General features: G+C 43.4%; 5 protein-coding genes and 2 non-coding genes across 21 annotated transcripts in view; 4 read left to right on the top strand and 3 right to left on the bottom strand.

Annotated features, from left to right (window-relative positions):
- Positions 1-3,098, bottom strand: part of LOC139364983 (interferon-induced 35 kDa protein homolog) — a 5,654-nt gene extending 2,556 nt beyond the window's left edge. Inside the window, exons 1-4 of one of the 4 annotated variants that reach the window (XM_071102271.1) lie at positions 2,997-3,098; positions 2,571-2,607; positions 2,407-2,484; positions 21-179 (exon numbers count right to left, since the gene is read on the bottom strand). In XM_071102271.1, the coding sequence (XP_070958372.1) occupies positions 21-179; positions 2,407-2,484; positions 2,571-2,582 (249 nt within the window). In that variant the 5' untranslated portion in view covers positions 2,583-2,607; positions 2,997-3,098. Of the gene's footprint in view, positions 1-20; positions 180-2,406; positions 2,485-2,570; positions 2,709-2,996 lie in introns of those variants that run through there. The other 3 variants (XM_071102272.1, XM_071102274.1, XM_071102273.1) reach the window with 3 other exon arrangements.
- Positions 3,099-4,746: 1,648 nt separating this feature from the next.
- LOC139424025 (large ribosomal subunit protein eL27) lies at positions 4,747-6,830 on the bottom strand. Its single transcript, XM_071175709.1, has 5 exons — positions 6,724-6,830; positions 5,906-5,988; positions 5,590-5,759; positions 5,013-5,123; positions 4,747-4,837 (listed from the first exon to the last, which is right to left on the bottom strand). Exons 2-5 carry the CDS (start codon positions 5,984-5,986, stop codon positions 4,789-4,791), a joined length of 411 nt encoding a protein of 136 aa, XP_071031810.1. The 5' UTR covers positions 5,987-5,988; positions 6,724-6,830; the 3' UTR covers positions 4,747-4,788.
- A 3,089-nt stretch (positions 6,831-9,919) lies between these two features.
- LOC139364978 (RUN domain-containing protein 1-like) lies at positions 9,920-32,526 on the bottom strand. Of its 9 annotated transcripts, none has more exons than XR_011626522.1 (21): positions 32,412-32,526; positions 29,357-29,497; positions 28,948-29,085; positions 28,211-28,339; positions 27,957-28,041; positions 27,762-27,868; positions 27,386-27,536; positions 27,163-27,267; positions 26,969-27,060; positions 26,587-26,829; positions 25,960-26,170; positions 25,748-25,839; positions 22,088-22,330; positions 21,395-21,724; positions 19,946-20,188; positions 17,815-18,060; positions 17,408-17,585; positions 13,307-13,465; positions 12,991-13,189; positions 12,762-12,857; positions 9,920-12,673 (listed from the first exon to the last, which is right to left on the bottom strand). XR_011626522.1 is itself a non-coding variant. In XM_071102261.1 (17 exons), exons 2-17 carry the CDS (start codon positions 29,495-29,497, stop codon positions 17,442-17,444), a joined length of 2,700 nt encoding a protein of 899 aa, XP_070958362.1. In that variant the 5' UTR covers positions 32,412-32,526; the 3' UTR covers positions 16,138-17,441. The 9 variants fall into 9 exon arrangements, 4 of the variants coding, with proteins under 4 accessions (XP_070958365.1, XP_070958362.1, XP_070958363.1 ...); XR_011626524.1 differs by having other exon boundaries at positions 27,163-27,237; XR_011626523.1 differs by lacking the exon at positions 32,412-32,526 and adding an exon at positions 30,518-30,654.
- On the top strand, positions 31,444-51,243 carry LOC139364982 (mitochondrial glutathione transporter SLC25A39-like). 3 transcript variants are annotated; one of them, XM_071102268.1, is made up of 12 exons: positions 31,444-31,923; positions 35,774-35,879; positions 39,966-40,025; positions 40,619-40,669; positions 47,847-47,956; positions 48,135-48,202; positions 48,400-48,524; positions 48,719-48,892; positions 49,066-49,175; positions 49,896-49,977; positions 50,099-50,179; positions 50,294-51,243. In XM_071102268.1, exons 2-12 carry the CDS (start codon positions 35,783-35,785, stop codon positions 50,410-50,412), a joined length of 1,077 nt encoding a protein of 358 aa, XP_070958369.1. In that variant the 5' UTR covers positions 31,444-31,923; positions 35,774-35,782; the 3' UTR covers positions 50,413-51,243. The 3 variants fall into 3 exon arrangements, with proteins under 3 accessions (XP_070958369.1, XP_070958370.1, XP_070958371.1); XM_071102270.1 differs by having other exon boundaries at positions 31,789-31,923; positions 48,095-48,202; XM_071102269.1 differs by lacking the exon at positions 40,619-40,669 and having other exon boundaries at positions 31,459-31,923.
- A 174-nt stretch (positions 51,244-51,417) lies between these two features.
- On the top strand, positions 51,418-56,024 carry LOC139364981 (large ribosomal subunit protein uL3). 2 transcript variants are annotated; one of them, XM_071102265.1, is made up of 8 exons: positions 51,418-51,443; positions 52,088-52,280; positions 52,558-52,726; positions 53,145-53,280; positions 53,554-53,740; positions 54,855-55,213; positions 55,427-55,546; positions 55,895-56,024. In XM_071102265.1, exons 1-8 carry the CDS (start codon positions 51,441-51,443, stop codon positions 55,937-55,939), a joined length of 1,212 nt encoding a protein of 403 aa, XP_070958366.1. In that variant the 5' UTR covers positions 51,418-51,440; the 3' UTR covers positions 55,940-56,024. The 2 variants fall into 2 exon arrangements, with proteins under 2 accessions (XP_070958366.1, XP_070958367.1); XM_071102266.1 differs by lacking the exon at positions 51,418-51,443 and adding an exon at positions 51,451-51,531.
- LOC139365371 (small nucleolar RNA U83B) lies at positions 53,346-53,439 on the top strand. The gene has a single exon (XR_011626656.1). It is a non-coding gene; the product is annotated as a small nucleolar RNA U83B (small nucleolar RNA).
- Positions 55,679-55,809, top strand: LOC139365360 (small nucleolar RNA SNORA54). Its single transcript, XR_011626645.1, has one exon. It is a non-coding gene; the product is annotated as a small nucleolar RNA SNORA54 (small nucleolar RNA).
- Positions 56,025-69,951: the final 13,927 nt, after the last annotated feature.

The raw sequence follows: 69,951 nt of genomic DNA, 5'->3' as shown, positions 1-69,951 counted from the left end.
TTTGTGAGAGGTTGTCATACCCTTTCAGAGTCTACATCCCTGGCTTGGTTGTTGTCATCCTCTTCCAGAGATATCCTCAGTTTGACTACGCGTTGTCTGAACTGATTAGCAAGGTCCTCCTGGTCATCCCTGGCTCTGGACAGGTCCTGCTGCTCCTTCAGCAACTGATTGTGTTGAACCTGAGAACACAGATTCTATGAGGCCCTTGAGCCATAGGCTACACTCACAAACCAAGGAGATTAAATATGCATTAATTATTATACAGTAGACAAAGCCTCTCTTTCTCTAACGCTCTCTATATATCTATATATACACACACAGTGGCTTGCGAAAGTATTCACCCCCTTGGCATTTTTTCTATTTTGTTGCCTTACAACCTGGAATTAAAATAGATTTTTGGGGGGGTTTGTATCATTTGATTTACACAACATGCCTACCACTTTGAAAACAAACAAGAAATAAGACAAAAAAAATAGAAAACGTGAGCGTGCATAACTATTCACCCCCCCAAAGTCAATACTTTGTAGAGCCACCTTTTGCAGCAATTACAGCTGCAAGTCTCTTGGGGTATGTCTCTATAAGCTTGGCACATCTAGCCACTGGGATTTTTGCCCATTCTTCAAGGTAAAACTGCTCCAGCTCCTTCAAGTTGGATGGGTTCCGCTGGTGTACAGCAATCTTTAAGTCATATCACAGATTCTCAGTTGGATTGAGGTTGGGGCTTTGACTATGCCATTCCAAGACATTTAAATGTTTCCCCTTAAACCGTTCAAGTGTTGCTTTAGCAGTATGCTTAGGGTCATTGTCCTGCTGGAAGGTGAACCTCCATCTCGGTCTCAAATCTCTGGAAGACTGAAACAGGTTTCCCTCAATAATTTCCCTGTATTTAGCGCCATCCATCATTCCTTCAATTCTGACCAGCTTCCCAATCCCTACCGATGAAAAACATCCCCACAGCATGATGCTGCCACCACCATGCTTCACTGTGGTTGTGGTGTACTCGGGGTGATGAGAGGTGTTGGGTTTGCGCCAGATATAGTTTTCCTTGATGGCCAAAAAACGACATTTTAGTCTCATCTGACCAGAGTACCTTCTTCCATATGTTTGGGGAGACTCCCACATGCCGTTCGGCGAACACCAAACATGTTTGCTTATTTTTTTCTTTAAGCAATGGATTTTTTCTTGCCACTCTTCCATAAAGCCCAGCTCTGTTGAGTGTACGGCTTAAAGTGGTCCTATGGACAGATACTCCAATTTCCACTGTGGAGCTTTGCAGCTCCTTCAAGGTTATCTTTGGTCTCTTTGTTGCCTCTCTGCTTAATGCCTGTGAGTTTTGGTGGGCGGCCCTCTCTTGGCAGGTTTGTTGTGGTGCCATATTCTTCACATTTTTAAATAATGGATTTAATGGTGCTCCGTGGGATGTTCAAAATGTCTGATATTTTTTTATAACCCAACCCTGATCTGTGCTTCTCCACAACTTTGTCCCTGAACTGTTTGGAGAGCACCTTGGTCTCCATGGTGCCACTTGCTTGGTGGTGCCACTTTCTTGGCAGTGTTGCAGCCTTTCAGAACAGTTATATATATATATATATATATATATATACATACATACATACATACATACATACACTTAGATCGCACACAGGTGGACTTTATTTAATTAATTATGTGGCTTCTGAAGGTAATTGGTTACACCAGATCTTATTTAGGGGCTTCTTAGCAAAGGGGGTGAATACATATACACGATCCACCTTTCCATTTGTATGGTTCTTTTTTCCATTTCACTTCACCAATTTGGACTATTTTGTGTATGTCCATTACATGAAATCCAAATAAATAAATAAAAATGTACAGGTTGTATTGCAACAAAATAGGAAAAATGCTAAGGGGGATGAATACTTTTGCAAGGCACTGTGTGTATATATATATATATATATATATATTACATTTATTTTGCAATTCAAACTTTGTCACATGCGCCGAATACAACAGATGTAGGTAGACCTTACCGTGAAATGCTTACTTAACCAACAATGACAAAGAGTTAAGAAAATATTTACCAATTATAAAAAGTAACAATAAAATAACAATAAGGAGGCATTATACAGGGGGTACCGGGTCAAATAGTCAAGGAAATGTGTACATGCAGGTAGGGGTAAAGTGACTATGAATAGATAAACAGCGAGTAGCAGCAGTGTTAAAAACAAATGTAAATAGTCCTGGTGACCATTTCATTGTCTTCTGGCTTGGGGGTAGAAGCAGTTAAGGAGCCTTTTGGTCCTAGACTTGGCACTCGGGTACCGCTTGCCATGTGGTAGCAGAAAGAACAGTCTATGACTTGTGTGACTGGAGTCAGACAAGTTTTGGGGCTTTCCCAATCAATATCCTTTCTTTGGTCAAATATACCTTGCATTTGCTGATAGCATGTAGGATTCCATCCAAGGTGTTTTGTGATCCCTGGGTGTCTGTCATTAAGGGAAAATCCTGAAAAACAATTCCATTCAATTCCATTAGGTCAGCCGCCTGTTAATAAAAATGATAGGACTCACTGAAGATGGGGTCCCCCTTACCTCATCACACATGACTGTCGGAGAAATTGACGCTAATCTGTAAAGAGTATAAAATGTCGTGGAAAATGTGTTTATAATGAAAAAGAGCTGTGATAGATCAATTAGTGGAAGAATATCAGAATTGGGCTGGCTGTCTAAACGTAGCCAACGTCTCCACTGTCGAGTGTAGGCTACACTTCATAAAATGATAAGTAGTTTGAAACGATCTAGTTTAAAGCTTTCGGTATTCATATAGGCTAATGTTACACATTCCTTTTTAATTCGGCCCAACTATCAACGCGTCCATGTACCATTGACCGTTCATTTTAAATCTTTAATTTAAAAAAGTATGACTCTTAACACATGTCCAATCCATTTTAAATTAAAATTAGTTTAAAGTCATTTAGTTACGATTTTATAGAAGACAAAGCTGAGTAAACCACTTACCGTAGTTAGTTAGCTGTTGTGTAATGGTACGTCTTTTTCTTTCAGTTTCAGTTTCTTCAATCCGACACGGCAGATTTCGACAAGAGGTAGGCACTTGGGTAGAATATATATATATATAGCTTTTACTGAATATATATATATATAAATGCAGCAAAAAAAGAAACGTCCTCTCACTGTCAACTGCGTTTATTTTCAGCAAACCTAACATGTGTAAATATGTGTATGAATATAACAAGATTCAACAACGGAGACATAAACTGAACAAGTTCCACACATGTGACTAGCAGAAATGGAATAATGTGTCCCTGAACTGGCAAATCAAAAGTAACAGTCTGGTGTGGCCACCAGCTGCATTAAGTACTGCAGTGCATCTCCTCCTCATGGACTGCACCAGATTTGCCAGTTCTTGCTGTGAGATGTTACCCCACTCTTCCACCAAGGCACCTGCAAGTTCCAGGACATTTCTGGGTGGAATGGCCCTGGCCCTCACCCTCACATCCAACAGGTCCCAGACGTGCTCAATGGGATTGAGATCCGGGCTCTTCGCTGGCCATGGCAGAACATTGACATTCCTGTCTTGTAGGAAATCACACACAGAATGAGCAGTATGGCTGGTGAGATTGTCATGCTGGAGGGTCATGTCAGGATGAGCCTGCAGGAAGGGTACCACATGAGGGAGGAGGATGTCGTCCCTGTTACGCACAGCGTTGAGATTGCCTGCAATGACGACAAGCTCAGTCCATGACGGACCCTCCACCTCCAAATTGATCCAATGCCAGAGTACAGGCCTCAGTGTAACACTCATTCCTTCGAAGATAAACGCGAATCCGACCATCACACAAAACTGTGACTCGTCAGTGTAGAGCACTTTTTACCAGTCCTCTCCGGTCCACGTTGTTGCCGGTGATGACCTGCCTTACAACAGGCCTACAAGCCCTCAGTCCAGCCTCTCTCAGCCTATTGCGGACAGTCTGAGCACTGATGGAGAGATTGTGCGTTCCTGGTGTTGTTGAGCATTCTGTCACTGTGAGGACGATCAGCTCTCCGTCCTGTCTCCCTGTAGCACTGTCTTAGGCAATACAATACGGACATTGCAATTTATTGCCCTGGCCACATCCGCAGTCCTCATGCCTCCTTGCAGCATGCCGGAAAAAAAAATTTGCAGATGAGCAGTGACCACAGGCATCTTTCTTTGTGTTTCAGTCAGTAGAAAGGCCTCTTTAGTGTCCTAAGTTTTCATAACTGTGACCTTAGTGTCCTAACGACCATTCCACAGGTTCATTGTTTATGGTTCATTGAACAAGCATGGGAAAGTGTTTAAACCCTTTACAATGATCTGTGAAGTTATTTGGATTTTTACAAATTATCCCTTGAAAGACAGGGTCCTGAAAAAAGGGAAATTTATTGTCTGACTTATATAAAATTACCTTGATTTCTCAGGTGTGCTAGTGGCTGGAAAACATGCATCCAGTAGCTTGTTGACCACTGTGCCATACTGATACCATTAGACCAATATGATAGTGTGGAAATGGATATGAGCAAAATGTAAAAGGACAAGCTTGTACTTTCCAGTGTTTCCACTTGTCAATGCCATGTTCACACAAGTCTGGTTGGGCCAATAAATTAATTCATGACATTATCATTAACAAGCAGTTTTTGTAAACACCTTTCTACTGCTTTTTATGAGGCAATAAGCAGCTGTATTGCTTAATCTCCAACACTTGTCAATAAAACCACAAATAAACACCAGTCAAGATTTTTTTATACATTTATTAGTGAAACCAATGAACGCCTAGAATCTAAGCTTCTGGAAGAACCATTTGTTCTTCCCTGTCTTGTACCTGTGGATAGAAAAAAAAAAACATTTTAGAAAAGGTTTACAATGGAGACGAAAAAGCCTGCTATTTTATTATCCTATAGTAGTTAAGCTACTTGTATCATGTGTCAGATATTATCAGGACAAAGAACCTGTGCATTTCTCACAAGTCCTGGTTCCTGGTGTGGGAAAAGACTCACCTCTCCTCAAACTTAATCTTGGCCTCCCGTCTGGCTTTGCGTTTCAGGGCAGGGTCTCTGAAGACATCCTTGTTGACGACAGTTTTGTCCAGAGGAATGTCCACGGAGTATCTGAGCACAAGGAAAAACACAGCAAGAGACTTAGTAAGACACCTACATCAAATTCCTATAAAAAAAGGACAAACACGAGTGGATAACACTTCTCCATCAACTACTCTGAACATTCCAAGAATCAAGAATGAAAATCAAACCATCTATCAAGTTTACTAATGCATGCAGAGAAGAAATGTGTTGAGAAGCCAGACTTCACTAGCGTGCTGGTCAGATCAGAACATGGCTTAGGAGTGTGAAAGGGTAGTTCACCACATCAAACAGAAAAGGGTCCAGTCTGTACACCATCTATACATTCCTTGACATTGCATCCTACTTAATAGATCCCTGTCAGTTTGGCCACTTCTAGAATTCCATAAAAATGTAGACATGGATGCAATACTGCTAGTCACCTACAGTTTAGTCTCAGATGTCAGCAGGTAGCCACCTAAACAAACCATTACTCCCATGTCCACCTGGCACTGACCTGGTTGGCATGAGGTGATTGTAGTTGTACACCTTTACGAAGGCCTTGATCTTGGACCTCTTGGCAACCTTCTTCTTGCCCATGGTTGTGGTCACTTTGCGGGGGTAGCGGTCAATGCCCGAGACCAGTGCGTGGCTATAAGGGCGGTCTGAGGTGCCATCATCAATGTTCTGTAGGAAGAGAATCCATATCTAGTTAGCTGTTCAGTTACCAGTGTTTATGGACCACATTTCAAGAGGATTATCCAAGCAAACAGTAACTAATCAAACTGGGAGTGAAATATGCACATTTAGCAATAGCTCAGGAGCAAACTTACCTTGACTATAACAGCTTTACGACCAGCGTAGCGCCCAGCAAGGACCATCACCACCTTCCCAGGTTTCATGAACTTGCCCATCTCTGGGTGACAAGAGGCGTTATAAAAGAAAATCACTATTACTAACACAAGACGCCATGGAATGATCAATGTGGGACAATATTTACTGCTTCTAGATATCAGTAGTATCTTTGTTATCTACGGAATACCGGTATGCTATTACCTAAACTAGCTACGTCAGCTTGGACGTCAGATGACCAATGACTGAACGCGATTGCAAGAGCAACAACGACGTAAATTAGCAAAGTCATGTAATGAAAAACAGTATTTTATGAAAAGTTAAATTACATGTCTTAACCAACGTTATTTTGCGGTTTTTCAGCCTTGAGTAAATTTTGACTCGTTCTATTGCCCAGCCCAGCTAGACAGCCATCGCTGTTTATTTACCTAGCTAGCTTATTAACGTTACCATTCAGGTGAGATGTTGTATACATTCATACATTTAAATAGGCAACCGAACGCCATTAACCGAGCACATTGTGGTTATCCGATTATATAAATTACATAACCGAAGTGGTTGGTTTTGAATCGACATGAACCCTCAACAAGCAAGCTGCCATGTTGAAACGCTAGCTATATGGATAGCGGACACTATATAAAAGTACACCTATTTCCAATATAAATGTCAAATTTAGGGAAATTATCCCCAAACCCGGATCTTAAACGTATACTTTAGGGTAAAACAACTATTAAAAAGTATGTAAACGTCAGGATTTATCAAGATGGTTGAAGATTATTGCGTTGAGAAATTCACTCACTGGTGCTATTCTGTGGCCACCGCTAGCAGGAAAGGAAGTTGAGAAGATTTTCGTGACCTTTCACATCAAATCAATGATGCGTCATTTCCGCCGAGCGGAACACCTCTTTGCTCAGAACTGGTAAAGGTGGCATGAAAACCTTTACAGGTCTCAATTTTCGGAAGATGGTTGTGAAAGCTACATTTGCCACATTCAGAATTGTGTCCCTGTAATTGAGGATGATTTCCACTCAGCTTGTGATTCACCTGTGTCAACTGAAGAAATTAGAGAGGCTCTGAATTCAATGAAAAAAGGGAAATCACCTGGCCCTGATGGCCTGTCAGTTGAATTCTATAGACAGTTTTGGGACTTACTACACAACACGATTTTCAATATGTTTCAAGATTGCATTAAAAATGGGGAAATGGTCTCCACTATGAAACAGGGCCTTATTTCATTGATTCCGAAGCCCGATAAAGACCCTTCTCTCATTGACAATTGGAGACCAATTACTTTTTTAAATGTTGATTATAAATGGATTGCTCTGGTTTATGCCAAAAGATTAAAGAAAGGAATAGATACCATTATAAAGGAGACTCAAACAGGATTTATGTGACGTACGTCAAGCTCTAACATTCGTTTAGTCTTGGACCTTACAGATTATTCAGATGCAATTGACTCAGATGCGGTTGTCCTATCTTTGGACTTGTGTAAAGCCTTTGACACAATTGAACATGAATTTCTCTTTAGGTCTCTTAAACTTTTTGGATTTGGTGAAAATTTCATTAAAGTCATTTGCATGTTTTACAAAGATATAAGTAGTTATGTGCTACTAAACCTTAATACTTCCAAAATATTTAGTATCAACAGAAGTGTACGACAGCGATGCCCAATTTCGCAATTTTTATTCATTTTGGTTGTGGAACTTCTATCTCTAGATATTCTGAATAATGCCAATTTGTATGGTTTAACCATTTTTAACAAAGAAATCAAAATTTCCCAAATGGCTGATAATACTACTCTTTTCTTAAGAGACAAAGACCAGGTCACCCATGCCCTTAATGCTATAACTGCATTTTCTATTGCATCAGGATTAATCCTGAATGTTTCTAAATGTGAAATCTTATGTTTATTTGACTCTGATGATAAAGAAATAGAAAATATTCCTGTAAAGGACTGTGTTAAATATTTAGGAATACATCTGTCAAAAAACCACTTAGTCAGACAACATTTGAATTTCTCCACTAAAATTAAGAGAACTAAAAATATATTTAATAATTGGTTACAAAGAGATCTTTCTATACTTGGGAGTGTACTTCTGTCCAAGGCAGAGGGACTGTCTCGTTTTGTGTACCCCTCATTATTGTTATTTGTAAATTCAGCTACTTGTAAAGAGATCAATAAGACCTTTCTTGACTTCATCTGAAAGAATAAGTCTCACAAACGGAAAAAGATCTGTCCTTTCTAACAAAAGAGCTGAAGGCGGTCTAGAAGTGTTGGATTTTGTTGACATAAATAACACTTTCAAAATAAACTGGTTGAAAAGATGTTTGATCAATACTGATTCAATATGGTATTTCATTCCAAATAATGTGTTTAATAAATTGGGAGGTCTTCAGTTTTTACTGAAATGTAATTATATTCCTGAAAGATTACCTGCTAAATTGGCTAGGTTTCACCAACAAGCTTTAAACCTGGAAAATATGTTTCCTGCACAATTTTTCCCCACATAAAGCTCTTTTGTGGAATAATTCATTATTCTACCCCAGCTGGCATGAGAGGAATATTGACTTTGTTCTTCATGTTTTCGACAAGAAGTGTAATATTCTCACATATGAACAATTTATAACATTGAAAGAGTTTCCAATACCTTTCAGAGAGTTTATTTCTGTGATCAAAGCCGTTCCCAGTGGTCTAACTACACTAATGAAAACTCATCTTAGCTTTGGTAATGATCACAAAGTTTATCCAGAACTCAGATTGGAAGGTGTGGGCTTACTTGAGAGATCTTGTTGTAATAAATATATAAGACAAATTCTTCATTCACAAAACCAACTTACACCGAGAGGAACATGTTTCTGACACTGTCTGGAAAAATGCATGGTTAAGGCCTTACAAATACTGTATACCAAACAAAGTTAAGGAAGTGCACTTCAAAGTTTTACCTAAGATATATCCATGTAATTCTATGATATCCAAATTTGTTCCTATTGATGATATCTGCGTTTTTTGTGAAAAAGAAGGTGAGAATCTGTCTCACTTTTTCTTTGAATGTAAATTTGTGTCAGAATCTTGGGAAAACCTTGCAAAATACTTATTTACCATTATGAACACTACCCATGTTTTTGACATGAAAGATATACAATGTTACTATTGCAATGATAACAAGACCACTGAAATGATTGTTCATTTTTTAAATTCTTGTTGCCAAATTCTTCATACACAAACAAAAATTCAAAAATTCTATACCAAAATTACACATTTTTCTGATTGAATTTAATTATCTTATTAAAACATTAACCCTAGTGAATAACATCTTTCTGAATCATTATAAGATTTTTTCAGAGTGAATACAATTGCACTAAAATTGTTTATTTTTTGAATTAATGTATTGATATTTTTTGTACGTTTGAGTATTTTCTTGTTAATACCTGTGTTTTGTTTTGTTTGACATGTTTGATGTAGCAATGTAAGCTGATTTTTGTATTATGTTTAATAAAAATAATAATAAAAAATGCTCAGAACTGTTCCTTTATTTTGGAACATCATATATATTTTTTAAAAGTCAGTTAAGGACAAATTCTTATTTACAATGACGGCCTATCCTAACCCGGACAACCCTGGGCCAATTGTGGGACTCCCAATCACAGCCAATTGTGATATAGCCCAGGATTGAACCAGGGTCTGCAGTGATGCCTCTAGCACGGAGATGCAGTGCCTTAGACCGCTGCGCCACTCAGGAGCCATTTATGTCAAGCTTATAAAAGGCAACCTAGAGTCAGCCCTATATTGAGTTTCTCTGTGACATGTGGCAATCAAGGTGTCCTATTCAGTTGTTGGCACAGTTGCCAGTGTTCTCTGATGCTCCTATGCAAAGTGAAGGCCTGCAACCTGACTAAAGACAAAAGTGTCAGGCATCATTATAACCCCTGTATTTTATATGACTTATTAATGTGCATTGACAACAAGTGTGTTGAAAGCAATGAATGGGCTGAAATAGGTTTTTGAAATAGTTTATTTGCTCACATTCATAGTTATTGAACAAAAGTAATAAACAGCTGTATAATATGTTTTTCTCAATATGACCAGTAAGGTATACACAGAAAAGCAAAAACAAATCAGAGACAGTAACTAAGTCTCATTTTTCATACAGAAATGTAGATTCCTTAGTAGTAGTATTGTGATGTGTGCATCTATGTTTGCGTTAACAGTAGTTTTGACATGAGCACAGTGCATTTGAAAAGTGAAAAGTAACAATGCAGGCTAAATGAAGGGGGTATTGATATTCACACTAACACATCAGAAGTATGCAAACCAAAGTATCCCTTTCGATGTAGGACAACTTGTCCTCCGATACACTACATGGAGATGCACACCAGTAAAGCACAGACCAGATCCAAGCATAGTCTGGTAGTGGTCCGGCTGAGGCATTTGCAATTTACTATACAACAAAATAGAAATAGATCTCAATACAATACCATAGACCATAAAAGAATAGAACAGAAAGTCTGGGAGCAGCACTTAACCAGTAACAAAGTATGTAACACCTTAATATGAGGGTTGGAAAAACCATACCAGGGATGATAACAGTTTTCACTCATGTGGAAATGAACAGTATCTATGGTTTGTACATTCAGCTTTTCAGGATACACCCCATGTGATTCACATGTAATAGGAAGATTTCACTTCAAGTGGTTTTCATTCACCATTCAAAAAACAAATAGAAACAGAGAAAACAATCACATCCCACAATCATCTTAAATATTGGTCGATTAAATATGTAATTACATAAGCTAAATAGTTAAATCGTATATATTTTTGTAATTTTTTGAATCACTTCCATTTGGACCAGTAAAGCAGCAGTTAATACAGGGTCTCTACGTTATCCACCTTCTTTAAGACACGTTAGGCAGGTTCTGCTTATTTCTCAACGGAGAGACACTACATGCTGCATGAGTGATCATTTGGATTTTCAGAACACTTGTGACATCTTTAGAATTTTGACCTCTCTTGTACATTCATTGGTGAGAGCATACACTGTTGCCACGTTCATTTGACCTGAGTGCATTGAATAGTGCGCGTCTTCTGTGAACGCAACAGCGGAGCTTTGAGTAACCACAGACAGAGAGCAATGCTCTGTGAATGTGAACTGTAGTAACCCATATTATTCTCTTCCGTAGAGAACACAAATTGTAGTTTAGTGACAGTGCAGGATACTGGTCTGTTTTTGCCCATACTACAGAGTATGCGGAGGGAATGACTATACATTTGGTCACATTGATGATCACCCATTCTATAGGTAATCATTATACAGTAGTGAATTACTGTAAAAGGCCAACCTCATGATATTATCTGCATAGGTCTGAGCTACTGCATCTCATCTCCATAGGGACAAGTGAAACAACATCACATAAAGGAAGTGTTTAATAAGGGGAGGCAACAAGCTCCATATAATGCAATGTAACAAGTCATTAAGATCTTGATATGCTCCCTTTGTGTGGTTATTGGGGGGGGGGGGGGGCATTGATAAATGAAATGTTAGTTACAGATTTGCCATATAAAAATCAGATTTGCTATATAATGCATCTCAACATTGCACACTTGATTTTTGTTGAACAGCTTTGCACGGAATTCATGCCATGTTTTAGACAGGATGCTAACAAAAATGTTTTGACCCAATGACCCAAGATAAATTTAAAGTTAAACGGATAAAGCAACATTAGCACAAATCTTTTATGCCAATTATAATTTCAGCACTTGAGGAAGACCCAAACCATGCCTCCCGGTCCTCAAAGGCCAGTTGATTGTATTATTTTTTACTCTTAAATCAGGCCTGGTAACCATGTGAGCTGAAAGCATGGTTTTGGGTGTCTCTCGACAGTCCCTTCTCAGAAGGCATCCTTGATGTTCTTGAGCTGCCTCACAGCCAGGTCCACCGGCAGGTTAAACTTGAGGTGGCTGATACGTCCCAGGATGCGCAGGGCTCCCTCGAAGCCTGTCTGGGCCATGTAGCTCCAGTGCTGGTAGTGCGGGTGCACCAAGGCCCCTGACTTGCACAGCAGGTTAAGCCATGACACGAGCCTCTGCTCATTCAGAGCCATGCATACCAGAGCCTTGAACTCTGAGTCTGCTCCTCGCTTGTAGCGATCGTGCTCCAGCAACACTGAGTGAATGGCCCAGAGCAGAGACTGCTTGGGTGTGACAGTGACCGGATTGCCCGCAACAGGTAGGCTGAAGGACTGCGAGAGTTGGCGGGCAGGCGACTCCACGAAGGCCTTGCCATTTTTGGAGTGGTAGTACTTGACAAAGAGCTCCCAGGGGTGGATGGTCGATGGGCCAGGTCTGTAGGGCAGCAGGCAGGAGATGGGGGCCAGCACCAGGCTCATGCCCTGGGAGGGGGAGTAGAGACCATGGGCTAGCAGGTCTCTCAGAGCCATGGCCAGCTCCTTCCTCACTGAGGCAGTGAGCTCATCACGGGATCCCAAGGACAAGCTGCTGTTGTAGCTGACCACATGATCTACTGAGGGCTGTCTGCACGAGGCCTGCACTCGAACCCGGTCTACAGCCCCCTCCAGACGCTGCAGCAGAGGGCCGTAGTCCTGGCCCACTTCCCCCTGCGACCACATGCTCTGGGGAACGTGGCCAGCCGCACAGCCAAACTGGCTCACTGCAAAGATCTGCAGCACAGCCAGGGCCCGCTGGATCAGCTGCAAGCCTGTCTGCCTCATCTTCTGGGCCTGCTCTGGGTCCACTATGGGCAGGAGAAGAGAATCATTAGAACAGATGTATTGTGAGTGATGTTGTAGAGCCTATGATAATAATGCTGGGTGATAACTGACTTTTCTTCCTCCCTCCAGGGGCTCTGGTGTTGGGCCCTGCTGTCCTCGGCTGCTGGCTGGGTTCACCATCAGACAGAAGAGGGTTCCCTACCTCATCTGTTGGGTAAAGGGAAAATACAGTAGTAAGTCAGAATATTGGTGGAATATTTCAGTAACAAAGTGTGTATTACTGAGCTTCCAAGACACCTAACCACAGCCAACATGGCATCCCAGGCCCACTGCCACCTACCCTGGATGAAGTTGATGAACATCTCTAGGTCCCTGATCTGGGTCTTGAGCTGGTCCACCAGCTGCTCCTTGACCCTGGCTGGGTTGACTATTTGAGCGATGGCAGCGTCCACTCTCTGTCTTAGCTCCTCAGGCGTCAGGTTCCCTATGTCCTCATTGAAGTTCACATCCAGCTTCTTGATCAACTCGTCAATGATTACCTGGCAGTGGAAGAGTGGAACCGTCATGAGTATTATCAGGACATTACACATTGGGAGGAAACAACATTGTATCGAATAGACTTTTAGGAGACTTCTGGTACATGAACGGAGCCCTACCTTCTGTCTCTCCATGACCACAGACTGGGGCAGGGAGTCGTAGCTGCCCTCCTGGTAGGCATAGCGCTCCAGGTCATCCAACTGGGTCTTCAGCTGGACGATGAGCTCCTTCTGCTTCTCCCTCTGGACCTCCAGACGCTCCCTCTTCTCCCTCTCACTCTGTGTGGAGAAGAGAGAACACAGAATACACTGTCAGTGGAGGACTGGGGTGTACAAAGGGGACAGGGAGTGATGGGGAGGGTCTATACACAGCCCGTATTCATCATGCATGTTTACTAAAGACAGACTAAACAGATGCTGGAGAGGAACAGAGAGCTGTAGCCATACTCACCAGGTCCTCCTACAAGTAAAGCATGTAGACACAGAGGAAATCAGAAAAATAAAACCTTTAATCAAAGACAGTATTACATAAGCAGGCCTTATGACGAAGGTAAATGGAGAGTTTCATGGAGTAAACAATGGGCTTTGGTTTAGTTGTGCATACAGAAGCTATTATTACAGAGGTCAGGTCTGATCTTTGTAATAATAGTGATAATGATCTTCTGGAAGCATGTTAACGGAGCCTGTGAGTCACTTATTGTGTTGATGAGATACCACCATTTTCTATCTTCCTCTGGAGATAACAGATCTCAGGGAACAGAACAGAGAGCACAGCCTTGATGTTTTGATGCAAACCAAAGCCTTAATCAAAACCAGGTAGCCGCAGGATAATTTCATTTCCTGTGAGATGTTTGACAAGACGGTGGCTGCTACTACCTGTGTGTGTGTGTGTGTGTGTGTGTGTGTGTGTACACGTGCGCATGTTTCAGAGTGTTGCATCCAAGGGTGTGTCTGAGTCTATGTGTGTCCAGTGGTCATCCTCACAGCTATCCTACTGACACTGAATGATGACCAGCCTACGGGCAGCAACTAATGTGACCACCACACTCACTCCCATCCCCTCACCAGGTATTACTGGTGGAACACTGTGTACGGACGTCGGTCTGTTTTGTGGGGGACTAACATAACCTATTTTTCTACACATAATGGATAGCTTATAGCTTGCATAATCACACAACCTCAAGCAATTGAGTGTTTGTGTTGACATCCTTTTTCCACTTACTGAAGAGGAACCATTGTTTACATTCTTAGATCTACCAAGTCTGACCAGCCGTGGGCTAGATGGACTACTTACCGCGTTTTCGAGCTGTTGAGTGTCCTGTGGCCTGCATCCCACAACGTGAGGACAGCCTTTGAAGGCAAACTCCTCGAGTTCTACCAGCATCCTCTCCTTCTCATCAGTCGGAGCGTGAACTATCTGCTTCAAGCGGAACTGCACTTGTGCAAAATGAGATGTCAAAGCGAGGAGCGAGGAATTCAGCAGGCCCTGTTCGTCCTCCAATTTCCTCAATCTTGCGGCCATCTCCGTCTCACCAGACGCAGCTGAGCCTTTCCTCCTCGGCTCGACCGCGTTTCCCTTCCCGCTCTCATCCTCCGGACTGGCTACAGCGCCGACGGGCGCCCATCGCTCGCCAGCCCCAGCAAAGGCAGCTTCGCTGTCCGAGGTTGACAGTTCCTCTGTCGACATGTTTGAAAGGTAATAAAGACAACGTTGTCCTCCGATATTAAAGTTATTGTCAACCGGAAACGACGCTTTGTTTTATCGTTTATGTACACCGTTTTTTACCACCGATGAAGCAGGTGCATCGCCATCTTGAAAGATTCATACGTCAAAGGGAGAGGCGGGCTTCCAAACGTCATAAACAGTGCCACGTTATCGTAAAAGCACTGATCTGGTGTGCATATGAACTGCCTGCAAGAAACAGCAATATGCCATTTCAACCTATCCGTAGCATAACTTCCCAGTGGGGCACACTGACGAGAATAGTAGGAGTATGGTTTGTTGGTGTTTAATCCGGTGGTTGAGCAGAGTACCAATCTTGAAGAAACCATTTGAGTTATCCAAACTGGTGGAGAAAGTACTGGGTAAAGTGAAGGTTGTGAGGATCACGAGAGGCGGGCTCATCAGAAGGAACGTGCCTTAATCGATTTTCTAAATTGCTAGCCCATACTGCATTTATTTATTTATCTTGCTCCTTTGCACCCGGGTATCTCTACTTGCACATTTAACTTCTGCACATAAATCACTCCCGTGTTTAAGTTGTATATTGTAATTATTTCACCACCATGGCATATTTATTGCCTTTACCTCCCTTATCTCACATCAATTGCACATGCTGTATATAGACTTGTTCTACTGTATTATTGACTGTGTTTGTTTATTCCGTGTGTAACTCTTGTATGTGTCGAACTGCTTTGCTTTATTCTTGACCAGGTCGCAGTTGTAAATGAGAACTTGTTCTCAGCTAGCCTACCTGGTTAAATAAAGGTGAAATAAAATAAAGTTTAAAGTGTCTTGTGTGTCTCTTCGGAACAGGGCACCCCTCAAGGGGGAGTTAAGGAATATTGCCCCAAGCCGTACCACCGTCTCAGGTCCTAGAACCTAAGGGAAATATGGGGATCTAAAATACGAAGTTGGAGTTTGTTTTGTCTATATACTATTTTTTATTAGGGTGGATTAAGTTAGTATCATTATTACGTATGGATTTATTCATATTTTATTGGTTTCCAACCGTCAAATTGGTGGCGCCAATACACCTTTCGGGGTGTAGTCCGCCATCAAACCCACAGAAAACGTATCAGACGTTGAATGTGTTTTTTCTCCAACTGTAGTCCACTCAGTACTCACCTTTATCACCTCTTGAGTTTTTACCTTTTTACTTGCAGGGCCTACTATAGTTACATCCTGGGAACAGATTTGAGTGAACACTGATCACAACCCAACACATGCATAGTGTACAATTGGTTTGGCAATTACTTTAATTTTTTTAATCACATTTTACAGCAAATTAATTCCCTTTGGTAGCAACAGCCAGAATCATTACGGACTATTTAAAATGGCATAATTTCTAAAACACAAGGAAGTGGGATAATCCATCTCTTACTTAAAATGTGGTAGCAACAAGACGGAGGGCATATGGGGCGGCAGGTAGCCTAGTGGCTAGAGCGTTGGAGGGTATGTGGGGTGGCAGGTAGCTTAGTGGCTAAAGCGTTGGAGGGTATGTGGGGTGGCAGGTAGCTTAGTGGTTAGAGCGTTGGAGGGTATGTGGGGTGGCAGGTAGCTTAGTGGTTAGAGCGTTGGAGGGTATGTGGGGTGGCAGGTAGCTTAGTGGTTAGAGCGTTGGAGGGTATGTGGGGTGGCAGGTAGCTTAGTGGTTAGAGCGTTGGAGGGTATGTGGGGTGGCAGGTAGCTTAGTGGTTAGAGCGTTGGACTAGTAACCGAAAGGTTGCAAGACCACATCCCTGAGATGACAAGGTAAAAATCTCTCGTTCTGCTCCTGGACAAGACAGTAAACCCATTGTTCCTAGGCCGTCATTGAAAATAAGAATTTGTTTTTAACTGACTTTCCTATATATATATATATATATATATATATATTTCAAGTTTTCCCAAGTAGACAGTATCAGTTCAGCCACAGGGTGGCATATTTATTTTATTTAACCTTTATTTAACTAGACAAATCAGTTAAGAACAAATTTGTATTTACAATGATGGCCTACATATGGCAGACTAATGTAAAAGGTATACCTGAAACTATGAGGCATAATGCACTTCACATGGTCAACTAAAAAACAACACTCTTCCTGTTTAAAAGGTAACAAACATTGTAAAACAGTACTAAGTTCTTGTCATTTATATGCTCCTCTGTGTCAATCTTGATAGTATCTTACAACTAGTTTGATCACATTCCAATGCTTCCCTGAGCCACAACCCTAAAAGATTGTTCAACATTGGTATCTAATTTTTGGAGTGATTTCAAATCCTTGATAGTTTCTGTTCATGAGCAAGCATGGGTATCTCTTGAAGTAAATGTAGTAACATTCCAAGCACCTACCAATGGCGCAAAATGTTACTTATTTTCACTTCCCTTTCCTATATATACACACACACACACAATTTTTCCTCTGTAAAAAACACAATTTGATATACTGTAACAGTGATATTAAGCTCCTGCGTCCCTTCATTAGTGCAATGCGTCTGGTGGTGGAGTGTGGGCCTACCAACGGTTGGAGTGATGGGTCTAGCCCAATGTTGTCACACACGCAGGGCTCTCTTCTTGTTGGAGAAGAACACCTGCCAGTGGTCCCATTTGAAGCCAGTGGACTGGGTGCAGGACCCTCCCTCACCACAGGTGTAGCCTGTAGTGCAGCAGTGCTTCATGTCACTGCAGCACACCGCCTAGGAGGACAGGTGGAGGAGGACAGGTGGAGGAGGACAGGGATAAGGTGGAAGGGAGAGTAAAAAAAGAGATTGAGGAAGCAATGAGAGAAACCATATAGGAATTTGACTATTCAATAGAAGGAGAGTAGATGCCTTAGTCTTGAACTCCACTAACATTAGTATGACATTTTCATTTCTAGAAGCGTTTGTGGTGTCTGTGGTGAGAAGGCGGAGGTGTATATCATACATTTGGAACGGGACAGCAGGCCCATGTAGTGGCGGAGACCTTGCAGCATGTCTCCTCATTATTGCAGACAAACGGCCCCCCACAGTGGATTTCCTTCTCCTGTGGGGTCGGGGGCTCAGGCGCAGACACCCGAGTTAGGGGTACCGTCTGGAACTGAAGAAACATTAGCTTCTGGCAAGTCCCTGAGCCCATGTTACAGCTGTAGCCCTGTGGACAGCAGTGCTCCTCATCTGCACAGCACACTGCCTATACAGGGAGACAAGACAGAGAAATTATTTTTATTTAATTTAACTAGGCAAGTCAGTAAAGAACAAATTCTTATATACAGTGCCTTGCAAAAGTATTCGGCCCCCTTGAACTTTGCGACCTTTTGCCACATTTCAGGCTTCAAACATAAAGATATAAAACTGTATTTTTTTGTGAAGAATCAACAACAAGTGGGACACAATCATGAAGTGGAACGACATTTATTGGATATTTCAAACTTTTTTAACAAATCAAAAACTGAAAAATTGGGCGTGCAAAATTATTCAGCCCCCTTAAGTTAATACTTTGTAGCGCCACCTTTTGCTGCGATTACAGCTGTAAGTCGCTTGGGGTATGTCTCTATCAGTTTTGCACATCGAGAGACTGACATTTTTTCCCATTCCTTGCAAAACAGCTCAAGCTCAGTGAGGTTGGATGGAGAGCATTTGTGAACAGCAGTTTTCAGTTCTTTCCACAGATTCTCGATTGGATTCAGGTCTGGACTTTGACTTGGCCATTCTAACACCTGGATATGTTTATTTTTGAACCATTCCATTGTAGATTTTGCTTTATGTTTTGGATCATTGTCTTGTTGGAAGACAAATCTCCATCCCAGTCTCAGGTCTTTTGCAAACTCCATCAGGTTTTCTTCCAGAATGGTCCTGTATTTGGCTCCATCCATCTTCCCATCAATTTTAACCATCTTACCAGTCCCTGCTGAAGAAAAGCAGGCCCAAACCATGATGCTGCCACCACCATGTTTGACAGTGGGGATGGTGTGTTCAGCTGTGTTGCTTTTACGCCAAACATAACGTTTTGCATTGTTGCTAAAAAGTTCAATTTTGGTTTCATCTGACCAGAGCACCTTCTTCCACATGTTTGGTGTGTCTCCCAGGTGGCTTGTGGCAAACTTTAAACAACACTTTTTATGGATATCTTTAAGAAATGGCTTTCTTCTTGCCACTCTTCCATAAAGGCCAGATTTGTGCAATATACGACTGATTGTTGTCCTATGGACAGAGTCACCTCAGCTGTAGATCTCTGCAGTTCATCCAGAGTGATCATGGGCCTCTTGGCTGCATCTCTGATCAGTCTTCTCCTTGTATGAGCTGAAAGTTTAGAGGGACGGCCAGGTCTTGGTAGATTTGCAGTGGTCTGATACTCCTTCCATTTCAATATTATCGCTTGCACAGTGCTCCTTGGGATGTTTAAAGCTTGGGAAATCGTTTTGTATCCAAATCCGGCTTTAAACTTCTTCACAACAGTATCTCGGACCTGCCTGGTGTGTTCCTTGTTCTTCATGATGCTCTCTGCGCTTTTAACGGACCTCTGAGACTAGCACAGTGCAGGTGCATTTATACGGAGACTTGATTACACACAGGTGGATTGTATTTATCATCATTAGTCATTTAGGTCAACATTGGATCATTCAGAGATCCTCACTGAACTTCTGGAGAGAGTTTGCTGCACTGAAAGTAAAGGTGCTGAATAATTTTGCACGCCCAATTTTTCAGTTTTTGATTTGTTAAAAAAGTTTGAAATATCCAATAAATGTCGTTCCACTTCATGATTGTGTCCCACTTGTTGTTGATTCTTCACAAAAAAATACAGTTTTATATCTTTATGTTTGAAGCCTGAAATGTGGCAAAAGGTCGCAAAGTTCAAGGGGGCCGAATACTTTCGCAAGGCACTGTACAATGACAGCCTACCCTGGCCAAACCTGGACAAATGCTGGGCCAATTGTGCGCTGCCCTATGGGACTCCCAATCACAGCCAGATGTGGTACAGACATGAAAGGTTCCCCATGTGAGATAGCAGAGCAAAACTGTTTCTAGGGTTCTCTATACGCATGTGCATACCAACACACACCCTTGCTCACACAAACCTTGCGCAGGGGGCAGCAGCCCCACTGTCCTGTGGAAAGTTGGCAGCAGCTGGAGCCTTCAGGGCATCTGTTCTGGGTGTCACACTTCACAGAGAGGGGGGCAGTGAAGGCACTGTCATCTGGCTCAGCTGCCAGCTTGTTGTACCATGGGATCACCACCCCAGCCTTAGAGCAGGAAGTCTTGGTCATATCACATATGTAGTCTTTGGGACAGCAGTGCTCTCCATCAGCACAGCACACTGCCTGGGGAAGAGGGAACAGAGAGTAGTGAGGGAAAGGGCTTTCATTCCCTAAAATCCTTCCTTAATGGGAACACCATTAATAGTGCTGAGTGAATAACCAACATTTTGGTTATCAAGCAACTAATTGACCGATGTCAGTTCAATTATTTTAATTCCATTTCGTTCAGTTTTTTTTTTTAATGAGCTCAATGCGCACGTTGCAGTTTCTTTAGAGATAAATCAGATCCAGCCTGAACTGTGAGATGTTGTAGGGAGTTGTTTCCAACAGGCCAATATTCTACATAGTTTAGCGCATAAAACATTGTAATGAACTACAATGACTATAATCCATTGCGCATCGACTTGTCCGGTCTGTGTTTCTTTTATGCCTGCTACAGAGGGGATATAGAGAGCGCTTGAGAAGCAGACTGGGCTGGAGAAGTCAACGGGACAAGTAAAAGAAATGTCCTTACATTTTTTTTTCTCAAATCTAAAGGTACAACCTAGATTTGAGCCAATGTCTTAAGTAGTTGAACAAGTTATTACTCCAACCTCATGAAAGTGACAATCTTACACGTTTTAATTTTAATAAAAATTACTATATTGAAGAAGTAAGTGGCTTTGATTTGGTGGTATGAACATGCGCAGTTCGGCACCTGATGCCCGTTAGACCCAATGGCGTTTCTGCGCATTAGCTTAGATAGCCAACGTTGCCATGACATCGCCTACAAGCGTGATTGGATATTTCTATTGGAGAAGCAGTTTCTGCCTATCTTCATACTGTACTGTCTTTGGAGCAGCTGTTGCTTCACCAGGTATCTCTACCTGAAAATACATGATCAAAGTGATTGATAGTTGGTATTCAGCAGTCATAAAAGTATGCCTTATTTATGTTGAAGAACTACAAAATAGTTATTTTGTCAGACAGCATAGGCACGAGCTCTATAGAGATTAAATGATGAATTGGAATGAAATAACAAAGTTATAAATTAAAACAAATGTAATACACACAAAACCTAATATTTTATTCAAGTAAAGCAATGTGATAAGCAGTAATGGCCAGCCACTTCCATCATGGGACTTGTATTGTTTTATTCTGTGCTGTTACAGCATTCAACCCAAATAATCGAAACCGAAATCCGTCATTATTTTTTAAATAATCTAACCGAAACCGAACAGACCTCAAAAGCACCAATTGCTCAGCACTAACCATTACTGTAACACTCACCTGTGGCAGTGGGCAGCAGCCCCATTTTTGGGTGGACTTCATAAAGCAGCAGGTAGCGTCCTTTGGGCAGCTGGTGTGGGCGTCACACTGTGTCCTGTGCAACTCCTCGTCTTCCTCACTGTCACCATCCTCTGTAGGCAGCTCCATGTCGTCCATCTGCACCCCCTGGCGGTCTGTGGGTGCCTCCTCATGATCAGGTGCCTGGGTTGTGAGGGTGGGCACCTTCACCACCATCGGCTCTGGCCCTGAGGGACCATCACAGGTGAGGGTAGTCAGGTCACAGGTGCTGCCATGGGGGCAACAGTGCTCATGGTCCTCACAGCAAACAGCCTTAAGGAAGGGAAAGGACACACAACAAGCCTTTATAGAAATTATGTAGAAGTATTGAGAAAAGTTGTGACTCCCTATATTACCCAGTTTCCCAGTTCTACTTTTCAATACTATAAAAACAACAATTGGTTCAAGCTCCAAAACCCCTTAATAAGGCAGAAGAAAGGTTAAGATCAGAAGCAGCAGCAAGCTGACAGGAGTAAAGAATGAGGATGTGATACTGGGATGTCGTAAAGACCAAAACTAAGTGCCTCTTTGTTAGTCATACAGAATCTCTCACCGCATCGCAGAGCAGTCAAGTTAAGAGGCCATTCATTAATTTGCCTATCCACAGCAGTAGTAGCCATATCTATTTGTCCTTACCTCAGGCAAGGGGCAGCAGGCCCAGCCTCCTGACGCTGTCTTGCAGCAGGTCGTGTTGTCGGGACACACATGGGTGGGGTCACAGGTAACATCTCCTGGCAATTTACCCTCCCGAGGCACGGCAGGAACCTTCTTCAGCCAGGGCTCAGAGGGGGAGCCTGAGGGGTCGTCACACGTCTGGGCAGCCTGGTTGCACTTCTTACCATGTGGGCAGCAGTGGACGAAGTCACTGCAGCAAACTGCCTGGAAGAGAGAAGAACCCAAACAAAAAGTGGAAGCTGTCACAGGAGAAGCAAAAGACATGTTTTTCCTCATAATCCTGGACTATCGGACCACCATTTTATTACGTTTGCAATTGCAACAAATAATCTGCTCAGACCCCAACCAAGGATCATCAAAAGTCGTGCTATAAATTCACAGACAACACAAAGATTCCTTGATGTCCTTCCAGATTCCCTCTGTCTACCCAAGGACGCCAGAGGACAAAAATCAGTTAACCACTTAACTGAGGAACTCAACTTAACCTTGCGCAATACCCTAGATGCAGTTGCACCCCTAAAAACTAAAAACATTTCTCATAAGAAACTAGCTCCCTGGTACACAGAAAATACCCGAGCTCTGAAGCAAGCTTCCAGAAAATTGGAACGGAAATGGCGCCACACCAAACTGGAAGTCTTCCGACTAGCTTGGAAAGACAGTACTGTGCAGTACCGAAGAGCCCTTACTGCTGCTCGATCATCCTATTTTTCTAACTTAATTGAGGAAAATAAGAACAATCCGAAATTCCTTTTTGATACTGTCGCAAAGCTAACTAAAAAGCAGCATTCCCCAAGAGAGAATGACTTTCACTTTAGCAGTGATAAATTCATGAACTTCTTTGAGGAAAAGATTATGATTATTAGAAAGCAAATTACGGACTCCTCCTTAAATCTGCGTATTCCTTCAAAGCTCAGTTGTCCTGAGTCTGCACAACTCTGCCAGGACCTAGGATCAAGAGAGACGCTCAAGTGTTTTAGTACTATATCTCTTGACACAATGATGAAAATAATCATGGCCTCTAAACCTTCAAGCTGCATACTGGACCCTATTCCAACTAAACTACTGAAAGAGCTGCTTCCTGTGCTTGGCCCTCCTATGTTGAACATAATAAACGGCTCTCTATCCACCGGATGTGTACCAAACTCACTAAAAGTGGCAGTAATAAAGCCTCTCTTGAAAAAGCCAAACCTTGACCCAGAAAATATAAAAAACTATCGGCCTATATCGAATCTTCCATTCCTCTCAAAAATTTTAGAAAAGGCTGTTGCGCAACAACTCACTGCCTTCCTGAAGACAAACAATGTATACGAAATGCTTCAGTCTGGTTTTAGACCCCATCATAGCACTGAGACGGCACTTGTGAAGGTGGTAAATGACATTTGAATGGCATCGGACCGAGGCTCTGCATCTGTCCTCGTGCTCCTAGACCTTAGTGCTGCTTTTGATACCATCGATCACCACATTCTTTTGGAGAGATTGGAAACCCAAATTGGTCTACACGGACAAGTTCTGGCCTGGTTTAGATCTTATCTGTCGGAAAGATATCAGTTTGTCTCTGTGAATGGTTTGTCCTCTGACAAATCAACTGTAAATTTCGGTGTTCCTCAAGGTTCCGTTTTAGGACCACTATTGTTTTCACTATATATTTTACCTCTTGGGGATGTCATTCGAAAACATAATGTTAACTTTCACTGCTATGCGGATGACACACAGCTGTACATTTCAATTAAACATGGTGAAGCCCCAAAATTGCCCTTGCTAGAAGAATGTGTTTCAGACATAAGGAAGTGGATGGCTGCAAACTTTCTACTTTTAAACTCGGACAAAACAGAGATGCTTGTTCTAGGTCCCAAGAAACAAAGAGATCTTCTGTTGAATCTGACAATTAATCTTAATGGTTGTACAGTCGTCTCAAATAAAACTGTGAAGGACCTCGGCGTTACTCTGGACCCTGATCTCTCTTTTGAAGAACATATCAAGACCATTTCAAGGACAGCTTTTTTCCATCTACGTAACATTGCAAAAATCAGAAACTTTCTGTCCAAAAATGATGCAGAAAAATTAATCCATGCTTTTGTCGCTTCCAGGTTAGACTACTGCAATGCTCTACTTTCCGGCTACCCGGATAAAGCACTAAATAAACTTCAGTTAGTGCTAAATACGGCTGCTAGAATCCTGACTAGAACCAAAAAATTTGATCATATTACTCCAGTGCTAGCCTCTCTACACTGGCTTCCTGTCAAAGCAAGGGCTGATTTCAAGGTTTTACTGCTAACCTACAAAGCATTACATGGGCTTGCTCCTACCTATCTCTCTGATTTGGTCCTGCCGTACATACCTACACGTACGCTACGGTCACAAGACGCAGGCCTCCTAATTGTCCCTAGAATTTTTAAGCAAACAGCTGGAGGCAGGGCTTTCTCCTATAGAGCTCCATTTTTATGGAACGGTCTGCCTACCCATGTCAGAGACGCAAACTCGGTCTCAACCTTTAAGTCTCTACTGAAGACTCATCTCTTCAGTGGGTCATATGATTGAGTGTAGTCTGGCCCAGGAGTGGGAGGGTGAACGGAAAGGCTCTGGAGCAACGAACCGCCCTTGCTGTCTCTGCCTGGCCGGTTCCCCTCTTTCCACTGGGATTCTCTGCCTCTAACCCTATTCAGGGGCTGAGTCACTGGCTTTACTGGGGCTCTCTCATGCCGTCCCTGGAGGGGGTGCGTCACCTGAGTGGGTTGAGTCACTGATGTGGTCATCCTGTCTGGGTTGGCGCCCCCCCCCCCCCCCCCCCCCCTTGGGTTGTGCCGTGGCGGAGGTCTTTGTGGGCTATACTCAGCCTTGTCTCAGGATGGTAAGTTGGTGGTTGAAGATATCCCTCTAGTGGTGTGGGGGCTGTGCTTTGGCAAAGTGGGTGGGGTTATATCCTTCCTGTTTGGCCCTGTCCGGGGGTGTCCTCGGATGGGGCCACAGTGTCTCCTGACCCCTCCTGTCTCAGCCTCCAGTATTTATGCTGCAGTAGTTTATGTGTCGGGGGGCTAGGGTCAGTTTGTTATATCTGGAGTACTTCTCCTGTCCTATTCGGTGTCCTGTGTGAATCTAAGTGTGCGTTCTCTAATTCTCTCCCTCTCTCTTTCTCTCTCTCGGAGGACCTGAGCCCTAGGACCATGCCCCAGGACTACCTGACATGATGACTCCTTGCTGTCCCCAGTCCACCTGGCTGTGCTGCTGCTCCAGTTTCAACTGTTCTGCCTTATTATTATTCGACCATGCTGGTCATTTATGAACATTTGAACATCTTGACCATGTTTTGTTATAATCTCCACCCGGCACAGCCAGAAGAGGACTGGCCACCCCACATAGCCTGGTTCCTCTCTAGGTTTCTTCCTAGGTTTTGGCCTTTCTAGGGAGTTTTTCCTAGCCACCGTGCTTCTACACCTGCATTGCTTGCTGTTTGGGGTTTTAGGCTGGGTTTATGTACAGCACTTTGAGATATCAGCTGATGTACGAAGGGCTATATAAATAAATTTGATTTGATTTGATTTGATGCAATCAGGTTGATCTATCTTGAAGAAATTGGTTAGCTAAGAGAGTGAATGGGCCCCTACAGTATGAAACATAGTATACCTGTGGCAGAGGACAGCATGCCCATCCTCCTTCCTGTGTTTTACAACATGTGGTTCCATCCAAACAGGCCGTTGACTCATCACAGGGAACGTCTGGAGAGACAGCAGGGTGTTAGTGATCAACACAACTGGACGAGCTAACAAAATATTTAATAAAGCAGCAGGTGGTGTGGGCGTCATATGGTGTCCTGGGCCCCTCCTCATCTTCATCACCTTTGTCATCCTCTGTAGGCAGCTCCATGTCATCCACCTGCACCCCTTGCTGGTCTGTGGCTGCCTTTTCATGATCAGATGCCAGGGTTGTGAGAGCTGGCACCTTCCCCACCATGGGCTCCGACCCTGAGGGACCATCACAGGTGAGGCCAGCCAGGTCACAGGTGGTGCCATGGGGACAGCAGTGCTCATGGTCCTCACAGCAAACGGCCTGGAGGGAGGAAGGGATAGACACACAACAAACATTTTCTGCCATTTAAGACTCACAAGCCTTTATAGGAATTATGTAGAGGTATTGCTGGTAGCAGAAGAGATTATGCAAGTTAGAGAAAAGTTGTGACTCCCTATATTACCCAGTTTCCCAGTTCTACTTTTCAATGCTATAAAAACAACAATTGGTTCAAGCTCCAAAACCCCTTAACAAGGCAGAAGAAAGGTTAAGATCACAAGCAGCAGCAAGCTGACAGGAGTAAAGAATGAGGAAGTGATGTTGGGATGTCGTAAAGACCAAGTGCCTCTTTGTTAGTCATACAGAATCTCTCACCGCATCGCAGAGCAGTCAAGTTAAGAGGCCATTCATTAATTTGCCTATCCACAGCAGTAGTAGCCATATCTATTTGTCCTTACCTCAGGCAAGGGGCAGCAGGCCCAGCCTCCTGACGCTGTCTTGCAGCAGGTCGTGTTGTCGGGACACACATGGGTGGGGTCACAGGTAACATCTCCTGGGAATTTACCCTCCCGAGGCACGGCAGGAACCTTCTTCAGCCAGGGCTCAGAGGGGGAGCCTGAGGGGTCGTCACACGTCTGGGCAGCCTGGTTGCACTTCTTACCATGTGGGCAGCAGTGGACGAAGTCACTGCAGCAAACTGCCTGGAAGAGAGAAGAACCCAAACAAAAAGGGGAAGCTGTCACAGGAGAAGCAAAAGACATGCAATCAGGTTGATCTATCTTGAAGAAATTGATTAGCTAAGAGAGTGAATGGGCCCCTACAGTATGAGACATAGTATACCTGTGGCAGAGGACAGCATGCCCATCCTCCTTCCTGTGTTTTACAACATGTGGTTCCATCCAAACAGGCCGTTGACTCATCACAGGGAACGTCTGGAGAGACAGCAGGGTGTTAGTGATCAACACAACTGGATGAGCTAACAAAATATTCCACAACACTATTGTATTGTTCTAAGAAGAAGTGTAATGTCATACCTCCTGTCCTAATGAAGGGTGGAGAAGTACCCTCCCAAAGAGAAGCAGGACTCCTATTGGCTGAGGTGGTAGTGACTGGAATAGGTGTTGTCACTTGGGCAACTTCTGAAAGCACGTACAGCAAAATAATCATATACACATTAACATCCAGACAGTGATTGGTACAAAAATAGATCAGGAAAATATGCCTTTTTTGGGGGGGGGGGGGGGGGGTGAAACCTACCATTCTGGTTTTCCCACTCTGCCCTCTTGCGGGCAGGGAACTTAGCCCACATGGGCATTTCCTTGTTGGTAGTGGATATACACTTGGATTGCTTGATGTCACAGGTGCTGCCCTCAGGACAACAGTGAATCTTATCCTCACAGCACACGGCCTGGTCAGTGCACATAGACACACAGAGAATCACCTTATGAGATGACCATATATAAACGAAGGGTTAGCACATAGGCCATGCAAATCCTTGATTAGACATCTCTCCATGGAGTGATTACAGACACTGGAGAGTGTACATGTCACACATTCAAAGGACCAATATTATTCCTGACTCGCAAATCCACGATAATAACCCCCTAGCCCCCTCCATATAGCCCCCCTGTACCTTGGACATGGGGCAGCACCCCCAACTCCCATCTGGAGTCTCACAGCATGTGGTTCCCACTGGGCACTCAGATTCTCTGTCACTGCACATCACTGCAACAACAGGCTCTGCCGGGGTAGAAGAAGGCAGAGGGTTTAGTGATGATGTTGCAACAGAAGCATAAGATGGCAACATGTGACTACACAAGAGTCTAACCTGTCTGTTTGATGCAGGAGCTGCAGTCTGTGCTGCACTGGTGGCCTTCAGGACAGCAATGTTTCCCATCAGAGCAAGGCACAGCCTGTGTGTACATTAGATCAATTTACTATTCACTCAGGCCTGCATCCTAACTTGATATTTGTGCACATAACTCCAGTTTTTCCATTGACACCAATGCATGTTTATGTGAACGGTATAACAGTATGAATCTGGCGCAAAAGGCTAGATTGCAGGATTGGTTAGGTTATTACATGAGCAACGGGACAGCAACCATAGCCTGTAGTGGCCTTCAGACAGGAGAACTCTTCGGGGCAGTGGGACTTGTCAGGGCAGATGTTATCATCCTCATCCCCGGCATATGCACTGATCATTCTGAAAGACTAGAGGGGTAGAAAAAAATACATTTTACTTTTTCAATGACAAAAAACATGACTGATCATAGTATTTTTGATTTCCTTACGTTCATCTAGGTTAATTACGTTGTTGGGGAAAAATGGTTTTGTTACAGTCTAATGCTATGTAAATGCTTGAGTTGAATAGTACTGTATGTACTTTTCACTGTTCATTTTCAGTACCCTCTTCACACACCTCACAAAGGGTTGATTTGGTTTTGGCTCCTTATCTCTAGGCCACTAAAGGCGTAACCAGGCTGAATTCTAGTTCTGTCTATTTAGGCTCTAAAGATCTTATCACGCCCCTAAACTTGGCTGTGAGAACTGGTTAGAACCGATTCTTGTTTGTATAAAGATTTAAGAAAGGGGTAAGCAGTTCTTTGTGTAATGATCGTCCCTGCAGTTGCTTGAATAAACTCTTATTGCTGATAAATGAGTTCTGCCTGATTCCTCCAACGAGTTTTCCTCAACAATGTGAATGATTGAAAACAGGGACACATATTGCCATGAAAGTCAACTGGTGTCATTGTTACAGTGCATTTCAACGTTGTTAATGGTAATCTAAACTTTCTTCCTGGATTCACTGACATTCTTACTTTAGGATATATGGACTGTTTAGCAGAGACTCTCTCCACCCATGGTAGGGAGACAGTTCCATTCACACACATGGACTCATTCACAACGCATAGTGTTCCCTCAGGGCAGCAGTGGATATGATCCTCACAGCACTCAGCCTGAGATAAATGGTAAGAGAGTAGTTTGATTAACAAAGTGTGTTAGAATCTCACATCTTACAGACCAAACAGATACTACGAGAGAATGCTAGCACAAGGGTGCAATTAAAGAGGTATCTATTTCAGGGTAAGAGACAATGACACCATAGTCTACCTATTTGGTTTATACACTTCTAATAGATATAATTCAGTGTACAAGGGTTAGGGAACTCGGGTTCAGGCTGCAAATAAAGCTAAGGGCTAAGCTCTGCAGGCACCACCCCATACATACCTGATACATTGGGCAGCATTCATAGCCATCGGAGGGGCCCTTGCAGCAGGTGTTGCCCTCCTCACACGCCTCTCCGCCTGGGCAGTCATCAGCAGAGACCTGGGCCAGCAGGGCCATACAGAGCACCAGATACCTCTGCATCTGGAGAGAAAGAGAGAGACAGAAATAACTTGTAACACAAACTATATATTATATGCATTTATTGTACAATCAATAACTGACAAATGTTAGAAAGCTCTTTTGTACAGAAATGCATAAATTCTCAACAATGAAGTCATCAGAACTAAATCTAGACAGCACTCACACTCTCCTCTTAACTACGTAGTGCTGTAGCCTACTAAAGTATATCAAAATTCCCCAAGCTATTTCCATAGGTTCACTTCCTCTTTTATGTTCCATCGGGTGAGCTTCAGAAAGTTAACAGTTCCACATTCTTACCAAGACAAAGCCCTCCTCATATGCAACCACATTTAAATAATTAATCTAGGATGCAGAAAAGGGGATATGATTATACCGTTACTAAGTGCTGAGCTTCATATGGGAGATCATTATAGCAGTCTACCATTGATTCAGTGTTGTTTAGGCTACTAGACACAAAAATGATGCAGCATACAGCATTTCTACTTTCAGTTTACCTGTTTTTATGAAAGGAAAATTCCCCTTAATCTGAGCCAAGTGCCTCCCATAAGAGATACTTTCCTTCATTGTGGTATCAAGAGCAATAGGGAACACAGGTGTATTAACCACAAACAATATTCACCTGACAATCAGTACTGTTCACTTACTGTATTTTGTGACAAGGTGGTTTCAAAAGGAGAGAAAATGGTCTTTAACAGTTCCAGAAGAACTGTGGACCCTGACATATCATCATGCTTATTTTTCTATTGGCACACACTCAACCATGTTGGTCAGAATGTGCATTTAGAATTTTAAAAGATGGACCCACCCACCTAGGTCCATATTAAATGATTTGTAATTGTTATCACAAAAGACAATGAACAATGACAACAATTTAAAAGCAATGACAAGGATAGCATAAACAATATATGCAATTTAATTTGAAGTAGAACATTTGGTACAATTTCACTTGAGAAGTTTAGAATTTCATATATTTGTCATTGAGATCTTGCCACTATCTACATAAAAAAAAGTTGACCTTACCTCTATTTCAGTGACTTTACAGGTGTCCGCGCTCCTTGACAATGTAGCTGACTCCTGAACGCGCTGAAGTTTCTCAACAACAAAATATCAAGTGCAGGAAATATGTTCACGCCCCTAAATGTCTTCCTAGCTATTCGACATTCTGAATGGTTTACATAGGTGTCAATCTACCACACGCGCGCCACTGACAGGTACTAGAAAAGCTTCTCCGCTAGAAGGTGCAGTAGTTCAAATGATAAATATAAATACTGTCATTGGGACAAACCAATAATAACAGATAGGATGGAGGAAGAACAAGCAAGGGCAATGACTCATGCTGGGAACATGAGCGAAGACAGAACACAAGCTTTCGGTGGGTAATAGCCAGGCGAAGGAGATGGGACTGTAATGAAGGGAGCTCAGTCTGACGGTAGCTATTCCTGTAAATCCACAATGGCTACTCCGGCCTCCAGTAGTTGATCTAGAAGTGCTGATGAGACTACAGAAAGATAGGGAGGGTGTTGATCCATCTGATTTGTGTATGAGATGTCTGGATACTGTGTATCAGGATTATATGGCCGTTTACATAGATGGTTCAGGACGTACTGGGTCAGCGTTTGCGGTGCAGGACTGTGGGGTGGTAGTCAAGAAACATATTACAGATTATCTGCCTGTATATAAAGCAGAGTTGATAGCCGTACTGTTGGCCTTGCAGTGGGTGGAGGAAGTCAAGCCAGACAGAGTAGTTATTTGCTCTGATTCATGTGCAGTGTTGATGAGTCTCCAGTCCTTTAGGTCACGTAGCAGACAAGGCCATGTTTAATGAGGGTCTACAAACCCATGGCAAGATTAGACAGATGGGTATACAGATAAGATTTACTTGGGTCCCAGCCCATGTGGGGGTGGAGGGGAACGAGGCAGTTGATGTACTGGCTAAACAAGCACTTAGTAGTGGGGATGTTGTAGTTTCAATGAGCAAGGCAGAGGCAACACGACTGATATGGACAGTGATGGTGCAGAGATGGCAGGAACAGTGTAATAGAGATACAAAGGGCAGGCATTTATTTCAAGTAAAGAGGCAAGTCAGGGAGGGGAGGACGCACATTTATAATTCGAACAGCTTTTTTGCTGGCAGAGTATTTAAATGTCTTAAAATATAGTTCAATGTCTTTTTGCAAGGGAAGAAGAAGAATAACCAAGCAAGAACCGTGGTCAGACTAATGGAAGGCGTGTCTTGTCACGGCAGACGAATCAGGGGTCGGTTTACTTGTTCCTAGCTCGATAGCTTTGTCAAGTTAGCTAACAGCAGCTCACGGTTGTGGACAGCATGTCCATTCAACACTCAGGGAAACAGGCAACATGCCATGAAATCCCATCAAATTCACAACGCATATAGATACCCGTTATAGCTACGCTATAAACTAGAGGTGAGTATCAAGCTTTGACATGTTTTATCTTCTGTTTTGCGATATTTAGTCAGCTAGCTAGTGTCTGTTAGCCAGCTAGCTAGCCTTAGCGATCAAGCATCTTGAATTGGGAAGTCTGGCATGTGTTCCTGTTTTGCCATTAGATTAGCTACTCTACTGTACATGCATGGTCGCTCATGTAACGTTAGCTACCTAGGTAGGTTCCACAACAAATGTTTTGTGAGCGTTTTATAATTGAGAAAAGAGCACGACAACATGTTTTTGTTTTTTCCCGTTTTTTTTTAGCACGACAACATGTCCGTGTGTTAGTCCATCATCATTACATCACCACGCCAACAAGGCTACAAAGTCAGATTTGCTGACTGGGTGGAGATGTCACAAAGTATCTTTGTAGATGTGGGTGTAGTGCAAACGTGAGATGCAGTACAGTGCAATATTACAGTTACTTAGCTTTCAGAAAAACATGTGGATCAAACTCAGGCACTTACATTTTTTGAGGTGCATTTTCCAATCTGTTATGTGCATAATCCCAACAGGGTGGAAATGTAAAGACTAAATTAGCCATTTCTCTGTGAGTGAGAGATTGAACTAGCACAGTGGTTCCCAAACGTTTTATAGTCCCGTACCCCTTCAAACATTCAACCTCCAGCTCTACCCCCTCTAGCACCAGGGTCAGTGCACTCTACAATGTTGTTTTTTGCCATCATTGTAAGACTGCCACACACACACACTATTTAACCATCTTACATATAAAACATTATTTGTTCATTGAAAATTGTGACTAACTCATCACAGGTTAATGAGAAGGTTGTTCTTGAAAGGATGCACATAATTCTGCAATGTTGGGGTGTATTGGAGAGAGTCTGTCTTAAATCCTTTTCCACACACAGTCTGTGCCTGTATTTAGTTTTCATGCTGGTGAGGGCTGAGAATCCACTCTCACATTCTCAAGTACGTGGTTGCAAAGGGAATCAGTGTCTTTAACAGCGCGATTTGCCAAGGGAGGATACTCTGAGCACAGCCCAATCCAGAAATTTCGATGAGGCTCTCTTGTTCAGATATTGGTAACTGGACTGGAGGCAGGGCATGAAAGGGATAACGAATTCAGTTGTTTGTATCATCTGTTTTGGGAAAGTACCTGCATAATTGCGCACCCAACTCACTCAGGTGCTTCACTATATTCAATTTGACATTGTCCGTAAACTTGAGTTAATTTGCACACAAAAAAATCATACAATGATAGAAAGACCTGTGTGTTGTCCTTGTTAATCGAGACAGAGAAGAGCTCCAACTTCTTAATTAAGTCTACCCCTTCCTTTTTCGAACATTCTGTTAAAAATCGCGCAACTTTTCAGCGTCCTGCTACTCATGCCAGGAATATAGTATATGCATATGATTAGTATGTGTGGATAGAAAACACTCTGAAGTTTCTAAAACTGGTTAAATCACGGCTGTGACTATAACAGATCGTGTGTTTCATTGAAAAACGCAAGAAAAACTGCTCTCTGAAAGCTAAAAATAATTTCCATAAGTCACTTTCATGGGTTGTTAAAAGAGCACAAAATTAATTCTGGATCTGCATGCAATTCATACAGATTCCACACGATGTCGCCATTGTCGTCATTTTCAATGGACTTTTTTCTTGGAAAATCCAACTAACTGGATTCCGTTTCTTCCGGTCTCCACCAGGATGTTTTGAATCTGCACATTGGCAGCCATTGATTTGCAGACGAGGAGCTATTGAATATACATCGCCCTGTAATCATTTTGATAGATTATAAACGTTTACTAATACCTAAAGTTGGATTACAAAAGTATTTCGAAGTGTTTTGTGAAAGTTTATCGTCAACTTTTTTAATTTAAAAAAATGACGCAGCGTTTAAAAACGATGTTTTTTTCTGAATGACACAGCTTCCATAGAAAGCTATTTTGGGTATATATGGACCGATTTAAACGAAAAAAAGACCCAATAGTGATGTTTATGCGGCATATAGGAGTGCCAAGAAAGAAGCTCGTCAAAGGTAATGAATGTTTTATATTTTATTTCTGCGTTTTGTGTAGCGCCGGATAAGCAAAGTCTTTGTTTACGTCGCATTCAGGCATTTTGAGGTGTTGCATGCTATCAGATAATAGCTTCTCATGCTTTCGCCGAAAAGCATTTTCAAAATCTGACTTGTTGGCTAGGTTCACAACGAGTGTAGCTTTAATTCAATACCCTGCATGTGAATTTTGATAAAGGTTTGAGTTTTAACGAGTACATTTAGCATTTAGCGTAGCGCATTTGCATTTCCAGGTGTCTACTTGAGACATCTGCGTCTCAAGTAGGAGCAAGAAGTTAATCATAGCATCAATTTTGTCCCGCACTTTGAATATAGTTGCAGAGTCCCTGTAATCTTAGATTCAGATCATTCAGGTGAGAAAAAACATCACCCAGATAGGCCAGTCGTGTGAGAAACTCATCATCATGCAAGCGGTCAGATAAGTGAAAATGATGCTCAGTGAAGAACTTTAAGCTTATCTCTCAATTTAAAAATAATTGTCAATACTTTGCCCCTTGATAACCAGCGCACTTCTGTATGTTATAAAAGTGTTACGTTATAAAAGCGTTACGTGGTCTCTGCCCAAGTCATTGCATATTGCAGAAAATACATGAGTTCAGGGGCCTTGCTTTAACAAAGTTAACCATTTTCACTGTAGTGTCCAAAATGTCTTTCAAGCTGTCAGGCATAGTGGTTAGACCATTGGACTAGTAACCAAAAGGTTGCAAGATCAAATCCCCAAGCTGACAAGGTAAAAATCTGTCGTTCTGCCCCTGAACAAGGCAGTTAACCCACTGTTCCTAGGCCGTCATTGAAAATAAGAATTTGTTCTTAACTGACTTGTCTAGTTAAATAAAGGTAAAATAAAAACATTCCCTTGGCAGCAAGAGCCTCTCAGCAACACATTTGATCATATGCTTGAGATGGCTCCCTCTGATCAAGAACTGGGCTAGAAATGTTTATACATCTCTTCTAGAAACAATTAGCCCTATGTTAGTGGTACTGTAAAGAGAGAGGTAGATGTTCTCTCTTGTTGCTTTCTAGACTCTTTCATTCATAATCTGCCAATTATTAATGTATCTTAGTAAACACGTTTTATATCACCCATTTCAATTTGCCATTTGTTATCACCCATTTTCAATTCGTCAGGTTCTAATCCCCCCCGCTGTCTGTATTAAATGTGAGCTTTGTCAATCTTCTGTGGATAGTAGTTTTTATGTTACCAGACGTGCTATTGTTTCAGTGAGGTGTTGTGGAAGTGTGTGGGGTTTGAAAACTGGGTGTAGTAGCTAGGAGAGGGGAGACGTGCACACAACAGATACCTTATCTTAGTGTGTCAAGCGCTCTATTATAAACCCTCCTATCCCACATGAACGAGGCTACTGTACGTCTAGTCACTATCACTTAGAAATAGACTCCTTAATAACAAGCTGTTTGTCATTTGGACTAGTAGTGGCTGTTGGCTATTCAAGGACCCCTAAGACACACGTTTGGATAATATGCAGGAGCCTAGGATTAGGCTAAGCTCAAGCTTTACAATAGTCATGCTGTTGTCCAGGCAGTGACCAGGCTGGCCGTCTTGCCCTGAGGACATTCTGTATTTTGTCTCAGTAATCAGGCACAGTTTGACAGAGTATAGCCTAGCTCAAAGCAGAGGCACTCCCCAACAGCCTTGTTTATTTCACATATAATGGAATCTGTCAAGCACTAACTAGCCTCTCATTAGAAGAGAAAATTAAAGTAACACTATGACAATGACATTTGAGTAGTGTGGTTAAAGTTGATGTTTTCTGTCTCCCTGTCTGTCTCAGGTGGTCAGGATGGGGGAACGGCCTGTTGTTACCCCCTCAGCTGGGATCACTCCAGTGCAGCAGATGCTGGCCTCTGGCACTGGGGCGCTGCTCACATCAGTGTTCGGTAAGATCAATGTCCAATAGAGGGGCACAACAACAAACATGTCCTCTCTGCCAATAAATAAATAAACCTACCTAGGGGAATTTAGGGGAACCAGTAAAAACACAGATTGCAAACACCAAGATGGTGGACTTATATAATTATATATATATACATATATATATATATATATATATATATATATATATATATATATATATATATATATATATATATATATATATATATATATATATATATATATCAGTTGATGTCGGAAGTTTACATACACCTTAGCCAAATATATTTAAACTCAGTTTTTCATTCCTGACATTTAATCCTAGTAACAATTCCCCGTCTTAGGTCAGTTAGGATAACCACTTTATTTTAAGAATGTGAAATGTCAGAATAATAGTCTAGTGATTTATTTCAGATTGTATTTCTTTCATCACATTGCCAGTGTGTCAGAAGGTTTACATACACTCAATTTGTATTTGGTAGCATTGCCTTTAAATTGTTTAACTTGGGTCAATTGTTTTGGGTAGCCTTCCACAAGCTTCCCACAATAATTTTGGCCCATTCTTCCTGACAGAGCTGGTGTAACTGTCAGGTTTGTAGGCTTCCTTGTCGCACACGCTTTTTCCTGTTCTGCCCACACATTTTCTATAGGATTCAGGTCAGGGCTTTGTGATGGCCACTCCAATACCTTGAATTTGTTGTTCTTAGGCCATTTTTCCACAACTTTGGAAGTATGCATGGGGTCATTGTCCATTTGGAAGACCCATTTGCGACCAAGTTTTAACTTCCTGACTGATGTCTTAAGATGTTGCTTCAATACATCCACATAATTTTCCATCCTCATGATGCCATCTATTTTGTGAAGTGCACCAGTCCCTCCTACAGCAAAGCACCCCCACAACATGATGCTGCCACTCCCGTGCTTCACAGTTGTGATGGTGTTCTTCGACTTGCAAGCCTCCCCATTTTTCCTCCAAACATAACGATGGTCATTATGGTCAAACAGTTCTATTTTTGTTACATCAGACCAGAGGACATTTCTCCAAAAAGTACGATCTTTGTCCCCATGTGTAAACAATTGTACACTAAGTTGACTGTGCTTTTAAACAGCTTGGAAAATTCCCAAAAATTATGTAATGGCTTTCGAAGCTTCTGATAGGCTAATTGACATAATTTGAGTCAATTGAAGGTGTACCTGTAGATGTATTTCAAGGCCTACCTTCAAACTCAGTGCCTCTTTGCTTGACATTATGGGAAAATCTAAATAAATCAGTCAAGACCTCAGAAGAAAATGTAGACCTCCACAAGTCTGGTTCATCCTTGGGAGCAATTTCCAAACGCCTGAAGGTACCACGTTCATCTGTTTAAACAACAGTACGCCAGGATAAACACCATGGGACCACGCAGCAGTCATACCGCTCAGGAAGGAGACGTGTTCTGTCTCCTAGAGATGAACGTACTTTGGTGCAAAAAGTGCAAATCAATCCCAGAACAACAGCAAAGGACACTGTGAAGATGCTTGAGGAAACAGGTACAAAAGTATCTATATCCACAGTAAAACGACTCCTATATTGATATAACCTGAAAGGCCGCTTAGCAAGAAAGAAGTCACAGCTCCAAAACCACCATAAAAAGCCAGACTATGGTTTGCAACTGCACATGGGGACAAAGATTGTACTTTTTGGAGAAATGTACTCTGGTCTGATAAAACAAAAATAGAACAGGACAACAAAGTCAAGGTATTTTAGTCGCCATCACAAAACCCTGACCTCAATCCCATAGAAAATTTGTGGGCAGAACTGAAAAAGCGTGTGTGAACAAGGATGTCTACAAACCTGACTCAGTTACACCAGCTCTGTCAGGAGGAATGGGCCATAATTCGGAAGCTTGTGGAAGGCTACCTGAAAAGTTTGACCCAAGTTAAACAATTTAAAGTCAATGCTAACAAATACTAATTGAGTGCATGTAAACTTCTGACCCACTGGGAATGTGATGACAGAAATAAAAGCTGAAATAAGTCATTCTTTCTAATATTATTCTGACATTTCACATTCTTAAAATAAAGTGGTGATCCTTACTGACCTAAGACGGGGAATTTTTACTAGGATTAAATGTCAGCAATTGTGAAACTGAGTTTGAATATGTATCTCAGCAAAAAAACGAAACGTCCCTTTTCAGGACCCTGTCTTTCAAAGATAATTTGTAAAAATCCCAAACTTCACAGATCTTCATTCTAAAAGGTTTAAACACTGTTTCCCAATCTTGTTAAATGAACCATAAACAATTAATGAACCTGTGGAACGGTCGTTAAGACACTAACAGCTTTCAGACGGTAGGCAATTAATAAGGTCACAGTTATGAAAAATTAGGACACTAAAGAGGCCTTTCTACTGACTCTGGAAAAACACCGAAAGATGCCCAGGGTCTCTGCTCATCTGCATGACCGTGTCTTAGGCACAGAAGCCTCACAAGTCCTCAACTGGCCGCTTCATTAAATAGTGACTGTAAAACACCAGTCTCAATGTCAACAGTAATGAGGCGACTTCAGGATGCTGGCCTTCATGAATGTCTCGTATGCTGTGTGATGGCACGAACAAATTAATGATTGATTGATGCAGTAGCCTATATAACTATAGAAATATAGGCCTAAGAAAGTTACAGTACACAGGATGTGGTCTTAGGCCTACAGCTGGTTATACAAGGCTGCTATTCTGAGCCTATGTCATTATTTATTATTATAATGATGATCATAATAATAGTAATGATAACAATAAGGAGATCCAGAAATAGGAGGGTTATTATTATTAATATTATTTTTCGGACAATTTTGAACAGTGTAAACACTAAATAATACCAGAGAAGTCCGATTTAATCAACAATGGTCCGTGTAAAAAAGGGTAAAGGTACAAGGCTGTGTAGATATCTGACTGTGTTGGCAAAATCACTACATATCCCATCGCACCTAGCGAGGAGAGGCTGCCTGTTGTCACAGTTCCAAGACCAGTCAGAAACGTCCAGCTAACCCTATGCCAATGACGCCGGTGAATCTGAAAACTGATGTTGGGTCCGTTTTTAAGTAGCAATGATATCCTTCTCCACCGTCTTACGACAGATTTCACAAACCAGTCATGAATTATAACTATTGTAGCAAAGAAGTTTTGAAGTTGAGGGTGCAATATTTCTGAAGTTTGGCAATGAGGACAAAAACTAGCATAGTTCAGTAGCCAGCTAGTTTAGCCAGGGAAAATGAGCTCGGACCTAGTGCGCATGTGCACCAGGCAAATTCAGGAGACATATTATAGATTTTATGCCCTGATATCAGGAGCTGGTGGCGAAAAGTGAGATTAAACAATTCAGAGACTGAAACAAATAAATCAGATGACAAATATTTAAGGAGAGTGAATCGATTTACCGTACTGAAATCAATTGTAACAAAGCTATATTAGATACTGTCTCTACAGAATTAGCTAGCTTGTTGACCACACTGATTTTCATCAGGTTACGGGCAGGATTACGATTCAGGATATCAAGACTTGATCTGCACTCTTTTAGCTGTTGAAAAATGAAATGTTTGTAAAAAAAAAAAGTATTTGTATAAAAACGATGAAATGTTATTAAATATGTACAGAATTTACATGAGCTCTCTGCCTAGCCTGCCACTAGGTGCCATGGCAACTGTAGAACTAGGATGAAATGTTCCATCATGGGGGACCGAAGCCTCCACTACAACACAGGAGTCTGCCACAACTGCATCAGAGGCTGTCACTGGTTCACTTTGTGTGTCCATCTGAGCTCCACTCCAGTCTGGTTGTACAGGTTGAGATCTGGCTAGTGTGACCAGACTCCAAAGCCTGCGGAATTAGTGTCCAAGCCTTGTGTGTAGGAACAGCCCCCCCCCCACACACACACACAGATTTCTTTTCAGAGAAGACACCGTTCTTGTAGAACACTATTCCATTTTCCCAGATCCACTCACACACTGCACCTCACATAAACATACGCTCACACTCATGTATGCAGGTGTTCCTCATTGACAAGACCCATGATGGGTGTAAATAGATCAGTATAATTGAATCTGTCTCTCTTTCACAGTCACACCACTGGACGTGGTGAAGATAAGGCTGCAGGCCCAGCAAAAACAATTCTATCAAGGTAGAACACTAACAGATAACATTCACTGCTTATACGATGAGTCTGCTTATTGCTTCTTACCATTGCGGGGATAGTCTAAGTATTAGATGTTTATGTCCCCACTCCCCACCCCTGAAAACTGGGGAGGCAGGTAGTCTAGTGGTTAGCACATTGGGCCAGTAACCGAAAGGTTGCTAGATTGAATCCCCGAGCTGACGTGGTATAAATCTGTTGTTCTGCCCCTGAACAAGGCAGTTAACCCACTGTTCATAGGCCGTCATTGTAAATAAGAATTTGTTCTTAACTGACTTTTCTAGTTAAATAAAAAAAATAAAAATAAAAAGTCAACTGCACTGTTATCACTTTCCCTGTGAGAGACTACATTCAGCCTCTTGCCCATCTGCTCCCTAAGCCTAAATAATAGAAGAGGGGTTGAGGTAAAGGGGGTTTAGAAGTCCTTATGTCGGCAACCTTCGGCAGCCATGTCAGGCTACATTTAGTGGAATGTGAGACATGCTTTAGCTTTTCTCTGCTCAAATGATTATTTTGTGTGTCTTGTGCTCTTTCATTCTCTCCATCTCTGTGTTTCTATCTCTCTTTGCTTTGTTTCATAGCTTTAGCTGCTGACTCTGCTTCATGGAGTGGTGTAATCCGCCCCTCCAAATGTGAGTAAACCCGCCGGCGCCGCTCGCTGCATGCCCAGACTTTGCCCAGTCTGACTGACTACATGTGCCTATCTGGCACTGCTCTGCCAATATGACCTACTAACAAACTGGGCTTTAACCATAGTCTGAGCAAATTGATTTAGAAATCTTTGGCAATTATATGTACCCTCTATTAGAGGTCGACCGATTATGATTTTTCAACGCCGATACTGATTATTGGAGGACCAAAAACGCTGATACCGATTAATCGGCCGATTTAAAAAAAAATATATATATATATATATATATATATGTTTTTTATTTGTAATAATGACAATTACAACAATACTGAATTAACACTTATTTTAACTTAATATAAAACATCAATAAAATCAATTTAGCCTCAAATAAATAATGAAACATGTTCAATTTGGTTTAAATAATGCAAAAACAAAGTGTGGGAGAAGAAAGTAATATGTGCCATGTAAAAAAGCTAACGTTTAAGTTCCTTGCTCAGAACATGAGAACATATGAAAGTTGGTGGTTCCTTTTAACACGAGACTTCAATATTCCAAGGTAAGAGGTTTTAGGTTGTAGTTAATATAGTATTTATAGGACTATTTCTCTCTATACCATTTGTATTTCATATACCTTTGACTATTGGATGTTCTTATAGGACCTATAGTATTGCCAGTGTAACAGTATAGCTTCCGTCCCCCTCCTCGCCCCTACCTGGGCTCGAACCGGGAACACATCGACAACAGCCACACTCGAAGCATCGTTACCCATCGCTCCACAAAAGCTGCGGCCCTTGCAGCGCAAGGGGAATAACTACTCCAAATCTAAAAGCGAGTGACGTTTGAAACAGTATTAGCGCACACCCAGCTAACTAGCTAGCCATTTCACATTGGTTACACCAGCCATTAGGCTGATAGGCTTGAAGTCATAAACAGCTCTGTGCTTGCGAAGAGCTGCTGGCAAAACGTACGAATGTGCTGTTTGAATGAATGATTACGGGCCTGCTGCTGCTCAGTCAGACTGCTCTATAAATCAGACTTAATTATAACATAACAACACACAGAAATACGAGCCTTTGGTCATTAATATGATCGAATCCGGAAACTATCATTTAGAAAACAAAACGTTTATTATTTCAGTGAAATACGGAACCGTTCGGTATTTTATCTAACGGGTGGCTAAACTGGATTTGTAGTTATTATGATTATGATTGATTGTTTTTATAAGATAAGTTTAATGCTAGATAGCAATTTACCTTGGCTTCTTCTGCATTCGCGTAACAGGCAGGCTACTCGCGGAGTGCAATTGTTAGAGCGTTGGACTAGTTAACTGTGCGGTTGCAAGATTGGAACCCCTGAGCTGACAAGGTAATAATCTGTCGTTCTGCCCCTGAACAAGGCAGTTAACCTACAGTTCCTAGGCAGTCATTGAAAATAAGAATGTGTTCTTAACTGACTTGCCTAGTTAAATAAAAGGTATAAAAAAATATTTTTTTACAATCGGAGCCCAAAAATACTGATTTCTGATTGTTATGAAAACTTGAAATCGGCCGTAATTAATCGGCCATTCCTGGGGGATGTATAATCGATGCAACGCTGGGGGATGTATAATCAATCGATGCACCGCTGGGGGATGTATAATCAATCGATGCACCGCTGGGGGATGTATAATCGATGCAACGCTGGGGGATGTATAATCGGTGCAACGCTGGGGGATGTATAATCGATGCACCGCTGGGGGATGTATAATCGATGCACCGCTGGGGGATGTATAATCGATGCACCGCTGGGGGATGTATAATCGATGCACCGCTGGGGGATGTATAATCGGTGCACCGCTGGGGGATGTATAATCGATGCACCGCTGGGGGATGTATAATCGATGCACCGCTGGGGGATGTATAATCAATCGATGCACCGCTGGGGGATGTATAATCGGTGCACCGCTGGGGGATGTATAATCAATCGATGCACCGCTGGGGGATGTATAATCGATGCAACGCTGGGGGATGTATAATCGATGCACCGCTGGGGGATGTATAATCGGTGCAACGCTGGGGGATGTATAATCAATCGATGCACCGCTGGGGGATGTATAATCGATGCAACGCTGGGGGATGTATAATCGATGCACCGCTGGGGGATGTATAATCGGTGCAACGCTGGGGGATGTATAATCAATCGATGCACCGCTGGGGGATGTATAATCGATGCACCGCTGGGGGATGTATAATCGATGCACCGCTGGGGGATGTATAATCAATCGATGCACCGCTGGGGGATGTATAATCGGTGCACCGCTGGGGGATGTATAATCGATGCACCGCTGGGGGATGTATAATCGATGCACCGCTGGGGGATGTATAATCGATGCACCGCTGGGGGATGTATAATCGATGCACCGCTGGGGGATGTATAATCGATGCACCGCTGGGGGATGTATAATCGATGCACCGCTGGGGGATGTATAATCGATGCACCGCTGGGGGATGTATAATCGATGCACCGCTGGGGGATGTATAATCGGTGCACCGCTGGGGGATGTATAATCGATGCAACGCTGGGGGATGTATAATCAATCGATGCACCGCTGGGGGATGTATAATCGGTGCACCGCTGGGGGATGTATAATCGGTGCACCGCTGGGGGATGTATAATCGATGCAACGCTGGGGGATGTATAATCAATCGATGCACCGCTGGGGGATGTATAATCGATGCAACGCTGGGGGATGTATAATCGGTGCACCGCTGGGGGATGTATAATCGATGCACCGCTGGGGGATGTATAATCGATGCACCGCTGGGGGATGTATAATCGATGCAACGCTGGGGGATGTATAATCGATCGATGCACCGCTGGGGGATGTATAATCGATCGATGCACCGCTGGGGGATGTATAATCGATGCACCGCTGGGGGATGTATAATCGGTGCACCGCTGGGGGATGTATAATCGGTGCACCGCTGGGGGATGTATAATCGTTGCACCGCTGGGGGATGTATAATCGGTGCAACGCTGGGGGATGTATAATCGATGCAACGCTGGGGGATGTATAATCGATGCACCGCTGGGGGATGTATAATCGGTGCAACGCTGGGGGATGTATAATCAATCGATGCACCGCTGGGGGATGTATAATCGATGCAACGCTGGGGGATGTATAATCGATGCACCGCTGGGGGATGTATAATCGGTGCAACGCTGGGGGATGTATAATCAATCGATGCACCGCTGGGGGATGTATAATCGATGCACCGCTGGGGGATGTATAATCGATGCACCGCTGGGGGATGTATAATCAATCGATGCACCGCTGGGGGATGTATAATCGGTGCACCGCTGGGGGATGTATAATCGATGCACCGCTGGGGGATGTATAATCGATGCACCGCTGGGGGATGTATAATCGATGCACCGCTGGGGGATGTATAATCGATGCACCGCTGGGGGATGTATAATCGATGCACCGCTGGGGGATGTATAATCGATGCACCGCTGGGGGATGTATAATCGGTGCACCGCTGGGGGATGTATAATCGATGCAACGCTGGGGGATGTATAATCAATCGATGCACCGCTGGGGGATGTATAATCGATGCAACGCTGGGGGATGTATAATCGGTGCAACGCTGGGGGATGTATAATCGGTGCACCGCTGGGGGATGTATAATCGGTGCAACGCTGGGGGATGTATAATCGGTGCAACGCTGGGGGATGTATAATCGATGCACCGCTGGGGGATGTATAATCGATGCACCGCTGGGGGATGTATAATCGATGCACCGCTGGGGGATGTACAATCGATGCACCGCTGGGGGATGTATAATCGATGCACCGCTGGGGGATGTATAATCGATCGATGCACCGCTGGGGGATGTATAATCGATGCACCGCTGGGGGATGTATAATCGATGCACCGCTGGGGGATGTATAATCGATGCACCGCTGGGGGATGTATAATCGATGCACCGCTGGGGGATGTGTAATCGATGCACCGCTGGGGGATGTATAATCGGTGCACCGCTGGGGGATGTATAATCGGTGCAACGCTGGGGGATGTATAATCGATGCACCGCTGGGGGATGTATAATCGATGCACCGCTGGGGGATGTATAATCAATCGATGCACCGCTGGGGGATGTATAATCGGTGCACCGCTGAGGGATGTATAATCGATGCACCGCTGGGGGATGTATAATCGATGCAACGCTGGGGGATGTATAATCAATCGATGCACCGCTGGGGGATGTATAATCGATGCAACGCTGGGGGATGTATAATCAATCGATGCACCGCTGGGGGATGTATAATCGGTGCACCGCTGGGGGATGTATAATCGGTGCAACGCTGGGGGATGTATAATCGATGCACCGCTGGGGGATGTATAATCGGTGCAACGCTGGGGGATGTATAATCGGTGCAACGCTGGGGGATGTATAATCGATGCACCGCTGGGGGATGTATAATCGATGCAACGCTGGGGGATGTATAATCGGTGCACCGCTGGGGGATGTATAATCGATGCAACGCTGGGGGATGTATAATCGATGCACCGCTGGGGGATGTATAATCGGTGCAACGCTGGGGGATGTATAATCGGTGCACCGCTGGGGGATGTATAATCGATGCAACGCTGGGGGATGTATAATCGGTGCAACGCTGGGGGATGTATAATCGGTGCAACGCTGGGGGATGTATAATCGATGCACCGCTGGGGGATGTATAATCGGTGCAACGCTGGGGGATGTATAATCGGTGCAACGCTGGGGGATGTATAATTGGTGCAACGCTGGGGGATGTATAATCGGTGCAACGCTGGGGGATGTATAATCGATGCACCGCTGGGGGATGTATAATCGGTGCAACGCTGGGGGATGTATAATCGATGCACCGCTGGGGGATGTATAATTGGTTAGATAAAATACCAAATGGTTCCGTATTTCACTGAAATAATAAACTTTTTGTTTTTGAAATGATAGTTTCCAGATTGGACCATATTAATGACCAAAGGCTCGTATTTCTGTGTGTTATTATGTTATAATTAAGTCTATGATTTGATATTTGATAGAGCAGTCTGACTGAGCGATGGTAGGCAGCAGCAGGCTCGTAAGCATTCATTCAAACAGCACTTTTGTGCGTTTTGCCAGCAGCTCTTCGCAAGCACAGCGCTGTTTATGACTTCAAGCTTATCAGCCTAATGGCTGATGTAACCGATGTGAGCGGGGTGCGAGCTAATAGCGTTTCAAACGTCACTCGCTCTGAGACTTGGAGTAGTTATTCCCCTTGCTCTGCAAGGGCCGCAGCTTTTGTGGAGCGATGGGTAACGCTACTTCGAGGGTGGCTGTTGTCGATGTGTTCCTGGTTCGAGCCCAGGTAGGGGCTGTTAAGTTCATGTTTTAAGTATCCCAATATTTCTGTTATTACGGGGCTATCACTCAGTCAAGAGTGAGCATGCGCAGGAAGTCTGGTAGTTGATGGACCTAGCCTTGAGTGTAAGGGCGACCTTTGAGGGTGTTCATACGGTATAGTAAACTTTGTTAAACTGGAACCTTGTCGTTGTGTCATTTCGAGTTAACAGGGGCGAGGAGAGGGACGATGAAAAACGATGAAAATAAAACCTAATATAACTCAAACGGAAAGCATTTGCATTTTTGCGTAGTCCAGGCAGTGCTGAGAGGGATCTGGTGAAGATAATGTTGTATAATGACAGTATAATGTGGAACATAAACTGATGGAACATTTTAATACTGTTACACTGGCAATACTAAAGTGCCTATAAGAACATCCAATAGTCAAAGGTAAATGAAATACAAATGGTATAGAGAGAACTAGTCCTATAAATACCAAATTAACTACAACCTAAAACCTCTTACCTTGGAATATTGAAGTCTCGTGTTAAAAGGAACCACCAACTTTCATATGTTCTCATGTTCTGAGCAAGGAACTCAAACGTTAGCTTTTTTACATGGCACATATTGCACTTTTACTTCTCCAACACTTTGTTTTTGCATTATTTAAACCAAATTGAACGTTTTATTTATTTGAGGCTAAATTGATGTATTATATTAAGTTAAATTAAGTGTTCATTCAGTATTGTTGTAATTGTCAGTATTACAAATACATTAGTTTTTTAAATCTGCCGATTAATCGGTATCGGCTTTTTTTGGTCCTCCAATCGGTAACGGAGTTGAAAAATCATAATCGGTCGACCTCTAATGTCTATATATGTGTGTGTGTGTATATATATATATATATATATATATGTATGTATGTGTGTGTAACTTCATACTCTTCCTCAGTGCACCATTATACTCTGAGCTGAATGATTATATGGGCAACAGCCATGGCGCTCTCTATCTCTCCACTCAGCTACACCATAACTCACTCTGAACATTTTATAAAGAAAACTAAGGGAAATTTGCGCAGATATTGTAACCAGCTAGTTAGTATTAGCATATTGAACTTCACAAGGAAATGATGTGGTAACAATGAGTGCTTTCTGGTACTTGAAAGAATTCAACATGATTCATAGCTACCGGGTATCAAATTGTGCCTTGTGGTACTTGTGTTTATGAATCTCAAAGAAAGTAGTTCATAGGTTATACTGTATAACACTTATTTTACTATGTAATTGTCTATTACTAGAGGAGCTCGTTTGTTTGTTTATAGATTTCTCCTCAAATACTTTGCCTTGGATTGACCATTTGCCAATACCTAAAATAAGGCAAACACTAGTAGTCCAGAGCAGGCCTTGGCTAGAGCAGCCTTGGTGTTATCGTCCCCAGTGTCTGTCTGACCGGTCATTGCCATAACCTCTGTTATTAATAGCTTATCTAACCTCTGTCATGGACACCCTCACATCAATATAAGTTCAACTATTGACTGAAAAACAAACTGTTAAAGTATTATTTTAAATGTTTTACCAATGTCATTATTTTACAGAACTATTGAATATCCATTAATTTGACATAGAACTAGAAGCTATAGATGTATCAAACGGACATACTGTAATTACACATGAATGCGTGCCCTACAGAGACGCCAACGTTTGGCATTACTCCCAGTAGGTTCACATTTACCTATCTATAGTATAGATAGAAGTAGAGCATGTCTCATACAGTAACATATTAACCAGTATGGTTGTTTTGGTGACCCTGTTCTTGTGTTTTGTGTCTCAGGGAAGTGCTTCCTGTATTGTAATGGCCTGATGGATCACATCTATGTGTGTCAGTATGGGGCCAGCTGCACCAGCTGGTACAAAACACCAACCCACTTCAGTGGCACCCTGGTAAGAGACTCAGAACCCTCTTGTTCGCTCCCACCAACACAGCACAACATCACCTGGTTTGACATCGTTAAAACACTGGATTGGGAACGACCTGTCTTTTGAAGTCCCAAATGTTTGTATTTTTTTGGAACTCCACAGTTCCCAAGGACAAACACGGTGTGGTGTTTGTTTTTCTCAGGATGCTTTTGTGAAGATCACGCGCAACGAGGGGGTCAGGTCTCTGTGGAGCGGGCTGCCTCCCACACTGTGAGTCACTGGGGTATTTCAAGTACATGTATTTGTAATAAAGAACGGTAATAAGAGCGATCAGTCCTTGATTGTATAAAAGAGAAAAACTCAGAACTATGACTTCATGGTTTCAATTTCAGTGTGTTGTTTTGCACCTAATCATGTAACAGCTTGCAGAGCTTTGAGATTGACAGTTTCTTGCTGTTTGTGTACAGGGTGATGGCGGTGCCTGCCACGGTCATCTACTTCACCTGCTATGACCAGCTCAGAGACTTACTGCGCTACGGCATGGGGTTCCAAGGCAACTACATCCCCCTGGTGGCTGGGGGTCTCGCTAGACGTAAGTGGACTACATGGGACTGGGATTCACAATGTCTTGAAGCTGATTAAGTCTTGATTATGATACAGTTCAGTTGTCACACACCACACTAAGAATGTAGATATATAATAATGCCATTATTACATTGTTCCCTTCTGTAATGTGTTTGTTGCTGCCCCTCTTTCGTTGACTCCCCGTGTCTGTGTGTTCTCCAGTGGGAGCAGTGAGTGTGATCAGCCCATTAGAGCTGGTGCGTACCAAGATGCAGTCCCGGAAGCTGACCTACAGCGAGCTGAGGGTGTGTATCCGCTCTAGTGTTGCCCAGGATGGCTGGCTGTCCCTGTGGAGGGGCTGGGGACCCACCGTCCTACGAGACGTCCCCTTCTCAGGTGAGACTTCACCTCCATGGACGTTATGTCACTAACCATTTATCTGTCACTGCTAGGGCTTAGTTGGACTGGTTGATAGTAGTTGGGGTTTACATAATGAAGAAGAATACTATCTTCGGTGTGATAATGCTTCTCAGTGACTTTTCAACCTGACTGTTTTTCTGTGTGTGCAGCCCTGTACTGGTTCAACTATGAGCTGGTGAAGGCCCAGCTGTGTGATCAGTACAATGTGTCTCAGGCCACCTTCTCCATCAGCTTCACAGCAGGGGCCATCTCTGGAGCTGTGAGTATCTCATTAATACCACTGCTGGGAATTTACAATGCATGTTAAGCAGATGTCTTCTATTAGATTTCATGAAGAAGATGATGGATGGTTTGTACATTGCAAGGTGTATACAGCTAAATAGTCTAATTATTTTTTTCCTGCTCCTATTCTTTTCAGTTTACTGTAAGTGAGGCAGAGGTGTGTTTTATTATAGGTAGATCATTGACAAATATGGAGAAGAGTTCAGTGTGCTATCTCTCACCAGGAAAGGAAAGCCAGTTGTAACACAGATGTTATTTGTATTTAAGACAGAAAGAGGCCATGATGAATAAAATCAAATGCCTCTCCCTGCTGAAAACAAGCCTGTTTGTTTAGAGAGATTCTCTCATATGTGAGAGAAGTGGACACACTTACTTAGCCTAGATCTGTAGTAAAACAGGAAGTTCCCTGTCAAATCATGGCAGTTCGACAGTCCTCTCATGAGTTATTATAAGGGTTGAGTTGACACCAGAAAAAAATAGAGAATTGCTGTGTCATTGTGACAACCATTAGACTGTTGATAATTGATAACAGGTGGACCCCCTGGTTAAAGCCTGTTTTTAGTGTTTCACCTGTCTAGTTACATAACGTACTGCTGATCAATAGATCAGGGGGTAAGTTATGTTGATTTCACTGGGTATTGCTGTTGATTTCACTGTGATTGCTTATAGAGAGTGTGTCTATTGTCTTCTGTCCCAGGTTGCTGCCATCATGACTCTACCTTTTGACGTGGTGAAGACACGAAGACAGATCCAACTGGGAGAGATGGAGACACTGGGAGGTGTGTAATTACAGGGTCTTATGTACCCGTATGGCCATTCACGTCTGAAATCGTATTTTATCCTCTCCGATAGAACGTAGGATTTCCCACTAAATCTCTGTCTTTCTCCCCTTCCTCCTAGTCCCTGTGAAGAATCCCACATCCACATGGCATATCATGAGGGGAATTTGGGCTGAATCGGGATACAGGGGGCTCTTTGCAGGTAAGTCCAAAGATATATAAAAAATATATATTTGCAATGCCTGAAGCGCTGTTATAGTAAGCAGTCTGAATGGAGGACTAAATCAGGTAAATTGTGTCTCTTTATCCCCCTCAGGTTTCCTACCCAGGGTGATCAAAGTGGCCCCAGCCTGTGCTGTCATGGTCAGCACCTATGAGTTTGGGAAGATCTTCTTCCAGAAGATGAACCTTGACCGGGAGCAACGGGCCTGCTGAGGGGCTGTGTGTGTGGAGAAGCAGGGTTGGCTACTTTCTTCTGGGGCAGAATGGGAAGAGACTATTAGCAGCAGCCAATGCACAGGCTTTTTTGTCTGTTTTCTAGCCCTTTCTATTGGCCCACAGGGAGGCTACTCCTACAACTGTGAACACTGTCATACGTGTATCCATGAATGTGTCCATTAGTTAAATTCAGAACTGTGGGGGAACGGCCCTGTGATCTGGCTTATTCAGACTTTAGCATGCTTTCCTTGCACGCTAAAAGGTGTTCATCTTTGCTAGTACAGCCCCCTGCTGTTCATACCTGGGAGAACACTTCTAACAACAACCCTAAAAAAACTGCATGCAAAGTAATCCATTCAATCAAGACCTTCCCTTCAACTACTAGCCCAGACCAAATGCATGGCTGAGCTGAGATGAGTGGATATTCTTAATGTAGCATTCTCTCATATTGATTTGTCATCTCACCAATGGTAGCCTACTATTCAATGTCCATTTTTGTGATGGGAATAAATACCATACTTATGTACGTGGGTTACCATGGCTCATTCCCCTAAGATAAGAACTGGGTTTTATGAGTTAATTTGGTACATGTTATTCAATCAAATGAAATACTTCAGACAAAACAGCTGGCAAATTGACTATGCTATCTAAAAGGGGTTGACATACTTTTTATTTATATTTTTACATGATTGAATGTGTGCAGGTTTTCTGTTGATCCATTTCAGACCTGGGCTAAGTTTTATTTCACCATTATTTAACCAGGTAGGCTAGTTGAGAACAAGTTGAGATGGACAGTTGTAAAATAAAAAAGGTGTTGCACCAATCACACGAGTTTTTGCCTTATCTATTAGCTGATGCATTTCTGTTACAGTTGAATTCTAGATTTTGAAGCAAGCGTTTGTACAGCAGGAAGGCGGAGCCATGATGCTGGTTGGCGACGTTAATCACGTGATGGGTCACGTAATTGTATAAATACCAAACATCCCCCTTACGTAGGCCTCTTTTTCAATCGGCTCTGAGACAAAATGGTGAGTTCGTCTTTCTTATTTGAGACTTGCGGTTTCAATCCGTTTTGCATCTTCTTAAACCTTATATGTTCCCCCTCTAAGTCAATAGGTATGATGTGTCTTTCTGTAATGAATACAGTTGTTTGATGTTAGACCTTACCATAATAACATGATCTTAGATTATTACAGAATGAATGTATGAAGTAATCGTTGGCATACTGGTAGTTTAAAATGGCTGATACACTGAGGCCTAGCATGCTTCGTTACTCAAATACATTTCAAATAGACATTTTGTAACGTTAGTTCACAATCAAACTGGTTTAAAACTGACAACGTGCTAGTTAAATTTCTACCGTTTTATAACGGGCTTTACCTTATGAGGCCTGACCCATTAGCTAGCCCAACAGTAGCTAGTTAAGGTCCTCCGAACCTCTAACGACTACCGTTACACATGTTTATTCCAAGACTTTGTTTACATCCTTCAGTTGGGATTTATTTAGTGAGGTTGCATTGAATATGGGTGACTAGTCCCTCGACAGGCGGACAGAATGGTTGGCCTCGTGCTGTTCCTGTTCAATGTCGAGTTCTGACATACTGACTCGAAGTGCGTTCATATAGCTTTGTATGCCTCATGGACAATGTGCTGAATTGCGTGTTCTTCACAGTCCCACCGTAAATTTTCGGCTCCCCGCCACGGATCCTTGGGTTTCCTGCCCCGTAAGAGGAGCAGACGTCACCGTGGTAAGGTGAAGAGTTTCCCCAAGGATGACCCCAGCAAGCCAGTCCACTTGACTGCCTTCCTTGGCTACAAGGCTGGCATGACTCACATCGTGCGTGAAGTCGACAGACCTGGCTCAAGTGAGTATTTGGCTTCATTTTGTTTTGTTTAATTGACTGGGTGAATATTGCTGTGGGATTTATAAATACATAACCAAGCCATATTAGTTTGTCTTGCATTAGTGTTTGTCTTTTTTTCTGCCTGTGATGATCCCCTCGACGGGCGGACATATTGGGTCTAACCCTTGCTGAATGTCGAGCACTGAGCGCAGTCGTTGAGCATTGACATTATGCAATTTAAGTCTACTGTGAACTCCTGTATTACTAGCCTTTATACCTGACTACTATTTTGCTACAGAGGTGAACAAGAAGGAAGTGGTTGAGGCTGTGACCATTGTGGAGACTCCTCCCATGGTTGTTGTGGGTGTTGTGGGTTATGTCGAGACCCCCCGTGGCCTGCGTTCCTTCAAGACCATCTTCGCTGAGCACATCAGTGATGAGTGCAAGCGTCGCTTCTACAGGAACTGGTGAGTCATTATACACATGAAAAATAATAGAGATTTAAACAAACATTTTGACTATTGGTTGGATAGTGTATAATTACGTTTAAATATGAGCTTTGAAGCATGTTGCTCGACATATAAAACATGTGGTGTTTCAGTGAGCGAGTCTTAACATCCGGTGCCCCCCCTGGTGGCAGCTCCGCTCGGGTGCCTCGTGGCCTGATGAGCTCCGGGCTCCTCTGGCCGGTGGAAAGTGCTTCTTAGACACCGCGCCATGAGCCGAAAACCCTTCTGAAGCTGTAACTGCCCCCTTCGACCCCGTGAAGGCTGGGCGAACAGCTGAGTGCAAGGTTCTTCCGCTGGCCCCCTGGGGTTATGAAGGACCTGTGCCAACCCGTGTGCCTCTTCTCCCCTACCCTCCGGTCATGCTGCATGCTCTTAGGTACAAGTCCAAGAAGAAGGCCTTCACAAAGTACTGCAAGAAGTGGCAGGATGACGAGGGCAAGAAGCAGCTGGAGAAGGACTTCGCCTCCATGAAGAAGTACTGCCAGGTCGTCCGCATCATCGCCCACACACAGGTGAGTCTGAGCAGGATAGAATACGCTCCCTGCAATGCCACATAGTTTAAATGAATCAGATCTCCCTTTGTCTGTGATGAGACCACGGAACACTGCGTCAGGCATGACGTCCGACACGCATGAGGATACATTCCATGCTGCCTTCCTTCTGAGACAATGTCCCCTGGATCACAGTTCGCCCAATTTTGGGTTGAATACATGGTGTTTGTACTAGCTATACTGGTCCTTGTCCCAGGACTAGCAGGCTCACCTGCCTCTCTGCTCCCCCTCCAGATGAGGCTGCTGCCCCTGAGGCAGAAGAAGTCCCACCTGATGGAGGTGCAGCTCAATGGAGGCTCCATCTCTGACAAGGTGGACTGGGCCCGTGAGAAGCTGGAGCAGTCTATCCCCATCACCAATGTCTTCACCCAGGATGAGATGATCGACGTTATCGGTGTCACAAAGGGTCACGGATACAAAGGTATGTGTCTTAACCTCTGGTGACTCCCCATCCCGCATGAGGGAGTGTAATCATCAACTGACACTAATTAGCATAACACAACAGACATAAATATTCCTATTCATGAAAATCACAAGTGAAATATATTGAGACACAGCTTAGCCTTTTGTTAATCACCCTGTCATCGTAGATTTTCAAAATATGCTTTACAGCCAAAGCTAGACAAGCATTTGTAAGTTTATTGGAAGCCTAGCATAGCATTTAGTCCAGCTAGCAGCAGGTAACTTGGTCACGGAAATCAGAAAAGCAATCAAATTAAATCGTTTACCTTTGAGCTTCGTATGTTTTCACTCACGTCACTCCCCGTTAGATAGCCAATGTTCCTTTTATCCCAAAATATTATTTTTGTAGGCGAAATAGCTTCGTTTGTTCACGTTTGGCTGAGAAATCGCCATAATATTGACAAACATAGCAAACGTTGTTTATAATCAACCCTCAAGGTGTTTTTCAAATACCTATTTGATAGTATATCAACCGGGACTGGTGGCTTCATAGTAGGATGGAGAGAAACAATGGCCGAATTTGTCTTTTACGCACAACCGCTGACGCAATGTTGACGTTCAGGCGTTTATTTTGAAAAATGAGCCTGAAACTATGTATTGTGACACTAGACACAAGGGAAGCCATAGAAAGTAACCTGGTTGATAGCCCATTCACTGGACGCATAGGAACGCAGAGCCTTCTAAATAAGAGTCCCTTCCTGTTTGGCTTTTTCTCACGCTTTCGCCTGCAACATCAGTTCTGTTATACTCCCAGACAAACTTTTTACAGTTTAGGAAACTTTGGCGTTTTCTATCCTAAGCTGTCAATTATCTGCATATTCTAGCGTCTTGTCCTGACAAAATATCCCGTTTACTACGGGAACGTTATTTTTCCAAAAATGAAAATACTGCCCCCTAGTCACAAGGTTAGGGGCTTTGTGTGTGAGACACGGAACACTGCGTCAGTCTGACACGCATGAGGATGCATTCCATGCTGCCTTCTGAGACCACAACCCACTAATGACTGTAGTTAACCAAGCTTCAGTTATTCATGCCAAGTCCTCAGGTACTAAACATTGAAATGTCCCCTTTAGGTGTCACCAGCCGTTGGCACACAAAGAAGCTCCCCCGTAAGACCCATCGTGGTCTGCGTAAGGTGGCCTGTATTGGTGCCTGGCATCCCTCCCGTGTGGCCTTCTCTGTGGCCCGTGCTGGTCAGAAGGGCTACCACCACCGCACAGAGATCAACAAGAAGATCTACAAGATCGGCCAGGGCTACCACACCAAGGACGGCAAGCTGGTGAAGAACAACGCCGCCACCGAGTACGATCTGTCCAACAAGAGCATCACCCCTTTGGGTGGCTTCGTCCACTACGGAGAGGTGACCAATGACTTTGTCATGCTGAAGGGCTGCACAATTGGAGTCAAGAAGAGGGTGCTAACCCTGCGTAAGGTGAGGAAAGAGACAATTCCATCTTATGCATGCTTATTCCAATGCATTGTCATTTGGCATTTAGGTACTTATAGGTTCGTTGACTTTAGGACATTTGTTTCATACCAGATGGACAATGTGCTAAATATTGTTGTCCTGTGTGGCCTGTTAAAGGAATGCATCACTAATCTGTATATTTAAAAAAAAATATATATATATGCTGCTTTTTTTCAGTCTCTGTTGGTGCAGTCCAGCCGTCGTGCCACGGAGAAGATCGACCTCAAGTTCATCGACACCACCTCCAAGTTTGGCCACGGCCGCTTCCAGACAGTGGAGGAAAAGAAGGCGTTCATGGTGCGTTCAGTTTCCATGACATTTGTCTCTTCCCTTGTCTTCACTCTGTTTCACAAGTCCCCTGGATCAATGTAGTGGACCCACCCTAGTTCACATACAACTGGCATTGCAGCTCAGTCCCCTATGCCCATAGTGCACTTATCGTAACCTGGTTCACTCTTGGTATGAATTTGGGTTCCATTCAGGTGCCAGATCAAACTTCAGTGAGGCAGGGGAGCGACATCGTTTTTTTGCTGTTCCCTGTTCACTCTCTGGGAACATCACCCCTGGAGCCACAGATGGCGTACAGGTTGCTTATTAAACTCTGTATATGCATTGTCACTGACCACTTGTCCTTTTTGTCTACAGGGACCACTCAAGAAGGACCGCATTGCCAAGGAAGAGACTGCCTAAATGTCGTGTCCTCTAGCTCTGTCTGGTGGTATGAGTCCTCATGCTGCACTGCGGAGTTGTTTAATAATAAAACAAGTGAAAAGCCCTTTCTCGTTTCTTATGATATGCATAATCTCACGCTTTAATCTGAGGCCTACGTGGGCCCAGCAAATTGAGTTGTATTTGGGTCGATGCATGAATTTGTTCAACAAATGAATTTCTTATTTGCTTATGTGGCTTGATCAATTTGAGTCTTGGTAATTAGGACAGTTGACAGCCCAGCAGCCTTCAGGGAAAAATGTGACTAGATTATTTGTCACAAGCCGTGTAGCAACTGTTTGTACCACCTATTGTCTAACACTGGTGTACATAGACTCACACTGAACAGATGCACAGAACTGACCTACCCCTTAAAAGACTTGCTTTCGAGTGCCTCTAATTTACAGTTCTGTGAATTTAGTCACGTTGCTATAAAGTGCAATAATGCAGTTTAAAATTGAGGCAATTGTTCACTATTTTTATACGGTCCATTTTGGCTGTGCGTACGTGCGTTGACGATCAGCCCTCAAACTTGTCAAGGTCAACATGGCTCATGAAATAAACTGACTTCAAAAGCACTGCTTGCCTGTAGTTCAGTGTAGCAGTTGCCTACCTTGCGGGAGCTGAAGGATGATGCATTTGGGCAGTACTGGTGGCCTTGTACCACTGGAGATGACAGCTCGGTGAATAATAAACGGCAGCTGTGGTTAATTGGTACAGTTCAAGGTTAATAGATGGGTTGTTAATCTCACGACTGCCTGCATAGTTACACGGCAAGATGTACGCATTGTATAAATGCTCTGCTAAAATCATTGTGCGTAATGGGAATTTGGTCAGGGTAACAGATCTTGGCACTTATTCCGTCAACATTGAAAAGTGACTGGACTACTGTATGGCCTGCTGCAGGCTCTCTGGATTTTCAAGGGAAAGAACACTGCAGTCCAGAGCACACTAATCAGGATGCTGGTATGTCTAGATAAATTCCTTGTCAGTTTTAGACCATTGCTTTACATGAATGCGAAAGTATACAGCCACATGTCTTTCTAAATGCAAGCCAACTGGCTGTACAAAGTGTACAGAACATGACCATTCTTGATACACACAGAAAACTGTTGAACATGTAAAAACCCAGCAGCATTGCCGTTCTTGACACAAATTGGTGCGCATACTACCATACCCTGTTCAAAGGCACTTAAATATTTTGTCGTGCCCGTTCACTATCTGAATGGCACACATACACAATTCTTGTCTCAATTGTCTCAAGTCTTAAAAATCATTCTTTAGCCCGTCTCCTCCCCTTCATCTACACTGATTGAAGTGGATTTCACAAGTTACATCAATAAGGGAGCATAGCTTTCACCTGTTCAGTCTGTCATGGTCAGAGCAGGTGTTCCTAATGTTTTGTACACTCTGTGTATGTCCATGTGTTCTAACCATATTTGGCTTCAGCTCGCCTAGCTCTGTACAGCAATTAAGCCTTCCACTCAAAAGTGCTTTCACCTCCACTTCAGCAGGTAATGAGGAGGACCCTGAGGGCCTCGCACTCCATTTAGACGTCCCTCACGTCTCCCGCTATACATCTCTGCATAATACAGTATTCTGCACCCTTTGCAAAAAAATTGGATTTTCAGAAGGATTTTCAAGGTCCTTATTTCCTATTAACTTAAAGATGTCCTCCAGTGATTTTTTTTCACTTTTCCTGTTATGGTGATATCCCAAGTATAAAGACAGTAAAGTACACACAGTAAAGGGTAAACAAATATGTTTTGATTAAAATAGTGTTTTTTAGACACCACTGCAAACTATCAGGAGGAGGGCATTCAAGGAGTTGGTTTGATGGGAAGTCCATTGGCTCGAGGAACAATAGAAGAGCAATAGAGAACATCCCCACTTGTGCCGTGTCAGACATAACTGGACCACCTATTGAGATGTGCCTTTTGTTAAATAAATCAGGTGTTCAATGAGGTGAGAATGAGACTGGAGTGCTACTTTAAGTATTTGGAGCATTGTTCACACAAAAGCACATTTCAGTTTTTAAAAATTTTCCCCAACGGAAGCATTTCTCGTCGTTGAGGTCCAAGGAGGGGAAACACAGAATGTGATATGAACACGATGCATCCACTGAAATAAGTGATACAGTGTCTGGAGGGAGAGTCATGGACATGGCCTGTGTTGTGTAATAATTGTAGTATGATCTAAAATAAAGACGCGCGACAATGAGGTTCTAGCTCCAGCCTGTTTATTAACCTAACACTCGCATGTCCTACATAGGTACGGATACAGTACCTATACCAGTATTATTCTCTAACATGCTACTTCCCATCCTGAAACAGTATGAAAGTATTAAATCACACAGTATGAACATTAATTTAGGTACAGTCTCTTTTTGCTGGGTGTGGTCCCAAGCAGTAAGTTTTCTCTTCACGTAACATAGTCTTTCAGCCACTGGTGGCTTCACATCCCTTTTTGGGCGCGCTTGTGGCTCTGTGAGCATTCTCTCTCCTTCACCCTCTTTTTGTGCATTTTCTGTGGCCTTAGTCTGTGTGGCTGGTAGATCTGGAAGAGCTCTGAGGTGTGTTTTGTTCCTTCGTACCTCTTCTGAGCCTGTGTCCACCACATAGGAGCGTGGGGCATCCGCTTTCCTCAGCACTATTGCTGGTGTCTTTGAGTTTGTAATCCACATGCGTTGACCTTCGGTCAGCTCTGGCCTCTCCTTAGCACGGTGTCTCCGATTAAAGTCTCCAGTTTGCGTTTCTTTCAGACGTTTGTCCCAGACGTTTGTCCCTCTCAGCGAAGGCCTTCCTGTTAGGCCATCAGGGTTTAAGCTGAGCCGGCGAGACAGGCAATGGGGAACGCAGCCTCCTGCCCATCAGGAGCTCGGCAGGCGACTGCCCATGATGCAGTGGTGTAACTCTGTAAGCTAACAGAGCCCTGTATGGATCCTTGTTCTTTTTCAGCAGTCCCTTGACTGTTTTCACAGCTCTCTCTGCCTCACCATTACTCTGTGCATGGTAGGGGCTACTGGTCACATGTATGAAGTCATATTCTGCGGCAAAAGCAGAAAAGGAGCTTGCAGAGAACTGGGGAGCGTTATCTGTAACCAGGATCTCAGCGACCCCTTGCCTGGAAATAATAGACTTTAATCCATTGATAACACCAGCTGATGTGGTTATGGGTGTCTTTGCTATTTCAATGTATCTTGAGTAGTAATCTACCACTAGCAGATAAGTGTCATTTTTCCAATAGAACATATCCGCCCCTACCTTTTGCCATGGCCGTTTTGGCAGCTCCGTTGCCATCATTGGCTCCGGGTGACAGGTTGACATTTTGTACAGACCTCACAATGGGCCACTAGCTTGGCAATCTGAGAACTCAGACCAAGCCACCACACTGACTGTTGAGCCCTCAGTCTGCATTTGGTTATCCCCATGTGTCCATCATGCACTCTGTCTAGCATTTCTGGTTGTAGAGTCTCTGGGATAACTATCTGTTGTCCTTTCATGAGAAGGTCTCCATTACAGTGGAAGTCACTTTGGTGCACCCAATAGGGCTTCAGCAACTGAGGCAGTTCCTCCTGCCTGGGCCATCCCTTTTTGCACTGCTGTACTCTCTTTTGGCAGATGTGGTCTCGTTGTTGCTCCTCTGCAATCTGCTGCAGTTTGGTCTGAGATGCAGGTTGACTGTCCCTTATTGCATTAATGGACACCTGTACATCACCCTCTAGACATTGCTCCTCTTCTGATAATGGACGTTTAATTGGGGCCCCGGAGAGTGCATCTGCTGTGATCAGTGCCTTCCCTGGCACATACACCATCTTGTAGGGTAACCTCAGTAATCTGAGGCGGAAGCGCAGGACTCTGGGAGGCAAGTCGTCCAGTGCATTTGTCCCTAACAGAGCCAACAGTGGTTTGTGGTCAGTCTCTGCTGTAAACTGCAGGCCAATAAGGTATTGGCTGAGTCTTTCACATGCCCATGTGATAGCCAACGCCTCCTTCTCTACTTGAGCATATCTTTGCTCTGTGTCGGATAAGCTTCGGGAGATGTATGCTATTGGATGCCACTCCATGTTGTCCTGCATCTGTGTGAGGACCGCCCCTAGCCCAAAGGATGATGCATCTGCTGATACTTTTGTCTTAGCGTGGGGACGGTACTGGGCCAGCACTCTGTGAGGCCAGATCTCCTTTTGATTTTGTCAAACGCTACCTGTTGCATGTGACCCCATGGACCAGTCATTCTCTGTGGCTAGTAAGTCTCTGAGGTTTGGTTGTATCTGAGAACTGTGGGAGGAACTTACCCACATATGTGGCCATGCCTAAGAAGTTCCTGACTTCAGCCACATTCTGGGGTCTGGGCATATCTCTGATGGTGCTGATCTTCTCTGGGTCCGGCTCTATTCCAGCTGCACTGATGAGTGTCAGGCTGATGAGTGTCACTGACACTGAGTGTCAGGCCAGTCTCCTGGAGTCGGGTCAGAACTGCTGTGAGCCTTACATCATGTTCTGCTCTGTCCCTTCCGCACACGAGCACATCGTCCGCGTGGACTATGACGCTACTCAGCCCCTCCAACAGCTGGGACATGCGTCTTTGGAAATGCTCAGGACCGGAAGCGATTCCAAATGGCAAAACATTAAAACAGTAACGGCCAAACAGTGCTATAAACGTTGTGAGTGCCCTACTTTCTGATGACAGTGGTATCTGCCAGAAACCTGAGCGGGCATCCAGATTTGTGAAGACTTGTGAGCCATCCAACTGAGCCAGTAACTGCTCCACTGATGGTAAGATGTGTCTCTCTCTGCAGAGTGCCTCATTCAATTTAGTCATGTCCACACAGATCCTTATTTCCCCATTGGCTTTTGGGACCACCACCATCCCTGCACACCAGTCGGACTCTCTATTTTAGACACCGCCCCAATTTCTTCCATCCTCCCCAACTCTTCCTTCACTCTGGCCAATAAAGGGATAGGCACCCGGCGGGGGGGTGGTAAGGGCATAGGGGACAGCATCCTCTTTCAGGCGGATTTTGTAGTCACCTTCTATCCTTCCTGCACCAGAAAACACTTTTGCGAATTTCTTTTTGAAAACCTCACCTGGGTCCTCCAGTTCGCTCACTCTCTCAATGAGTTGCAATGCTTCAATTGCTGGCAGCCCCAACAACTGTCTGGCTAGAGAGTCAATGACGAAGACAGGCTGGATGGCACTTTTGTCTTTACTCTCCAGTTTAATCACCAAGTGCCCTACCACTGCTAAAATGTTATTACTGGGCCCGTACAGTTTTTTGTTTGTAGAGAGCAAAGGGCCATCTCTGCTATAGCTATACAGCCTAGTTGGGATAGCTGTCACTGCTGCCCCAGTGTCTAGTTTAAATGACACAGCCTCCCCATTGAGTTTAATGTCTGAATGCCAGCCAGTATTGTTTCCCTTTACTTCTCCCAGAAAGATGCTGTCCTGCTGTACCTCCTCTGAAACCTCATGCATTTGCTTTAATTGACAGACAGCTGAAAAGTGTCCTCTTCTATGACATTTCCTGCATTCCGCATCCTTTGCTGGACAATCTTTCCCACATTTGCGACAAACATTTGAACTAGCTACTGGTGCTGTCTGTGATTGTTTTCTCCACGTCTGTCTCTGTTCTGTGTTCCCCTCCGTTTCTTTTAGCTCTGTATGAAAATGCATGTATTTCCTCACTCTCTTCGTTCTGCAAGGAGCTGCTGTCGCACAGTATCGTCTGCTGTCTTTTTACTGTCTCACTCTGCCTAACCTGGTTTACAGCTTTGGACAAGGTAAGCTGGGAATCCAACTGTAACTTTTCAGAAAGTGATATATTTCTTATTCCGACTACAATCCGATCTCGGATCAGCTCTTCCCTGAGCTCGCCAAACTGACAATGTTCTGCTAGTTTGTGAACAGCTGTGATAAAACTGTCGGTGGTTTCACCCTGCTCCTGTTTGCGCATATTAAACCTATCTCTCTCAAAAATAATGTTGTGTCTCCCTACAAAATGCGTTTCAAAACAGTCTTTAACGGCACTGTAGTTAAGCTTCCTCGGTCAACGTTGAAACATTTAATATATCCTCGGCTTCATCACCCATAGAGTAGATCAGTGTATTAACTTGAAATGCCTAATTTTTTTACGTTTAAGCCTGATGCTACCCTGTACCTTTCAAAGCGCCTGATCCATTTCGGCCAGCTTTGAATGTCCATACAAACAAAATTATCCGGGGGACTAATGTGAAATCCGTCAGCACTAGCCACTGGCCTGTCCGTGTTTGCGCCAGAGCCCGTTGAACTTGGAGTCTCAAACCCTGAATTCCCGCCAGCTTCTTCCTCTTGCAACATGTTGCTTAGCAGTAACTATGAGGATTCTGTGTTATGCACTATAGCCCGTTACCATATATGTGATTGAATATTATCTGCTGTTGGCTTGTGTGGATGTATGTATGTGTTTTGCAACATAGCTGACTTGAAACATTGTTAACAGTTTCAGGGCCATGGGCCTTTCTCATGATGGAAAAATACAGAATAACATGAAGACAGGAACTGTGCAATGAGTTGGGTGGGTGGCACATTCAGAACGCAGTGTTGCGAGAACAAACGGTATTTTGTTAGATAACAGGAGCCAGGTGCGAGATAACGGTATCGAGCATGAGCGCATAGATATTTTTCACAGCAACAGTTACATCTATCAACTGAAGCGCTTAGGGGGCTGGGACCAGCCTCTGCGCCAACAATCAACGATAGGCTGGGTGAGGCTAAACCACGCCCAGTCTCTACTCTGACAGGCCGGCTCGGAAGCAGGAACTATTTCTGTCAGGGTATATTTATAATATCTTTGTCAAGAAAGTCAGTTCTCTGTTTGCCCTGCGAAGTGGGACAGAGAGCCCTTATATACGAAAATTGCATTTACCACTTATTGCTTAGCTAATAAAAAATACATAGTACTTAAGTTCATCGACACCACCTCCAAGTTTGGCGTCGGCCGTTACCAGTGGAGGAAAAGAAGGAGTTCATGGTGCATTTTAGTCTAATGTTTCTTTACTTTCAACATTTAGAGGCAGTGGGTCACAATCATACAATCCCTTATGGGGACCAGAAGGACTGACTGGGGACTTTGACAAGCTTAGTGACAAACGCAATGTGGACATGATGAGAGACTATTTCACTGCTGCTATTTGATCAATGTATTATTATCTTTAAGATATTCACAATCGAATAATAGTGACAGGGGGTACCTTGTAAGCCCAGTTTTGACAAAAAGGTAAGATTTGATGATAGCCTTCAGAGGACAGCTGTAATGAGAATACCTAAGGCCTTAGCCTGAGCTTGCCAGAATAGACTGCAGCTCCAATGCACCCCTGCACTGTGGCATCAGTATTCCAAGCCCGTTCCCATGGACACAGCTTTCCTTTCTTCCCCAAGCTTATAGGAGCAGGAGTGCCTTTCCTGCCTGCATGAAGTACTGCCTCTCACCACCAGAGTGCAGGATGTGTAGGATATCATGGCCAATTTCCTCCGCTGCCTTAAAAAAAAAATCCCTGTCATGCTGTCTAGTGGTTCTACTGTTTCTTTATGAGGAACCTGTTTCTTTTCTGCTACTGTTTCTTTATGAGGAATCTGTTTCTTATCTACTACTGTTTCTTTATGAGGAACCTGTTTCTTTATGAGGAATCTGTTTATTTTCTGCTACTGTTTCTTTATGAGGAACCTGTTTATTTTCTGCTACTGTTTCTTCATGAGGAACCTGTTTCTTTTCTACTACTGTTTCTTTATGAGGAACCTGTTTATTTTCTACTACTGTTTCTTCATGAGGAACCTGTTTCTTTTCTGCTCCTGTTTCTTCATGAGGAACCTGTTTCTTTTCTACTACTGTTTCTTCATGAGGAACCTGTTTCTTTTATGCTCCTGTTTCTTCATGAGGAACCTGTTTCTTTTCTACTACTGTTTCAAAAGTTTTTGTGAAAGTACATGTCTTGTAGAGGAGCCATGCCTAGCTAACTGTAGCCTCACCTCTCCCTGACCCCTAAATAACCTAGGTGAGCGCGGTCATCAACTCTCTAGTCAGCATAAACAAGAGGCCATCTCTCTCTCTCTCTCTCTCTCTCTCTCTCTCTCTCTCTCTCTCTCTCTCTCTCTCTCTCTCTCTCTCTCTCTCTCTCTCTCTCTCTCTCTCTCTCTCCCACTCACTCACTGTCTTGTACAGCTAAGCTTGTGGGATCACTCTTCAGCTGAACAGTTTCCAGCCGTGCTCAACCGAGCCCTTCTCTTGCAGTGGTCTTTTCGTTGGGGATAAGAGGCGAGTCTTCAGGTGACGTGCCTGACGGTCCCATGGGGTGCTCTGTCCCAGAACACTGGCTGCTAAAGTCAGATAAAGTTCATTGTTGATTTGATGCAAGGTTATGTAACCTTGGAGACTGCTGTACTTAGACACAAAGACAGCCCAGAGAAGAGTATGGTCTCTTAATATTCCCAGCCAGAAGGAGACAGTATGTTCCTCCGGCCCCCCCACACACACTTCCCTGATCACACAGCACTGGGAGGGAGTGAGGGAGAGAGAGATAAGGGAATGGAGGGATAGAGGGAGACACTCAGAGTGAGAGGCTAATTTCTTGCATGCTAAAATGCAGATATTGACACACAGTAGGAGAGGGGAGAAACAGCGAAAGGGAGGGTAGAGAAAGTGAATCACACACACAATTAGAGTGTGAGAAATCTCTCCCTCCTCTGGCTCCATTTCAGCCTGCCAAGAAAGGACTTGACTCTTCAAAGGCACGTCTAGCCACTCCAGACTTGAACTCTCCACTGTCAGGATGGGGAGACGGGGATAGATGGACGAAGAGAGGATGGCTGTTGAAACCACAGAGAATCCAGTGGTAAGGAGCTCATTAGGAGTGTGGCCCACAAATGCATCTTCCCCCACAGTGAGATGGGACTCTTGTATGGACGGACACCATCGCCACACTGTCAATTAGATTTTAGCACTTCCCTCCTTTCATCACATATCCTGCATATCCTGCAAGACAGAGAGAGAGAGATAAATAGAGAGGGAGGGAGGAATAGGGAGGAGAGAAAGAGGGAGAGAGATGTTCTGCATTCATGAGAAAGCAAGCTAAAACAACAGAAGAGAGAGAGAACATAGAGAGACAGACAGAGAGAGAGGAAGAGGAAAGAGATGAGAAAGTAGAGGAGAGGGAGCATATAAGCAAGAAGAGGCATGGTGATAGCAAGAACAAAACAAAGCGTAAGTCAATGGGGAAGACAGGTTGGAGAAGGGAGGAGATAGTATGTGAGTGTGTAAATCACAGAGGGATAGAGAATGAGAGATTGTGCAGGAGAGGCAAATTAAGGACAAGCATGTTAGCCAGACAAGATGGAGGAAGTGAGAGAGGGAGGGACAGAGATAGAGATGGAAGAGAGAGGGAGAACGTCCATTCCCAAAGCATAAAAAACTGACGTGTGTGTGTGTACGGCAAGTAGGACTCGATGTGGCTTTATGGTAATGTCAGTATCTCCTCTCCTCCACTTAGAATTTTATGTAATCCAGCCTTGTAAAATGGCTGCTCTTTATGAATTCTAAATAAAAATGCCTATACTGTACATAAAATAGCCCTATTCATTCAGAGTGCTTCGTGGACACATTCTTAGACAAATTTATGGAGAGAGGCTTTTGTCAGTGAACTCAGATAATACAGTGAATCAAGATCTCAGCACTTTGTCTAATAGAAACAGTTTGGGGTCTTTTTCTTTTCCCCATGAACCTGCTGAACCTTTAATTTGAATAGAGTTGGAGCCCAAAAAAATTGCAGATGGCTCATTGCTCCCACACTGCACAGAGATCACAAAGTTAGTGCTAGTAGTAAAATACAATAATAAAAAGGGACTCTGATGTCCGAGCATCAGGGGGAAACTGGTTTCACCATTGGAGTAATGGGACAGAGAAGGGCTTTGACTGGCCAGTGCGGGAGCTGATCCCACACTCTTCATTGGCTTTCCTGGAGACCCATTTCATGAGCCATGCTGGACAGAGACCACTATATTACTCCCTCTTCATGAGCCATGCTGGACAGAGACCACTATATTACTCCCTCAGTACCCCCCCAAAAGGTGCGGTCTCCGGCCGCAAAACCTAAACCCATAGGGGAGGGTCTGGGTGGGCATCTGTCCGTGGTGGCGGCTGTGGCGCGGGACTTGGACCCCACTCCACCATAGTCTTGGCCCACTTAAGTGGCGCCTTTGGAGCGGTGACCCTCGCCGCCGACCTCGGACTGGGGTCCCTTGTAGCGTAGTGGAACTTCTGGAGAACATTGGTCTACGTTTTGATCGTCCTTCAACCCTTTGTTACCCTTGTGCTCTGACACTTTTTTGGGGGTTGGGTGCAGGAACGTAGCGAACAGGTCGATTGTAGCGGTAGTCATGTTGATGGGGACGTACTTTACAGTTATTTAGACCGCGGAGGTTATTGGAATCATGGTTTCGTGGTAGAAACTGTTGTTGTGCGTCATCTATTAACGCTCCAATACCTGATAATGCACCCTCTAACTGGAGTGAGTGCTCCTTGTCAAACTTCAACACCGAGTGGTCAGGGCTCTTAGCGTTGTGAACTGTTGATGCCTCAAAAGCTGTGCTTGCAAGCTCTCTGAGTTGTAAGATAGACAAGCCAACGTGGGCGGCAGGGCCCAAGTAGGTAATGAAGGTAGGATACATGTTCGACAGGAACATTTGTTTAAAAGGTAACAGGTCTTCCATGCCTGTTTCAGTGAGTAGGCCAAAGTAAGCTGAACGAAGCCTATGATAGTAAGCTTGTGGGTGTTCGTTCCGAGCTTGTTTGACGGTGTTAGCCAGTGAGCTATCGTGTTTGTGAGTCGCAGAACCACTGAATTCTAATTTTAAAGCTGTGGCAAGTTTAGCGTAGTCATTTAGCACGTGTTGCTGTTGTAGACGAATGAACCTGGTCACGTGTCTATTCGATGTTCGCTTCAACAGGTAAACCCTGTCAGAAACCGTAGCGTTCGGGTAGCCATCCAACGCGTCCTCTATGTCAGCTAGGAACGTCTCAGTATCGTTTGGCTGACCTGGAACGGGGTCAAAGGTGGGGAAATTCTTGATGAGTTTGTCAAGGTATTCCGCGCCTGTAAGTACAGGGCTCTGGTTGCTTGGATTGGTAGTCACGCTGTAGAGCGTGACCATTCTGGACTTCCTCCAGATGGTACCTAAGGGTGGTATTCTGCTGCATTGCAGAGTCCACTTGAGCACTTAGAGTACTGATTTTGGACACGTGAGTGTCACACTTGCTCCTTTCGGTCTCAAACTTATCTGTCATGGTTTGCAGATAGAGGTCTTGAGTACGGAGTGAGAGATTCAGTGATGAGATTTCCTCCGCTTGCTTAGAAATCAGTATTTCCATCTTCATCACCTGAGTTCTCTCATCATTCATTTGGTCAGCAACTTCAATGAGTTCTGCTGATTTGTCATTCAACTTTGTCATTGTCTTCATTAACTGATCGTCTTTGGTCTGCAGCGTTTTGAGTAGAACCGTGTTACTTTGAGTAACGTTCAACAAAACTGCATGCTTGTTATCAAGTTGAGCGCTCCTGTTTGTAGATAACTCTTCGGATTTATCTAGTTTGGCGTGAACATCATCATATTTAGTTTTGGCTAAATCGAGTTGTTCCTGTAGCATATGATTTTGTTCTTGTAGAAGACAATATTGTTGAAGAGCTTGTGCTTGTTCATCGTCATGCGTTTTTGCAATTACATTTAATTGTTCTGTTTTCAAGCGCAGTTCCATAGCTAGCAGAATTTTTCCCTTTTCGGCATTTGTAATTGGTTTTTCGGTTCTCTCCCTCTGTCCCTTTATGTCTCCCATCGCCTGCTCGTGCTTCAGCTGTGTACTGCGGTATTGGACAGATGCCAATCTCACGTGGCAAGACATCAGGGCTAGACTGGAGAGAACCTTTACGAGGCCTGCGCACGATGGTTGATTTTGGAAAAGGTTATTGTCTGCTTTTCCACTAATGGCATAATTAGGGTTGGTATCGCTGCTGAGGTCAGAGATCAATCCATTTGCGGGTGGAGGTTCACTAATTAGCGGGCGAGTGGGGACTACCCCCTCTGACAGCTTGCACATTATTACAACATTTTGAAAGGAAAAAATGTTTTTCCTAATTTTCCAAAATTTGGTTTTGGAATATATTGAGAGCGGCAAAGACGATGTTAATCTATTTATTGACGTTAATGAACCATCAGTACTGGGCAGTACTGTGGAAGTTGGACGTGAATGAATTTGCAAAAGCAAATTGAATTAATCAATGATAATGATGAATCATACCTGGATATGCTATCTGGGAATTTAAACGTTAAATTCACCTGGGAAGTTGGTTCGTCTATTGCAAAGCTTAAAGTGTCTCATTTAACTGGAAGAACCTAGAAAGGTATGTTTGACAATTTAAATAAATAAATTGAATGAGACCCAATAATACCCAAGCAATTGAGATTGCTGGATTATCATAAAGGTAATGTTAGGTTCATTTACCACTATGGTACACTTTCCCCTCAGGCCAAAGCCATATGGGATTCCCGCTGGAGGCGGGACTGATTGATTGTGCTTTGCAGAAGCAGATTTTACTGATTGATCAAATTGAATGAATAATCAAACCAGTATAGGCTATCTGGGAATTAAACTTTAAATTCACCTGGGAAGTTGGTTCATCTAGGTTACTATTGCAAAGTTGAAGGTGTCCCATTTAATTGGAAGAACCTAGAAAGGTATGTCCGACAATTTAAATAAATCAATTGAATGAGACGATAATACCCAAGCAATTGAGATTGCTGGATTATTTTAACGTGATCCACGTTTGGATTTCCAACACTTTTTTATAATTTTTTTTAGATGTACTTGCGATTCTTCACCACCAGTGATGCTGAATGCTGAATTTTAAACGGAGGTACAAAGAGCGGGACTTCCGGTCGCGCAAGGCGGAGAAATTTAAACGGCTGAAGTGAAAAATGTTCCCTCTGTTAGCTTAGCCTCTCGTGCCAGCTATATCACGTTCTAAGCATGAAATAGGGTCCTCTCACCATGGAAAGGGTGGGTTAACTAGTGAGGTCTCACATTAAACCTTTCTGCTAGCGTTAGGTTGACCGGAGCGACACGGTACATAATATGATATGCCTGTAGACTGTCCACACTGGTAGTGCGGTAGGCAGCTAAAAATACTTTGGCTCGGTCACCGAACGAATATCTTCTCATTTCTAGCCTTTCTGGCTCTAGAAGTTAATATTGACCGACAGAAATAGTACCATTTGGCCTAACGGACTAAAAACCACTACTGGAGGTGCACTGTAGCCTCTTCAAATGTGAACACACATACAACCAATTTGAATGTATACAAAGCAGTCTGGTCATACACTTCTGTTTGCACAATTGATATATAGAATTCCACAGCAAAGTCTAATTTCCTCTTAGATTCCTCTCACGAGGGCATCATTAAATTGAAGACTTCATAATTAGTTACAGTTAAATGATTATTCAGTTTAATCGCGTAATACTAATTACAGGAATCTTTGATAAAAAGATTCCTGACTTGAACTCTCCACTGTCAGTCTTCAATTTAATGATAGTAAAGACATGACACCACTATATCTCTTCATGAGCCATGGAGGACAGAGACCACTATATTACTCCCTCTTCATGAGTCATGCTGGACAGAGACCACTATATTACTCCCTCTTCATGAGCCATGCTGGACAGAGACCACTATATTACTCCCTATTCATGAGCCATGCTGGACAGAGAGACCACTATATTACTCCCTCTTCATGAGCCATGCTGGATAGAGACCACTATATTACTCCCTCTTCATGAGCCATGCTGGACAGAGACCACTATATTACTCCCTCTTCATGAGCCATGCTGGACAGAGACCACTATATTACTCCCTCTTCATGAGTCATGCTGGACAGAGACCACTATATTACTCCCTCTTCACGAGTCATGCTGC

Source organism: Oncorhynchus clarkii, chromosome 13 (genome assembly GCF_045791955.1).
Source record: "Oncorhynchus clarkii lewisi isolate Uvic-CL-2024 chromosome 13, UVic_Ocla_1.0, whole genome shotgun sequence".
Lineage (NCBI taxonomy): Eukaryota > Metazoa > Chordata > Actinopteri > Salmoniformes > Salmonidae > Oncorhynchus > Oncorhynchus clarkii.
The sequence above is the reverse complement of the archived record's forward strand: the minus strand, read 5'-3'. Positions and strand labels throughout refer to the sequence as shown.

Coding starts and splice junctions, on each gene's coding strand:
- LOC139424025 (XM_071175709.1), bottom strand. CDS start 5,986: ATGGGCAAGTTCATGAAACCTGGGAAGGTGGTGATGGTCCTTGCTGGG. Junction 5,760..5,905: donor GTAAAGCTGTTATAGTCAAG/GTAAGTTTGCTC, acceptor CTCTTCCTACAG/AACATTGATGATGGCACCTC. Junction 4,838..5,012: donor AAGATTAAGTTTGAGGAGAG/GTGAGTCTTTTC, acceptor TTCTATCCACAG/GTACAAGACAGGGAAGAACA.
- LOC139364978 (XM_071102261.1), bottom strand. CDS start 29,497: ATGCAGAGGTATCTGGTGCTCTGTATGGCCCTGCTGGCCCAGGTCTCT. Junction 25,840..25,959: donor GCCTACAGAGGATGACAAAG/GTGATGAAGATG, acceptor CTGTCTCTCCAG/ACGTTCCCTGTGATGAGTCA. Junction 22,331..25,747: donor CATGCTGTCCTCTGCCACAG/GTATACTATGTT, acceptor TCTCTCTTCCAG/GCAGTTTGCTGCAGTGACTT.
- LOC139364981 (XM_071102265.1), top strand. Junction 53,281..53,553: donor GCATCATCGCCCACACACAG/GTGAGTCTGAGC, acceptor CTCCCCCTCCAG/ATGAGGCTGCTGCCCCTGAG. Junction 53,741..54,854: donor AAAGGGTCACGGATACAAAG/GTATGTGTCTTA, acceptor TGTCCCCTTTAG/GTGTCACCAGCCGTTGGCAC.
- LOC139364982 (XM_071102268.1), top strand. CDS start 35,783: ATGGGGGAACGGCCTGTTGTTACCCCCTCAGCTGGGATCACTCCAGTG. Junction 48,203..48,399: donor AGCGGGCTGCCTCCCACACT/GTGAGTCACTGG, acceptor GTTTGTGTACAG/GGTGATGGCGGTGCCTGCCA. Junction 50,180..50,293: donor ATACAGGGGGCTCTTTGCAG/GTAAGTCCAAAG, acceptor TATCCCCCTCAG/GTTTCCTACCCAGGGTGATC.